The sequence below is a fragment of the Calypte anna genome, chromosome 1 (genome assembly GCF_003957555.1).
Source record: "Calypte anna isolate BGI_N300 chromosome 1, bCalAnn1_v1.p, whole genome shotgun sequence".
NCBI classification, from domain to species: domain Eukaryota; kingdom Metazoa; phylum Chordata; class Aves; order Apodiformes; family Trochilidae; genus Calypte; species Calypte anna.
In genome coordinates this window covers 53,577,640-53,649,728 of record NC_044244.1, presented here as the reverse complement: position 1 = coordinate 53,649,728, position 72,089 = coordinate 53,577,640, and the positions used below count along the sequence as shown (strand labels likewise).

At 42.6% G+C, this 72,089-nt stretch overlaps 1 protein-coding gene across 1 annotated transcript; it reads left to right on the top strand.

Moving 5' to 3' along the window:
• The first annotated feature begins 21,699 nt into the window (after window positions 1–21,699).
• On the top strand, window positions 21,700–50,438 carry ISX (intestine specific homeobox). The gene is made up of 5 exons (XM_030458182.1): window positions 21,700–22,097; window positions 29,842–30,081; window positions 44,082–44,233; window positions 48,731–48,847; window positions 49,507–50,438. The coding sequence occupies exons 1-5, from the start codon at window positions 21,926–21,928 to the stop codon at window positions 49,741–49,743; spliced, it is 918 nt and encodes a 305-aa protein (XP_030314042.1). The 5' UTR covers window positions 21,700–21,925; the 3' UTR covers window positions 49,744–50,438.
• Window positions 50,439–72,089: the final 21,651 nt, after the last annotated feature.

The following is a 72,089-nucleotide window of genomic DNA, read 5'->3' as shown; positions in this document are numbered from 1 at the left end:
TTGGTTGGCTGGTTTTTGCAATAGGTAATGAACAAAACTATTGCTGTGGTTACACTTGTGTCACAGAGTTCATCTTGGAAAGTTTCTGGAGAGGGAATAGAGAGTAGAAACTATCTATTTATAGTCAATTGAACCTGCATGTTCCAGGGTGCCTTGAAGGTTTTTGTCCTCATTATACAAAATAATGAGTGTTTCTTTAAGAAGATCCAATAAATTATGTTCTCAAATGAAGTTCTTCTGCTGTCAGTGTACAATGTTACTAATTTCCTTTGTGCAGGAAGAAAAAATATGAAGCATAGATATGAAGGACACCTACAGTATTCCTCCTTTATGACTCATGTCTGCTCATCTTCACAACCTTTTCTTCTGGCCTCATTGTTTGAAGTCTTTTTTTGCCATTCCCTTTCCAGAAAATCTTCACACTCTGAATGGCCTGATTTGCTCAGACAAATTCATCTAATTCACTGTAATTAGGAACGCGGTAAACTTATATTACAAAAGATGAAAGGTAACAGCTAGCAAGTGATTATTTCTGTCAGTAGGTTTCTCTATAGCATTTCAGACAAAACATTCCAGCTCTTAATAGCTTGAATATCTCAAAAGAAATCCATGGTAACTTGATCAACAGTGTCTGAATCTTTTCACAGGCTGGATGCTTTTCAAGAAATAATTATATTTGAATCACATTCTTAATGAAGAAGATAGCATCACTACAGTGTGCCACTTCTGTTGCTTAGCCACTCAAAATTTGGGCCTTGCTTCACATCAGGGTTGTTCACTTGGTGACTGCAGGGTCCTAAGGTCCTGATCCAAGAAAGTAATGAAGTAGATATGCCTAAATATAAGTCTGAAGGTCATTCTTCAGACTGTCTTGTGTTTAATGTCATTCTCCTGCTCCAAGTACCTTGCAGAGACAGTATGGAAAAACCAGGAGGAAAGGGACATGGGTGCTATTTGCAGACACTTTTGACAAACAGATCCCAGTGTGGAAGAGCTGACATTAAGCAGCACCTGGAGTGATGGTCTGCTGAGCAGATACAAAGAATGTGAATCATTCATAGCAGTCTCCTTACCTGTCTGGAGGATCAGGAGGCACAAAGGCACTGTAATGCACAGCACTACACCAGACTCCTATAGCTGGTACCTCTAAGCACACTGAGCCCATTGGAGCAGGGATCCTGTTACTAGTTCTGTTTTTCTTACCATGAGGTATGTGTGACAATCTGCCTAAAAATACCCAGTTAAAATGGTCAATTGTGTGAAATGGGATGAGGTTCAACAAGGCCACGTGCCGGGTCCTGCACTTTGGCCACAACAACCCCATGCAGCGCTACAGGCTGGGGACAGAGTGGTTGGAGAGCAGCCAGGCAGAGAGGGACCTTGGAGTTTGGATTGACAGGAAGCTAAAGATGAGCCAGCAGTGTGCCCAGGTAGCCAAGAAGGCCAATGGCATCCTGGCCTGTATCAGGAACAGCGTGGCCAGCAGGTCCAAGGAAGTGACTCTGCCCCTGTACTCTGCCCTGGTGAGGCCACACCTTGAGTCCTGTGTCCGGGTCTGGGCTCCTCAGTTCAGGAAGGAGATTGAGGTCCTGGAGCAGGTCCAAAGGAGGGCAACCAGGCTGGTGAAGGGACTCGAACACAGATCCTATGAGGAGAGGCTGAGGGAGCTGGGGCTATTCAGCCTGGAGAAGAGGAGGCTCAGGGGAGACCTCATCACTCTCTACAGCTCCCTGAAAGGAGGGGGTAGCCAAGTGGGGGTTGGGCTCTTTTGCCAGACGACTTTCAACAAGACAAGAGGGCATGGTCTTAAGTTGTGCCAGGGGAGGTTTAGGTTGGACATTAGAAAGAATTTCTTCACCGAGAGGGTGATCAGGCATTGGAATGGGCTGCCCAGGGAAGTAGTGGATTCTCCGTGTCTGGAGATATTTCAAAAGAGACTGGATGTGGCACTCAGTGCCATGGTCTGGTAACTGCAGCAGTAGTGGACCAAGGGTTGGACTTGATGATCTCTGAGGTCCCTTCCAACCCAGCCAATTCTATGATTCTATGATTCTATGAAATGGGACCTGCAAACAGATGTGGACCCAGGAATCATCTAAGCCAAAGTTCACCCTTTGTTAGGATTTGGCAGGTTGTTCATACAGCACAGCCCAGGCATGATGTCATATGTAGCTGATTTATAGGCAGAGAGAGGATTCATCTCTATCCAGCTTCTCAGGATCAATGACCAACAGAATCTGATGTTCCCTGTCTGCAAGTCTTTGGGAAGAGAAAGTAAGAAACTTTGGCCTGAAACAATGGGATCTGTCCACAGAAATCATCAACCTCAAGGTCACCAGATTGGAGAAAATCTGTGATAGCTGTAGGGAGCTTACAGGCCTGTAGAGACCCAGTAAAGCAGGAATATGCCTGTGCAACATCAGTCTGCACAAGAGGGAGGATGAAAATGGTTTGGATGCAGTCAGCTATGCATACCTCAGTTTGTAGGGACAGTCTTGAGGGAAGGAATTGCTGCATTTTATTTCAAGTTAATTGTGTTCATGCTTATCAAAATCCCATGGTCAGACTACAATATTGGAAACCTCTCCTATTTTTTTTCTTTTTTTTTTTTTTTTTTTCCTCAGCTTCATTCCTGTTGTTTGCAGAGGTAAAATCATTCATGAATCTTAAACAGTTTTTGCACAGAATCAGCTCAACTAATAAAACAACCAGAGAAGATTGCCATAATCTCTTGAATCTAAGCAGTAATATAGAGCACTGATTCCACCAGGATGAGGAAGAAAGACATGAGAAAGATAGCCAGGTGCACTATGAATTTTTTGCAATGTATGTCTTTAAAAAATGGGGGGGAGGGAGACATGATAGCATTCTAACAATACCATTATTTTACATCATCCTTCTTATTACTTATGGACAGGCTGATGCTGAGATTTAGCACAGGAAACAGTTTTAAGAATCCATATATTCTTGGCTACAGTTCATGCCCTCGGACTGTGCCAGAGCTTCAGCTGAATGTTAAGTATCTAATCTACCTATGCATTTTTAATGCACAAGTTATCATCATCTTGAAATAGCACTTTGCACTAATGGCAACTCTTTTTCTTTTAAACAAATAAAAGGCAGTACCTACAAACTCTATTGAAACAGCAGGTGTAGCCAAAACTGATGTACACCACTGAAAACCCACATCATTTCTTGCCAGAACAATGTACCCTACACAATACAGTAAAAAGAATGGAATTAGTTGTAAACACACATGTAGGTAAGGTTTGCTGGACTGGGAGCTTTTTATTCAGAAGATTTAGGCAGGTTTGCAATTTATTCCAGTGCTGCCTCTTTGTTTGCCCTCTGCTGAGCCACTTCAAGTGTGTTTGTCACTCAAGATGAGTGACATTGGCTCTTCTGCCAAAGCTCCACAGACTCTCTGTAGAGGTGGAACCCACATCATCCTGCCTGGTTTCCCCCACTGACCCACCTCAGAGGAGGGACTCTGGTGCAGGCACAGCACCCCATCTGTGAAGCTCTTCTGTGTCTGGGGCTCGTTCTTCAGTCTCTGAACAGTACTGCACTGGGGCATTTCCAGGCACTAGTTTGGTCAGAGGTTTCTATCCAGGCACTGCTTTGGGTGGATGTTCCTTTACAGATTATGAGGACAGCCAGAGAAATTAATAGGGGAGTGGGAAAGTCTCTACCCTGCTATGGCATCTTTTGTCTAGTTAAGCAGTGATGGCTCCAAGGCTTGGTCTGTTCCTTAGTGCTTCTACAGCTACAGCACAAAGGAGCTTCAATTCCAGTGGCAGCTGCTAAGCACCACTTCAATACAAGATAATTAATATGAATTAATTGTGTATACCAAAGAAACCAGCTGACTGGCAGGCCCTGTGTACTGCTGCTGAAAAGATGATTAGCTCTTTATTTTCTCTCTGCTTATAAATACGTAAGTGAATACTCACATTTCTTTTCCACAGAAAAACTTCAGTGATTGACCATTTAAAAAATAAGGTAAATAAAGCTTGAGATCTGGAGAGAATGGGAAGACTGTTCCTAAGCAATGATATTTTCACAGCGTCTTTTTTTTTTTTTTTTTTGGCAATTGTTTCTGGAGCAAACATGAATGGTTCTCACTACTGCTCAGGTCTGGGCATTAAGCTTTTTTCCTGCAAACAGAAAAAGATCCAGAGCAAGGGGAAGAACAGGAGATCAGCTACTACATAAGTGATTAAAAAAATAAATAAATAATACTATAATCTCTGGAACAGTTTTCCTCAAACAAAGTCTCCTCCTTCCTGTCTTTCTGAAACATATAGCTTAAATTATTCTTTCATTTGTACTGCCTTGTGCAATATTTTGTTTTAGTTTTGCCTACTATTAATCTAAAACATGCTTGCTCCAGTAGAAAGAACCCTGTTCTGAGGAGTGATTCTTCATCACTGGCAGAAGGTCTTTCTCCAATAAAAAGGAATGAAATCCTATGTAGAGAAAGCAGTCACAGCTCTGCAGCAATTCACTAATGGCCTAAAGTAAGTTTTCTATTCAATAATCCTCTACCAAACATAAATATTTATGCCTCTAATGCAAATACTGTTTCTGGGTTTTAGTCTCTTATTGACACACCTGAAAAGTATGGGTATTCTGTCACATCCCAAAAGCAAACAATATCATATTTATTTTCCTCAGGGAAATAACTTCTCAGCTCAGGTCTTTAGCCCAAGGTGTCCAAATAACACCACCTTCATTTCCCATTTCAGGTGCTGAAAAGCAGGCAAGGTGACTGCTCCTGATGTTTTAGTTGAGCTATTTTTTTCCTAGGAACATGATATGTATTTTGTCTTTTTTCCTCTGGCAAACCTGGTATGGTGGAAGCACTGTGACAGGAAGAAGTACCTTAGTTGCCTAAAGAATAAGCACCTAGTTCTTGACACCATCTAAACTCAGCTGAAACGAATCCCACTTGTAGTCACTGATACTTCCTGGGTAGCTCAAAGCTACCTGTTACAAGCTGCTCATGCTGTGCCAGCAGTCTTGCTTCAATCAATGCAACACCTCACACAGTGAGACATGACCTAGCCAGAGGCACAACTGATTTCCCTCTTCTCTAAATCAATGAGTTCTGCTACTGATTTTCCTTTGGGCCAAAATATTTCTTTCTCTTTAGCATAATAAGTATGGCCTTGCTGGTTAAAAGCAAAGGTGTGTGCAGCCAAAAAGATAAAATAATAATAAAAAAAGCAATGTTAAAAGCAAGGCCAGGGTAGGTAGAGTGATTATCCCCATTCCCATATGCCTTTCCAGATGTTAGAAACCATATTTCCCAATACAGTTCCCAAGCTTGTACTTGTGTCTGTATCACTCAAAAAATAAAGCCTTTGTCTGGGCTAATGTTGGCAGCTTTATTTAATTGTTATTGGTTTATTTTCATTATATTTGGGATTTCAAAATTTCTCATGGCAATGAGTCCCTCAGCCACAGTGCCATCAAAAATTTTGAGTGCTTCTTTTAAACCTGCTGTCTAATAAATTGTTGCCTCCCCTCAGGGAACATTTTCATCTTCATGAAGTTTCTAGTCCTGCATTTTCCACACCTATCTTTTTTTTTTTTTTCTGCCAGGCAACTGCAGATAGCATTCAAGATGTGGACACAGCATAGGTTTGCATGGTAAAAAAAAGGCATGCTTTTTATCATATTCTTTATTTCTTCACTAATAATTTCTAACATTCCATTTGTCTTTTTGACCACTGCTAGCTTTGAGTTGATGTTTTTGAAGAATTATACATAATGATTCCCAAATCTGTCTTCTGAGTAGTAATAGCTCATTTAGAGTCCATCACTGTGAACATATAGTTAAGGTTGTTTTCCTCCATGTGCATTACTTTGCATTTATTGACACTGAATTTCCTCTGACATTTTATTACCCAATCACTCAGTTTCTCAAGCTCCTTCTGCAAGCCTTCACAAACAATTTCAGCTTTGACTGCTGTAAATAATGTGATACCAGCAGCTGGCTATGCCAATTCACTATTCACTTCTTCACCAAAGAGAGTATCTGGCGGCATGCCATGCCTGTGGGACCACACCAACAACGTCACAGTCTTTCGTCAAAACTGCCCCTACTTCATAAGCTACTAATGCTCCAAGGTTTTCCTGACAGTCCTCACACTGCCCTGTATCTCTGGGGTACCCATGCCACTTGGCTTCGCCCTGCTCCTTCTAGAGATTCGTGATCAACCACACCTTCTAACGTCCTAAAAATTTCCTTTGTCCATTCCCAGAGCCAGGCCTTCTATCCCGGCCCAGGGGGAGAGGCGAGAAGCACTGGTAGCTTCCTTCCCGCACAGAGACCCCGAAGAAGCTCCTCCCGTCCCTGGTACAGGCGAACCCCTCATTCCCACCCGCCCGCCCCGTGCCTTCGCTCGGCGCGGGGTGGCACGGCCCGGCCCATAGGCCTATAGGAGAGGCCCGGCCGTGCGCACGGCTCCCTCTGGCGGCCTCCGACAGCCATGGCTGCCCGGCGGCATCCTGCGAGCTTGGAGCGGGGTCCGCCTCGGAGTTACCTACTGGCGGGCCAAGCCGGAACCAGAGCTCTCGGCAGAAAGGCGGGAGGGAGGGTGCCGGACCAGCGGCTGAATGCACGGGCACTGCGGGAAGTTATCCCGAGCCTGAAGCTTTTGGAGAGCTGTTTGTTAGCGCTACAGTCCCTGGTCCCTGCTATCAGTAAAGGGATACTGTACTGATATCACGGCAACTGTAACAGCACTGTTGAACTTATGTGGGTCCTAGCAACAGTGGGAGATGAATGCTTTTACAGGAAAAATAAAATAACCCTCTTCGCTGTTCTGTGCACATCTTTCCTAAAGGGAAGTGGAAGAAAAAAAGAAAAACACTGACTGAAGAGGAGCAGCTAATGAACAGGGAGCCCAGGACCCTGTCAGGGTAGTACTTCTCATCAGGAACTTACTTGCCATATCTCAGAGCTTATTGCTTTTGTTACCATGCTGCTAGCTGCTGGCAGACTAGATGTCTATGCTGTACAGTGCAGGCTGAAAAAGAAAGAAAAAAAAAAAACTGAGAAAGAAGTAGCTTTCTAGTTAATTCTTCACTTCTTCAGAGAAAAGGCACTGAGAGTCAAGGGTTCATCTGCCTCACTCTGGGCAGCACTGTGTGTTGATACAAAAGCTAGTGCTGTAAAAGATAACTCCTTCACCAGGATCATTCCCTGAACAGGATTAAATAGCATATTTGGGTCTCTGTATTAACCCAGATACTTCTATGGGTCTTAGAAGCAGCATCGCAGTACAGCAGATTTCAGTACAATCCTAGCTGGAGGAAGCAGCATGTTTCAAACTAGCCCATACATCTCTGCATCACATGGTACTGACATGCCCCAATGCACCCAGAAGGAAGTTCAGATTGAAGTACTCAAAGCACAACCATGTTTTAGCTCATCTTAGTGCAGCTCATTCCACAAGGGCAGCATGAATATATACCAAGATTTTGGTAACATTTTTGTTTTCACAATATCTCTGCCTTACTTGGGTACCTCTTACCCTCAGAAATTTCTGCTTGTTCTATACTTCTACAGAACCTAGCACAAGGAGGTTTTAAGGTGCTAAAGGAGAGGTCATCTCTAAACTCAGTCTAGTGGCTTAACAAGTTGTGGTGGAAGCTAAATTTAGGAGAATAAAACAAATGTGGACTGCAAGCTCAATCAAGCTTGATGAATACTTTGACAACAGTCCCCACATTAGTAGAAAACAGCATTGCTTTGGAGCATATTTCAAAGTTCACAGCTTCCAACCTATTGCAGGCTGTTGGTCTGCAAGCTATACGTCTGGTCTGCGAGCTATATGTTTGGAGTCTGCATAGAGAGTACCCACTTCAAGGTTAAATGCAGCCATCAGGTGAAAAAAGGCCTATGAAGATGCAGAGCCATTCCCTCTGACCTGGTAAATGCGCTGTTTGGCCTGAGTGAAACTTCAGGTGCCAAATGAGGCATTAAATCATCCTTGATCAGAAAGTTTTGTATCAGTTGTAATTGTAAGCCAAAAAAGCAAAACCTCATCTGATCAATATTCCTGGCCAACCAACGCAAGAATTGGGCACATTATACAAATTGGAATTGTCTTCACTCCTTTTGTCTTTGTTCCTCCAAATGCTCCCACTGCACTGTGTTGCTGTGAGCCAAACCCCAATGCTGTTCTCATCCATGAACTGAGTGTACTCGAGCAATGCAGAAAGTGCCTTAACCTGATTTCCTCCGCATGTAAAGGTCTTTAGTGCGCTTGAAGTCCAGTACTTGAGCTCTGGCTCAGGGATACTCAGCCAGAACCCCAGGCAGGAAACTCGTCTGCTTGGACATAAAAAGTACACAGGTGGTTTGTTGGTCGTGCTTTACCATGCAGAAGATTGATAAGCAGGTGCTTCTTGTCATTCTCTTTCTCTCTAAGAAAGCAAATAAAAATATTCTCATATTCTCAAGCTTCACTCATTGCAGCTTCCTCGTCACAGGCAGATGCCTGTGCAAACACTTTCTGTGTCTTTAAACACGTTCTCTGCATTTGGTCTTATAAAATGTCACCAAGAAATTAGTCAACAATTCACTTTTTTGTGGAGACACAAGTTGTGGAGACAAAAGGAGGGGGAGAAGCTGACCATTAGCACTAAAAAGCAAGTTCAAATTGATCAGGCATAGTCAAGTTAAGCAACCAATATGGACATGAGTTTTAAGATGCTGGTTTAACCTTAGTTATTGAAAAAGGGGAGTCTGGCAGGGTTCACAGACTAAGGACTTTTGAACTCTCTTTGGGCTGAATTATCCTGGATTTGATTTGCTCAGTTACACATGATGAAATGTTCATAATGGAAAGATTTTTGTGGAAGGTAAACATTGGTTTTCCTGAGGGTAAAGCAGGAAATAAAGAGGTTATGCTGCAGATCCCCTCGAATCTCTGCATGCCCATTTATCCGGGCTGGTGTGAAGAGTCACCTGTGGATGCTTCACATGAACCACTGTGCTATTTCTACCTCCAAATAGCTCATCTGCATAGTGCTGCATGGTCCCAAGCGGGACACTGCCTCTGCTGGACATTGGCTTGAGGAAGCCTGCACTGACAGTCTCTTACCCCATCCTCTTCCCTATTTCCTCCTGCCTGTATGCTCTCTGCCTTATTTCAAATGCATTCAATGCCAGCTGTCTTACTATTTTTTTTTGAATCCTGTTATGCTATCTGTATCTCTATTACCTTGCACTATCAAGAGAAAACAGTCCTTGGCTATGTGTGACTCTGTGTTTCTGTGTGTGTGCACTTTTTTTAAAGTTGTGCAGCTATGATGCTTTACGGTGAAGCCATCTGAACATTTAGCTATTTAACTTGGTATGCCTGGGGTGGATTTTTATTGGAATGTGATGTTTCTGTTCTTATAAATTATATGGTCCAAGTCCAAAATGTTCATCTTCAGAACCGCTGAATTCAAAATACACTCTCAGAAAATGATTATTTCATTTGATAGTTTTAACATGTGGGTATCGATGAAAAAGCACAGACATGCTGCAAAGTTGATTCAGCTAATGTTTCAATCAAGGGAACATTTCATCTGACTTTTGTGGGAGCCAAGCTGAGCCTTGAACACACAATGTTTAAACTTTTTTCAAATGTTTAAGTGAAAGTATAGATCTTCAGGTATAAGCAGGAGGTTGCTTGAATTTAGTATTGAAATTCCTTTTAATGCCCTTGGCAGTAGAGTATTATTTATTTAGTACAATTTCTAAATAACTAATGCCAGAATATGAAATGGGATCTAGATGTACTTTCTGTGCCACTAATGATAGTCAAATGACAGATCTATGTATTGTTAACTGAGAACTGATTTGAAGGTGACAGATTTGGAGATGTAAAAATAATGTGAGTTTGCACTCCATGTTCTTTACAGTTCCTCAAAGTAGTAGAAGAAACTCATTATTTAAAATAGGAAGTGATGGGTAATTATAAACTGATTCTTAACTTCATCTCTACCTCTATTGTACTGGTATGTAAATGAGATTTAGAAAAGCATTTTAAAAAAAATAATCACCAAAGCTGACAGTGACTGCCCTGTGTATTCACCTAGCCATGTCAACAGTATAGGGATGGCAAGTGGGGTCTGCAGGGAAATTCCTATGGATAAAGCACATACAAGGCTGTACCTGCCTGTGCAGAGCCAGAGGAATAAATCTACGATACCCAAGATAGATTCATGCACAAGCATGTGCCTGGGGCTCCAGTTCTGCTTTGATGACAGCAATATCTCTGTTTTCATTATTGAGAAATGCTTTTAGCCCTCCTGGCCATGAGGTAAAGCTGGAAATGGCAACCTGCATGTCGTGGATAGAGCAACATCTGCTTGAATCTGCTGTCAGTGTCCAGCAGAGGGAAGGGCTGTACCTAAACCTGAAGGGAAATTACAGGGATAGCTTTGGGGTTTTTTTCCTAAGTACATAAAGAAGGCCAGGAAGATTTTTCATCTTTGAAAATGCTGTTTTCGTGAATTTCATAAAAAGAGCACTGGCAATCCAAAAATGTTTTCATTTTTCATAACTTATTCCCATAATAGTAAAACTAAATGGAACATCTCCTCCAATTAGCTTTATTTTTGGCAACCTACACTAAAAACAGGCTTCAATTTTCAGCCAGAAAGGAAACTCACTGCCTTGGTAGGCTACCAGAAGTGAGGGCCAAGGAGGGACCCTGCAGCAGCTGCCCCTAAAAGCCTTCACCCACCCTTGACTTGGGCTGTGCAATGGGGCTTTGGCCATGCACAGCTCAGCCACTGTGCCCTCTGTGGAGGTGGCTGGTGATGTGAATTTTTGTTTTCACCTCAGGGTGGGCCATGGAAACATTTGCTGCATCAGAAAATAGCACTACTTTGTAGCCCTTTTTCAATACCTTGCCAGCAGTGACTGAGAGCTCACCACCAGAGGAGGCTGAATGAGACAGGAACAAGAGGCAGAAAGGAGAGATCTACCCAGTAGCTCCTGAATAGAAATATTAGCCTCAAAAAACCCTCTCTTCCCTTCTGGGCTTAAAAAAATGGCCTTTCATATCTCTCAGAGGTTGTCTGAACCAGGCAGCCCTCATCTGCCTCCTCCTCTTCCCCTGGCTCCAGCAGGGTGCCATGGTGTTTGGCACTGCCATGGCTGGTTTAATGCCACCTGGGAGTTGAGAAAGACAGAAACAATGGACCAAAATCAGCAGAGGGAAGGGGGTTGGAGAGCCACAACTGAGGAAGAGTTTGTGCAAATAAGTCACTTTTCGAGTAATTCATCAGTCCTGCCTGAGAGACAGATCCTCCTAATTTTTGCAAACTTCTGATCATCTGCAAAAGCTTTTAGTATGTCTTAACTCCTCTGTCTCTTAATGTATGAGCAGAAGCAATCTCAAGTCTGGCAGTGCCTTAGATTTTCAGTAGTTGACTTTGCAACCCCAGCTAATAATGTACTTTAGACACACTTTCTGGTACGTAATTTTTTGGATAAAAAGCAGATAGTGAACTTGAAGAGGGTCCAGGTTGGCACACAACTACAGCAAGGTTGCTTTCCTACCACAAACTGCAAGGGAAGACAGAAAAAACCCCACTACTATATAGGCAAAACAATTTTAATAGCCTGTGGCAGCATCACATTAAAAAAAAATGTGAAAATACAGAAATATGCTTAAAATGTCTGTGGTTATAAAAATATACGATGTCTTCTTGCAGGAAATTTATTTAAATGCATGAAAGCAGCAATGTCAGGTGTCACCCAGGAGAACCATACTATTGCCTTTCTGCCCAAAAGGTGTAGGCAGCTTTATCAGCTAGAGCTAAACTTTGGCTCAGGTGTCTATGTAGTTTGTATGTCAGCCCAGAAAAAGACCCTGCAGTCAGATGATGATTGTAAGTGTCCATTTCTCTGAAGTCTGAGTTCTCATGCCACTATATAAGTGGAAATACCATGGCTTAGAGAGCAGTTTAAGAAAGAAAACCACCCAAACCATACTTCTGCCCTGTGATCAGACAATTTATTTCTATATGCCACTCAAGCCCCCAGCAGACCCCCACACACCTATGTAGTTTTGAAGATGTCCTGCCCTTATCCAAACCCTAATAGTGACTTGCTTCTCCCCTCCACAGACTGTAATTCCATGAGCCACAAGAGCATCTCTCTTCCCTTGCCTCTGTCACTTCAGCACTGGTCTTTCTCTGGAGGGCTGCAGCAAATAAGCTTTTAATGGGCCCCTGTGGGACATCACAGGGAAGTCCAGAAGCAAAGAAGAACATAAGGCACATAATTCTGCTTCAGGCAGAAGAGGGCAAACAACAACAGCAGCAACAATAACAATAAAAAAAATTCTTTCTAGGGTGGGTTAATAGGGTCTCCCACTGGAGCCCATTAAACAAAAACAAAATGCTGAAACCCTAGGAATATTGTGCATTTCACCATTTTCTCAGGATCCCCAGAGAGAGGATGGGAAAAGTTGCAGTGATAATGAAGTGGAGGGAAGGAAGAGGACTGGCTCAGAAGGGGAGAGCAATGTCAGCTGAGAAAGGCTCTTATCTCCTCAGTAAGTGGATGAAGCTCTACTTGGTGTGCCAACAGGTTATATTTTTCCTTCTCTAGTCAGTGCACAAATATCTCCCAAGATTTTGAAGGGCCTCAGTGGGCTGTTTACTTGCTCTGCCATCTGGCCAGCCTGACACGACTGTCAACAGCAGAGGTTGAAATTTTGATGCATTATCTAAATATGGAAGTTACATTTTCCCCATTTACTTACAAGAATAAGTAAAATTAGTGAACCCCCAAAGTGCAATCTCTTTTCCTATCTCTTGATGGAGTTTGACCTAAACATTAGCACTGATGATAAAGCTGACATGATAACAGGACAGGTTGTGAGGATAATACTTCCAAGTCTGCTCTGCGGATGTAACTTGCTCCTGCCCAGTATCGTTTCCTGCTATCAAGACTTTTTTGTCTCCTGTTCTCACGCCCCTGTCACCAGTTTATTCTTCTCTTGTATAGCTCTGAGGGTGCATTTTTGGGACCTCCTGTCATTCCTGTTCAGGACCTACACAAACATTCAGTAATAAATAAATAATAATAAATATTAAATAAATAAAACCACGCCAGCTCTCAGCTCATTCTGAAATAAGACATAAAGTCTTGTCAGGCAAGAGACCATTTGCCCCAGCAGGACCTGGGTCACATTCAGTTCATTCCCTGCACTTTGTGGAATAGGGGTATTCTACTAGAGAAAACGCATGAATGATTGTCACTTTTCCATTCTTAACTTAATTAAAACTGCATATCTAGGTGCTGGGAATTCTGAAGTTTAAAGAAGATAACTCTCAGCTTCTCCGTGCTTTCTAGAATATCACCTGATAAAAAGGGCTTTAGGGACTAGCCTTCAGCTGATTTTAATTTATTGCTTTCTTTATAGATATTGTATGCTTTCTCCAGCTTCCTGAGGAGGGGAAGTGGAGAGGGAGGTGCTGATCCTTCCCTAGAATCCCATGATCAGAGGCATGGGAATAGTTCAAAGCTGCACCAGGGGAGGTTTAGACCAGACATTAGGAACATTTCTTTACCAATAGGGTGGTCAAACAGAGGAACTGTCTTTTTAGGGTCAGTTTCCCATCCCTGTGTCAGTGCTTAAGAGGCATTTGGACAATGCCCTTAATAACGTGCTTTAACTTGGTCAGCCCTGAATTGGTCAGGCAGTTGAATTAGACATCTTTGTAGATCCCTTCCAACTGAAATATCTTCTTTTCTTTTTTCTTCCCTTTCCTTTCCTTTCCTTTCCTTTCCTTTCCTTTCCTTTCCTTTCCTTTCCTTTCCTTTCCTTTCTATCCTATCCCATTCTATCCTATTCTTTTCTATCCTATCCCATTCTATCCTATCCTATCCTATCCTATCCTATCCTATCCTATCCTATCCTATCCTATCCTATCCTATTCTTTTCTATCCTACTCTACTCTACTCTACTCTACTCTACTCTACTCTACTCTACTCTACTCTACTCTATGCTAGCCTAGCCTAGTCTAGCCTTGCCTAGCCTAGCCTAGCCTTGCCTAGCCTAGCCTAGCCTTGCCTATTCAATTTTTCTATGCTTTGCTATGCTATGCTATTCTATTCTGGACTTGATAGTGCTAGTTTAACATTGGATTTGATGATCTTAAAGGACTTTTCCAACCCAAATGATTCTATGATTCTACTATTCAATTCTCTGATTCTACTATTCGATTCTATTTCTGTAATTCTTAAGTCCACATGTGCAAAAAAATCAAGGTGGTTCTTGGCTTGTAAATCATGGCGTTTACTGTGTCAAGTAACTGCAGGAAACTCTTGTCATGGCAATCAAATGGATAAGAGCAGGATTTCACATTCTGTGACATCACCATGGCAACAACTCGACTTAAAGTGTAAGGCAAAAACATAAGGAAATTTCTTCTTCCCCACCTAGGCTATTGCCTGTGTTGTCCCACAGGACATGGTGCCCTCTCCCGTTTGGCTTTGAGAAGCCAAAACGATTCAAGCAGTGCCCACCCCATTGGCTCGATCAGCCTGGAAGTTGAATTAATTACTGGTAGCTGAAGCACTGTTTCACAATACTGTTTGCGAAGTCTGTCACAAGAAAGGTGTTGATTGATTCAAATCCATGCAGGGTGCCAGAGCCACTTTAGAACTTTGTGACATGGTAATGCCTTTTTCCTGTGGAAATCAAAGGACTTTTAGAGAAAGGTGAGGTTAACAAACATCCCACCAAATGAAAGCCCTGTTATACATGCAATATACAATTTCTTTATTCTTCTTATTAAATTATCCATGTGATAACTTCTTTTCCAGGATACCTCCCAGGCTCGATGGGACTGCTGAATTTCAGAAAATAGCTATGGAAATAGAGTAAAAACCTCTGAAAAAAAAGTGGGATTAACTATAAAATATCACTAGGTAGTTAACTATGCCTCCTGTTAATCAGTACAGATGGCAGCCTCAGGAAAATCATGCCTAATAAAACTTTTCCTGAATGCTTTTTTGGCAAACAGATGATTTTCCAGTTTCATCTGGGAGACCAGCAAACTGGGTCAGCAGCAAACACATGCATTTTCTCTGCACACACAGGGCAATTCACTGTCAGGGTGGTATTGTTTGAATTCTCTAATAATTTTTAAAATAATGATGAAAATGAAAATTCTTTAAATTCTTAAAACCAAATTCTTGGTGTTCAACTAGGTTTTGAAATGTTGCTTTTCCATGTTTGTCCTTATTTAACAATACATTAACAGTGGTAAAAAATTAATTGACATTTTAACAGCAAGAGAAAGCAGTTTACGGAAAAAAAAGTTGGGGGTTTTTTGTTTGTTTTTTGGTTTGGTTTGGTTTGTTTTAGTTTCATTGGAATTTTTTTGCGTCCTTGAGAGTTTGTCTTCTCTTCCTGATTTAGTGTTGGCACACCTCTTGAAATCTTAAAGAACTTCCAGCATGAGAAGTGTACTGCCCATAAAACTGTATCCAGCACATCTCTTCTCAGGAGGGAGACAGCAGCTGCCCGTTAGCATAGTACAAACATTTCCCACACAGCCAAGGCATTTATGGTCACCTTAATAACCTCACTGACTTCTGCCTATTGCTAGGTTCACTTTATTCATGTGTGCTTTTTCTCATATAAACAAACCTTGCTACCAAAACAAAACAGTCTGGTGTACATGTGGTGAAGAACACAGGAGGCAAAAAAGCTCAGCCTCACACTCTCAATCTGTGCACTGCATGGTCTAATGGAAGGGGTAGGGGGGAGATGTTAGTGCAGTCTAGGCACTTAACTTTTAGTTAATTCATCTAAACTAGCTCTTGAGACTTTCTTAAAAATTAAGAGACATAAGTGCCTCTTGGTGAAAATTATGAGGACTTCTCACAAGCATTTACCTGAGGATAGTTTGAATTGCTCATTTGGAAGTAGCAGCCTCCTCCCCTTTGCAAAAGAGACAGCTTGCTGCCCTCAGATGGGCATCTCCATATTATGAAATGCAGTGAAGAACTTATTCTTTAATTGCAGATACTCCTAAAAAACAACAGCAGAGCACTAGTGATTCATGGGAGGATTCAGTGCCTCTTCCACATCTGGATGAAGAACGGTTTTGGGACATGGGAAGTTTACTTTCGTGCATCACTATGGACATTTATTCACTATCAAACAGCAACAACTTTGAAATAACGAGTTGTAGGTCATGGAATTCCTGTTTTACCCTGTTACTTGATTCCTGGAATTGTTATGAATATGTATGTAAGGATGATGTAACCTCCCCTTTTAATGTATAAATATCCTAACCCTTTCCCTTAACCCTTGGAACTCTTTGTTCAGTGCGAGCTGGGCGTTCCCCGGATCCGAAAATAAATACCTTTGCTGTTTAAAGGCTCAAAACTTTGTCTCTAAACAGTTTTGCTGGCCTTTTCTGGCTTCAGAGTCCTTCCCTTCCCTTCCCTTCCCTTCCCTTCCCTTCCCTTCCCTTCCCTTCCCTTCCCTTCCCTTCCCTTCCCTTCCCTTCCCTTCCCTTCCCTTCCCTTCCCTTCCCTTCCCTTCCCTTCCCTTCCCTTCCCTTCCCTTCCCTTCCCTTCCCTTCCCTTCCCTTCCCTTCCCTTCCCTTCCCTTCCCTTCCCTTCCCTTCCCTTCCCTTCCCTTCCTTCCCTTCCCTTTTTCCCTGGGGAATTTTTTTTATATCTGTACATGTAGCCTCCTGCAGTAGGTGGGAGAGAATTGCCGTTCTACCCATGTTTGCAACATGGGCTAAATTAAGCACATTCCTTCTGTATTTTAACTTTCTGTCACCCAAACAGCAGACAGATCAAAGCCAGTTTATAGCCATACTTGACAGTTTTCCATGGCAATTGCTGCTCAGAGTCCTGCATTGCTATGAAAAGGACAACCTTTGATCTCCTCAGCCCTTCCCACCTATAGCAACTCCAGCTCCACTCACCACTGAGAGCCAGACTCCCCAGCATAGATTAACTTCAGAATTTTTATGGAAAAAAGATCTATAAAGGGCTCAAGGGGCCTAGCTGGGGTGAAGAAATTAAACAGGAGAATGGATTAAACAGGGAATGAAACTGCTAAAAGCCACGTGCAAACTATCTAATAAGTGACCTGGACTCAAACTGTTTCTTTTGTTCTGTTTCTTCTCTTGCACTCCTGCAGCTGCTGTTGTTATTATTTTTGGCCTGGGAGAAATAATTTTCTGAGTCCATTTCACCTTGATGGATTATGATGCCATTTTAAATGTTAATTTATAATAATTGTACCATTTAAAAAAAATGTTATCAGTTTAAACCTTCAGTGTCCTTTTATTAATATTTCTAATATACGAGCTTGTTGAGAAACCTCCAGAGACAACAGGGCTAATAAATCTGAGGTTAAAAGGACTCCAGAAGGCAGACTTCATGGTTTTTCCTGCCAGTACATTGCCAGCTGTTGAACTTTGAGATCAGAGCAGCAGTCACTGGGGATGTTGTCAGAGCCCAGTAAGGTGTGAAGGATGGAAGACAACCTACAAGGACGTGAGACTCCGGGGGTGATGTGGGCAATTTGCAGCTGCACTGTTGCTGTCAGCTGGCAGGGCACCTGTGCACCACTGCCCCTGCCTGACTGAACTCACAGACTTGATCTGAACACCTGGCTGAGCCCAAGCCCTCAGAGCCTGAGGTTTTGTAAGTGGCAGCATCCATGCCGTGCGTAAACACCAGACAGCTCTGAGCCCCAGTCACAGAGAAGAGTGGGAGCTTAAAGGAGAGGCTTCAGAGGCATTGGGTGGAATAGCATCTCATTATCATCTTTATCCAGAGGAAGAATCCTGTGTGCTTCCTGACTGAATGAATAAATACAGTTTCTTCTTCCTCTGCTAGACAGGCAATAAAGGAAAAAAAAAAAAAAAGTAGTGATTCCAAGTTGATTTCAATTACACGCCTCCAGGATTTTTCACTTTCTCAAAAGTACATCATATTTTTTAAATCCTCACAGACTTTGTGGACCTCTAGAGCTGACTGACACAGGCAGGGCAAGTAGAGAAAATCAACATAACATGATTTTGTTCTAGACAGCTGCCTTTTCAGTCTCAGGAGTGGTTTTCAGAGCTTAGCATCCCTAGGGGAAGACATGTTTCCTGCCTCAAGGAATTTATAAACTAAATTAGACAGGTAGCATAATAATTGCAACAAATGATAGTCATCTTCATTTCCAGGTCAAGCAGAAATGTAAAAATATATGAAGCTTCTCTACAAAACTCATCATATTAGAAGCTGGCAGAAAAATAACTTCATTTCTTGATAATTTAAAAGTAAATAATTTCTTGTTTTAAACATAAGAAATTTGTTACATTGCTGCAGCTCAGTCATTTCAAAAAGAGGGTCAACTGAACTATTTTAATTTGCAAAATCTTCATTTGCATTTCAGGCTTCTATTTTTTGCCACTCATCTTTATTTTAACAGAATACAAAGCAAAGGCATTCCAAGCCAGCAGTCATTCCAAAGAAAGTATTTAATTTTTTAGTTAAAGAAATAGTATTTATAAACATATTTTAATTTTTGTATTACAAACTATATTAGAATATTCAGTTCTTTTGATAACAACGATTTTGACATCACATCTGCATTTTTTTTCAGAAGAAACTTTTGTATGCAAAATATGGGAATTATGCATCATTACACTGCTGCTTTCTAATCCTCTTTCAAGAGTTGCCACTTATTCATTCTATTTCTTACTTCAGTGCTTGCTGTGTTTTTCCTACATAGAAGAACAAAATTACATTTTTCTGTTAGTGTTGCCTTCAGTTTTCACAAAAATAACAATACAACAAGGCAGAACAAAAGTAAAGCCTTCACAAGAAAGCTTTCAAGTTGTAAATTTGCATCTGCACATCTCATTTAAACACACACAGAAAATCAGCTTGTCCCTGTGAGCGACCAGGAGGTTTAAAGTTGCAAACTAAGGCAGAATAGTTTTACAAACATGCAGGGTTTGATTTTGTGACATGGGACTACAGCGTTGCCCCAGTAGGTGCTCACCCTGTGCGAGCTGGTAGCAGTGGTGACAAGCAGTGCAAATTCTCTGACAGTGGGGATACTCTGGTTTCACTTCATACAAAGTGCCGCTGTACTGGTTGACTAAAGGAGATTCACCAGGATGAAAACTTAGAGTGTGCCTGTCTCAGCTTTCTTGTTTAAGGAAATTTTTTGATGCAGAGGCACATGGGTTTCTCTAGGAGCTGATGCGAGCATCCACAGAGATGTAACTGCCAGAAGATTATGTTTGTTCCATTCAAACCAGTCTGTATTTAACTCAGAAAAAATGGAACCAGAACAAAGAGGAAGGATAGGAAGTGTATTTTTTTTCCCTGAAGTCTCTAGGCCAATGTACCCAGCCAGTGACCTCCAAAGATACCTGTCCTCTCTTAAGGAGCGTTTGAACCTATCAGACTTTTCCATAAAATCCTCCTCCTCTTCCCTCTGCAGCAAGAATTTAGCTCCTTGAGCACTAGAAGGTTTTAATAACAAACCAAAGTCAAAACTTTCCACGGCAAAAGAAAATGTGTTCTTTCTTGGGTTTCACTTGGCAAATGAAGCAGATGAATCCACAGTCTTCTCTCCTGCACCTATGCAGAGCCTTTGGAAAAATGAGCAGCAGCAGGGGAGGCTTAAAAATTTGAGTCTCCTGGTCCCTGCATCTGGTTGCCTTGTGCCTGAAAGCTTCCAGATAAAAGGTAGCACAGTAAACATCAGAGAGTCCAGACACTGCTGTGTGTATTAAATTAATACACCGGAAGCTGGGCCAAGGACATTCAACTCATGACATCTGGGAAGTGAGTAAGGTTTGAAGCCATTACTCTATAGGAAGACAGAAAAAGCAAGAAGTGGCCCATTTTTTTAGTGTCTTGGGTAAGCTGAGTAAGGAAAGTAAGGGAATGTGAGGGAATGTACCAGGTTTCTCCTGCTTTTTCATGGTTTTTTGAATCAGGAATCACAAGGGAAAAAGGGAAGCCTTTTTATTAACTAGGCAGTTTTCATTCAGGATGTATATTCCGAGCATCTTTTTTTTAGCCTTCCCTCTGCATACAGATGACATACTCATCTCTCCTCAGCCTATAAACCACTCACTGTCTCATTCTGCCTAAGCAGAGAAGGGGAAGACATCTTACTCTGTCTGCACCACCAGAATTACAAAAAGGAGAGAGTGGCTTGACAAGAGCATTGGTTAAAATGTCAAATTGTCCTCTGCTTACAGAGAGGACCACAAGATGTTTTTTTTGCACCTAAACAACATCTGCCACCTCATCATACAACCAGGAAGGTACAAGATCCTCCTTCATACAAACAGCTCCATTGAGCCACTGGGCAGAGGGATACAGAGGGAACAAAGGAAAGCACTTCCAATACTCTATCCCATGCACTTCATCAGTGTGAAAGCCACTCACTTGTCTACCTGTCCACCTGGGGAAAAGCTTGATTAATAGAATCAGCTAATTAAATGCCCTTCATCGTAACTTACCGTACAATTTTTTACCTCTTTCATTGTTCTTTTCCTCACCACCCCCTTTGCTTTTCCAGTATCTCTAACCTGGAAAAAGCCGAAAGCCTTTCATCTTATCAGGTGTGGTTTATTACCCCCTGGTTACACAGTAATTTTGGTCTCCACTCCACGAAGAGGTCATATGATGGGATATCAGCTCAAGAATTGTCAGTTCATTGGACAAATAAGCCAGGGTCTGCCAATACAATTATAAGAGCCTGATAAGGAAGGCACAGAGGAGAACCAGCAGGAGAGGGAGACACAACCATAGCAATTGAAAAGGTGAGGGGCAAACCCAGAAGGCAGCAAGAAATACCAGTGGGGACAGGGAGAGGCAAGGAATGGAAGTGTATCTAACCACACATTCTTCCCGAAATAAAAATTAACAAGAAGATAGAAGTGACTCAGGAGAGGAATCACTGGCATTCATCTGCATTATCCAGGAAATCCTCTCCTCCTGCAGTGGACGCCTGACTGGGAGGCACAGACGGCTGGTGATGATTATCAATCTTGCCTCATAGCTTAGGAGAAAAAGAAAATAATGTTTTATCTTGAGGACCACAGGTGGGGGGCAGAGGGAACTAATTACTATTACTAAACATGTTTCAAGGGGCATCTCTTTTTCTCTTGTGACTGATAAGATGGGATGATGTTGAATAGCACCTGTTTGGAAAGTTCAAAGAGTTTTCAAAGTAGAAGAAAAGAGAACCTGAAGCTAAGATGATGCCTGGGGGGATGGCTGTAGGATAGCCAGGGAATTCCTGGTGAGGGAGGTTTCCATGTGCTATGTTATGAGAAGTTTACAGGGTGTCTATCTTGATAGTAAATGTCACGAGGGACAAGTGTTTGCTCTGCTGATTATCTTCTTAACTCCATAATAGTATAGCTCCAGTGGGCTTGTCACAGATTTCAGCTTGAAAGCAGAAAAGGAGGATAACTGCTCCAAACCCAGGATTTACCAGCAAGCAACCCTTCCCAACCCTTCCCAGGGAGCTTTTTGCCTGGGTCTGCGAGGAACACACCTCCTCCTGGGATGGCCACTGGGTTGTTCAGAGCTCTGTAGACCTGCGTCGGCTGGGGGATGTTCAGCAGTGGGTGGGGTGATTTTTCACCACCACTTCAAATGCCATCCTCCCCACACCTGGGCACTCAGGTCTTGGTCCCAAGCTGTGATCAGTCTAAAGGAGCAGACACGTGTACTCATCAGTGAGTTGCCTTTTTTTCTCCTCCTGGACCTCCTGCAGATTGTCCCAGCACAGGTGGGGAGGGACGTGCACCTTCCCAGCTGGATGTTTCTTGGGGTGCCCCGAGAGCCAGGAGAGCAGGCGGGGATTCTCTGTCCTGTGGCTGCTTTGGCAGGAAGATGATGGATTCTCAGGAGTGTGTCAGCCAGGGGAAGCCCAGCCTGCCCTTCTCCATTGAGGAAATCCTAAAGAAACCTTCTGTCAACACCACCCTAAGCAGGGTAACCAGGAACAGAAGTATCTACGCTGAGAGACCACTGGCTGTAAAAGCTGAGTCACCACTGGCCTGTGGTAAGTACCACTTAAAACTCTAAATGAAAATGCTCCTTTCTTTTTAACCCCTAAAGCTATCTTGTTTCATTATGTCGGATTTTTATTCTTTAGCTTTTGTAGGAATCTGGAATTTCCCTAATCAGTTACAAATCACTAATTGTATATAGAGAAATAATCTTTTTTAAGTAATTTCCTTTTAGGCTCAGAGTACCTTTGGTGGGTTTTATACATTATGAAGCCCCAGTGTTATTGCAGCCTGAACAGTTATTGTTGGTAGCTTTCTTCAGGAGCAGTGAGAAGTGCTTATTTTAAACAAATACAACATACTGGTGTCCTTCCCTTTATATAATGATACTCTTGTTATTTAAAAAATAAATAAACTAAAATCATCACCTGTCAGAAGGAAGGACGGGTATTCAAACTCAGGAATTTAGTCTGAAACTGCTGCAACTCAGTGAAGTTGGTAGAGTTTCACTTATATCAAGAGCTGAATCTTGTCTGGAATTACAGACAAATCTCATACCAGTAACATTTTCTGATAAATCCCATCACTCATCCTCAAGCAGAAGAAATGGTCTGTGAGGGTAAAACTAGCTAAGAAGTGTTGGAACTCAATTTCTGGAACTAAAAAAAACCAAAACAAAAAGAAAACCAAAAACCAACAAAACCCGAAACAGACAAAGCATTTAAGCATTTGTCTTTAATCATTTCTCCTTATCACCAGGGACACTAGGTCCTTTCATGAACTAAATAAAAGTAGCTAGTAGAAAAGTAGGGTAAATTTGATTGTAGCAAACCAGTAAGTGCATTAGCCTTTTTTGACTTCTCAGTTTAGTCATTTTGGGCTTTGAGTGAACTTTTACCCTCACAGAAATTGCCTTTTTTTTTTTTGCTTAAACAAAGACCAATGCCAAACATTTTCTGGATTTGATAGGTCTTCTTCTTCAATCTACTTCTTCCATGAAACGAGAAGGTTTATGTATTCAAACACATCCACCCAACTGAAAAATGACCTGTATTTCTGAATGAAAATTTTCACCCACCTCTCTCAACTGCTTTCAACAAAGCTTCATGCTACACTTTATTTTTTGTAACACTCTGTTCCTTTCATGGATCAGGTCCCCATTTCCCTGGAAACTGGATGAACCATACAGTAGTAAGAGACCCTTTTCCCAAAATCCTGGCAATTATTTGCATAATTTCTGCACTTTTATCTCCAAACTCAATACTGGCCTGGGCTGGAAAGCAAACAAGACCTAAACTGAGGCAAGTGAACAATATTAGTGACCAGTTGACTTAGTGACCAAGTCCCATTAACACTGCCCCTCAATCACTCTGCACAAGATTTTCACTTTGCTGTTCACCTCAGACACTGGGTAAACATCACACTTTCTCTCTACAGAGCTTGTCCCCTGACGTGGGGCAGATCCAGCACACAACACATCTCACAGCCATGGCAGCTCCGAGCCCTGGGTCTGGGGAGACAGCCACTGCCTTTGTGCCTCTATCTGCAGCTTTCCACAGAAACCTGTGTTTTGGGATAGCTTGTAGCTGAATTTTCACAGAATAACTGTGAAAATAGGATTTAGGATAACTGAAGCTGGGTGATCATCTGCAAGTCCAGCCTGCTGCTCAAAGAAAGGATACCTTCAAAGACAGATGAGGTTGCTGAAGGCCACAGCTAGTGTCACTTTGCTGTTTCACCACTGCCACTTTGGGAGGACTGAAGCATTTAGAGATTTCCTAAAGCTGCCAGTGCAGGCTGGACCTGAACAACAGCAGCCCCAGCACAGGTTTTAAATATGGTCCTGAGACAAATTAAATCTTAGAAGTTTTTAGGGGTGGACAATGCTTTTAGGGGTGGACAACTGAGGATGCTTGCAAGCATCCAGGGGCTAGGGTGCCAGAGGAGCCCAGGTGCCAGGTTGCCACGGAGAGAAAAATGCTGGTGTGAGCTCTGTGGGAGTGAGCTTTGTGAGCTGAAAGTCCTTCCAGACAACTGCCCATTGCAGTCACTGTGTGCCACTGGATCCAAACTGAGATAGATAGCACTACTGAAAATCGAGTCAATGCTCATGAACCATAGAACTGCATTTTAACAACATGAGACTCTTCTCTGGGAACAGAGAAGCATGGCAGGGACAGGACCCTTTTATATTAAATCTGTTTCACGATCAATATGTTGAAGCCATTTCACTGCATGCCTGGGCTAAGTACGCACCTTCGGGCTCAAGTTCCAACAAATCTGTATGCAGGACATGGTGGGTTCCTGGGATCCCATTACTGCCCAGCCAGTACTGTCTCGTCCCAAATTGCTCCACCTGAGAGCAGAGTCTGTTTTTCACCTTGAAAGTAGAAAAGTCAGGACTTGTCTTTGACTTCATCACCGAGCCAAAGAGGCTGCAGCTGTAGCAAGGGAGTGCAGTAACTCTTCTCTCCTCTGCTAGAAAACAAGGTTGCATTAATGTATTTAAGGAAATGTAAAGTGTTAACTAACGAAAATAGTATAGACACATGAATATTCACTTAACTGGAGCTGGGAACACAGGAAAGTTTATTATGGAATGTTTGTACATTACTTTTGCAGTTAACCAAGGATGTTTAAAAAGAGGGAATGAAAATGAAACTTATGAAACTTTTTCACTCTTTCTTTTTTACTGACACTAAAGCTTATTATACTTTTCTTTCCCAGCAGAATTACCAATTTTTGCAGATAAGGTTATTTCAGACATGCAGTACCCTATGCTGTTCATCTTGGGATAATTGCTATATTTCATCAAAGTCATTCAGCTTCATGCCATATAACACTGACATTAAACAAGTTGTGTAAATAGTCAGCCATATCTAATTTGGCTCAGTGCTGGTCAAGGTCAGGGAACTAAAAGGAGCTTAGGGAACTTCTTGAATATTCCAGGATGGGACAGAAATCCAGCAGCCTTCCCAGAACAGTTCAGCAGCAGCAAAGGAGGAAATACTGCAGGTCAGGGCTGAGTTATATCTTACTATAGATTTTAAGAACACTTCCCACATCACACGTGGTATGTATCTGAGCCAAGCCAAGATCCATACAAGAGCAAGAACTAGCAACACGTGTTCTTGAGGCTATTATAACTTAAATACCCAGGACAAAAACTGTCTAGGTACCAAGTAACTAGGTACTTGTCTTGAAATCTAATACTAACCATTAAGAGCCCAAGAGATGGGTAGAACAAGAGAACCAGAATACCCAGGATATCAGAAATGAGTCACACAGACAAAGCTCACCCTGCAGTACTTTCCCAGGAAAACCCTGGGGTGTTGAACCAGATGATTTCTAGAAGTTGCTTCTAACCCAAATTGTTCTATGATTCCTTTACAAAGATGTTGTGATGCACAGTGCCAGTCTCTCATTGAGAGCTGGGGTAGGACTTGACCATGTAGAAGAGTATCTCTGGGTCTGACTCCTAAATTCACAGAATTTGGGTTTTTTTTTTGTGGTTGTAATTCCAGTGGGACTTGGAATATGCAGTGTGCAGTCTTCTGAGGAGTGTGCAAGTTCCCAGATTTGGTATCAGCCATTTGTGAGTTTATTGCACAAACACAACTACTAGATGACTGGGAACTGCAGCTGTTGATCTGACGTCTACCAAAATTTTTGAAAAACTCTTAACAAGTTAAGACAGAAATAGTGAACAAGACAACATTTTAGTATTCAGTCTATGCTTTTCCTCTTTTTCACAGTGTTTTGAAAGGATAGCCATGGCCTTTGCAAGGGACACAAACACCCAGCAAGTGCTGATCCCTTCTCTAGTGCTAGCTCCTTCATTTTTAACAGAAAAGACTTGCAGGCCTAATTCAGAAGAAATCCTCCTTCTGAAATCCCTGGGATCTTGATTTCAATGTACTTGAAAGTTCATCTCAAGTAATTGTTTATTACTCCCCTGGTTTCTGCCAGTAAGGCTCCACCAAAAGGAGGCTCTTTATCAAGTCAAGAAGAGCTTGAGATGAGGATGTTACACCTGGGAAATTAATAGTAAAAGTGGTAACATATACTGTAATTTTGTCATTCTACCTGTATTATGCTCCATTATGTTAAAGACATGCAAATTAATAGGGATACAACTGTCGTTTCACACACAAATGTCAATATGGTGATTGTTTACATCCTCCTTAGCAACACTCCACCCAGAAATATTGCAAAAGAGGAAACAGATGAAGGAATATAACTGAACAGATACCACCTGGCCATCCTTCCCAGGTCATCCCACCTATTACAAGGGAAAATGATCCACCAAAAAAAAAAGAAAAAAAAAAAAGTTACAGAAGCAAGAGGAAAACAACACAATAAAAAGCTGCTGGCATTTCTCAGTGACAGATTTTTCCCTGTTTGCAGCTTTAGTAAGACTGTAAAACCATAAGCCTTATGTCTGCAACAGGTCTGTCTCTCTCCAGTGATTGCAGAAAAAGCCTTAAATGGAACTTAGACCATCTGAAATAACCTTCTGCTTCCAAAAGGAAATCTTGCTATCTCACATGATGTTTTCCATCCTTTTCTACACAGCTGAGTCAAGCCAAAAAGGCCATTTTAAGACAAAAGTCAGTCATTTTTTGTATGCATTCCCCAAAGGAAATTTTGCCCCATTCCAATTTGTAGTATTTTTTCAATGTCACAAGAGTACACACAGCAAAATATTAGTTGGCTTAAAGATCTTCCACTTCAGTTAACCTGCTTGTTCAGGACAAGTACCAGAGAAGGTCACAATGCAAACAGGACTAGACCTTGGGTCTCTTGTTTCTCAGGTATGCACTTTAAACTCAGTGTCATTCACCTTCAATCTTGTCCTCCAGAAAACTTCCTTGATTTTTCCTTTAAGGTTTATGCCACTCTAGTTTGCTTCTTTGATCTCAGATAAAAGCTACTCCCTCTCCTTTTCAGCAGAACACAGAGACACTGGTATTTTCCCATTTGTCTAGGACAGTCTTCCATTTTCTCTCTCTTTTCTCATATTCGGTCTACAATTAATCTATCCATGCTTGTGCATAAGTTCTGCTCACCACAGGGGTATGTGAGCATCTCAGAGAAAAAAATTGGGGAAGAAAGTTTTATAGAAATGGTGAAGATATGTAAAAAATCTTGTACAATTTATAATTCCAGTGTGATTCTTAGAAAGCTTTAATCACTGCCCATAAGAGCACCTTTCTCAGGTGGCCTAATATTTTTATTATGTGATACAAGCACCATCAATTCTGTCACATTCATTTTTGCAGCTTTGTGTCTAGCAAGGGAGTGAAACCAGTCTTAGTTTAGGGAGAGGGGATTGATAGAAATACTGATATCCTCTGACTTCTTGATCAAATCATTTAATTCCAAACCCATACTAGTGACCATCCCTAGACCACTTCTTTATCCACAAATAATTGTTCACCTGTTTTCTAACCTGAAAACTCAAACCTTGTTGATCTTAATGGAATGACAGGAGTCCCATTTGTGCAATATGTCTCAAACACAGAGGAGGACCTCACAGTAGATATTTAAGGTCAGCATGGCTGAACAAATGTAATTGTGTTTAGAAATTTACCCAAAGATTGGTGATAATTTGAAAAGATAATATTTGAACAATCATCCTTTATTGACGTGAGGTTTTGGATAATTTCCAGAGCTCTTCTAACTGCATTTTCTTCATGTCAGTGTCAGCCCTCTAAAATTCTTGTTGTGTGGGCTTTTGCTGAGGGTAGAATTGGGCACTTTGTTTCCAGATGTTATAATTATCATTGCTGTAAGGCTGGTTACAAATGGAGCTTGTTATTTATTCAGAAAATAAAAGCCCGACAAGTCTAAAAAGTTAGGTGCTTTGCCAATGCTAGATACTGCACAAAAAGCAAAATAGATGTTAAAAAAACAGAAGTAGCAAAAGAAGAGCTAGGGAGATCTCCCCCCTCTACTTGACCTGGGAGGGTAACTGATGACTGAGGACATGGAAAAGGCTGAACTGCTGAGTGCTCATTTTGCCTCAGTCTTTGTCAATGCCAATTACTCCCTGAGGGTACAGCTCCCTGAACTGGAAGGCCAAGGTGGGCCAAGACTGAAGCCCTCATAGTCCAGGAGGAAAAGATCAGTGCCCTGTTGTGCTGCATCGATGTGCACAAGTCTATGGGACCAGATGGGATCCACCCGACGGTACTAAAGGAGCTGGCAGAAGTGCTCACCAAGCCACTCTCCATTACTTATCAACAGTCCTGGCAAACTGGGGATGTCCCAGTTGGATAGGAAAATGCTGATCTACAAGAAGAGCCAAAAAGATGATCTGGGTAACTATAGACCTGTTAGTTTGAACTCAGTGCCAGGAAAGGTTATGGAGCAGATGATCTTGAGTACCATCATATGGCACATACAAGATAACCATGTGATCAGGCCTAGTCAGCATGGGTTTACAAAATGTAGGTCCTGTCTGGATAACCTGATCTCCTTCTACAACAAGATGACTCACCTAGTGGATGAAGGAAGAGCTCTGGACATTGTCTATCTGGACTTCAGTAAAGTTTTTGGCAACATCTCTCACGGAATTCTTATTCAGAAACTTATGGAACTTGGTTTGGACAAATATACCCTGCATTGGATAAAAAATTGGCTGGATGGTCGGGCTGAGAGAGTAGCAGTGAATAGAATTAAATCTAAATCTAGCTGGGGACTGGTCACTGGTGCTGTCCCCCAGGGTTCAGTGCTGGGGCCTATTCTCTTTAATATCTTCATAAATGAATTGGATGAGAGGACTGAGTATACCCTCAGTAAATTTGCAGATGACACCAAACTAGGTGGCTGTGTTGATCTGCTGGAGTGTGGGGAAGCCTTACAGCAGGACTAGAGAGGTCAGACCAATGGGCTAATGTTAATTGTATGAGGTTTAACAAGGCCAAATACCAGGTCTTGCACCTGGGTCATAACAACCCCATAGTTGGGGACTTGGGAAAGTGTGGTTAGAGAGTAGTAAGTTGGAAAGGGACCTGGGGGTATTGGTTGACAGTCGACTTAATAAGAGTCAGCAGTGTGCTCAGGTGGCCAAGAAGGCCAATGGCATCCTGGCTTGTATAAGGAACTCAGTGGCCAGCAGGAATAGGGAGGTGATCGTCCCTCTGTACTTGGCCCTGGTGAGGCTGCATCTTGAGTACTGTGTTTAATTCTGAGAACCTCACTATAGGAGGGACACAGAAGTGCTGGAGCGTGTCCAGAGAAGGGCAACAAAGCTCATTAAGGGCCTGGAGCACAAGTCCTGTGAGGAGCAGCTATGGGAGCTGGGGGTGTTTAGTGTGGAGAAGAGGAGGCTGAGAGGAGAACTTAGAGCTCTCTTCAACCACCTCAGAGGAGGCTAGAGTGAGGAGGGAAACAACCTCTTCTCTTTAGTGAACTGTGATAAGACCAGATAAGACCAGAGGAAATGGATGTCAGCTCTGCCAGGGGAGGTTTAGGCTGGATGTTAGGAAACATTTTTTCACTGAGAGGGCTATCAGGCATTGGAATGTCTTGCCCAGGACAGCAGTGGAGTCACCATCCCTAGTGGCATTTAAAAGGTATCTGGACCTGATTCTTAGGGACAAGGTTTAGTAGTTGGATGATGGTGTTGGACCAGATGTTCTTGGAGGTCTCTTCCAACTGTAACATTCTGTCATTCTGTGGTTTGAATGGTAAATTATCTAGACCACACTTAATCTTTTTTCACACAAACAGGAAGATATGTTGAACAATGGTTGGTCTATTCAAAGCTGTAATTTGTTGTGTCCTTCACAGATTCTAGCCGGAGGACTCAGTTAGACTGTGACTTGCCTTCAGCCAAAATGCTTCTCCCTGGCACATGTGCTACACCCATGGTGAAGGCAAAGAAAGTACAGGCAGCTCACTGCAGCAGACCTACTAACAGCTCAGCTTCCCTCCTGGGTGTGAATGCAGGGTGTGAACATCAGGAAGGCAAAAGAAAACATGAGGAAGAAGATCAACTATGTGATTTCCCAACGGATCATCCACTTCATGGTGAGTGCCTCTACATGCAAACTTTCTCCCAGGGTACCTGAGAACACAGCTGTTACCTACAATGGAGTACATGGCAATACCTAGCAACAGACAGCACAAATACTTCTTCTGCTAAGCTCCTGATTGAGTCACAGAGGTGGAGCTTCAGCATTGAAAACATGGAGACTCACCCTTTGAGTTGAAGATCTAATTCAGGCCTGCCAACTCTACCAATTTTAGTGGTAGAGACAGCTTTGGCTGTTTATTGCTGTCTTGCTTAGAGTGGCAATCTAGGGAGCTACCATGTTCCGCAGCCTCACTCCCCTGGTTGTGCAACACCCGTTTCCTGATAAATGGGTGTTGTACAACGTGGGGAGAGAGTCTGCTGAACATGCTGAATCAGCTCATCATGTTCTGTACACCTTGGACCCACAGCACAGGTGATGAAGAGGTCATCAGCACACGCACAAGGCAAACTGTCAATGTGCAATAGGTCTGGCACGCAGGATGTGTCAGGTACAACTTTCATCCTGGCCAAGGTGGTAGGTCTGCTAATTTCATTAGTTGTGAGCACTGGTAAACAGAAGTCTATCCCTTAGCCAGAGCAAAGGACAGCATAAATATGCTTTGCCAGTATGCCACACAGTGACTTTAAGCTAAGCAAGATGCGTGGTACATGAACAAGACAAGTTCCTAACAGACTGCAATTTATTAATAGTACACAACAAAAACTGCTTTAAATTCTTTGAATTTTAGGAAAGATTCGTAGACATGGTCATGCTACACTCCAGAAATCATGTTCCTAGCAGAAAGGTGTTTCCAGCTTAGTTTGCTATTATTCACCCCTTTCTGGAAAGGAGGGAAAAAAAAAGGTAATTTTAATTAAGTCCATTGAAGACTTCTAATGTGTTCTGTAATGTGTTCATGTGGCCACAGATGCAGGCTTATTCAGCTGGCTCCTCAGAGGGGCCACACAGCCTCCTAGGCCCTTACCCTGCAAGTTGACAGGCAAGGCATTTCTTTCTATGAAATATATTTGAAAGGAAAGCTTTGCTTCTGCTGCTGCTATGGTACATGAGTCTTGTGACAAGCTGCTGTCACTTCCTCCTCCTGATGAGATGATGGGTGAGGTGGCTGTCCCAACTCAGGTTTTTGCCTCGCTGACCAGAGCAGTGGTGGGTACCAGCCCCATCAGCAAAGCAGGGTGGAAGCATGCAATTATCTGTGCCAAGCTGAGTAGGCCCTGTCACTGACAACTTATATTTTAAAGGCATTTTTAAACAAAATCCCTCTATTCCCTGGTGATACTAGGGTTTTGAAACCAAGCAGAGGTTTAATGATCTGCTATTTTCTAGGCTACTGGTTCCTGCAGTTGCTGAGCCTTTGATAGATACTGACTGAAGGAGGGGGGAGGATCCTAAAGCACTGGATTGGCATTTTCCCTGCAGTGCACAAACAATGATGTTTCAGATCCCATTCATGCACTGTGCCATTCCTAACAGAGAGCTGGAGGCCTGGGTTTAAAATCCTTTCCAAAATCATAAGCTTCAGCCTCCTTCCTCTTCTTTACAGTAGGGGGGAAGGGCTGGCAGCTTTTTTTCTCCTGCCTCTGGCTGTGGCTGGAGTCACCTTTCCCAGATGAGATTAGCAGCAATACCTGCAGGAGAGGTACAGGGGACCATCCGTGGAAGCAGTCTGTAATCCTTACAGCTTGAGCTGGTAGCAAATGAACTTCTGTGTCCATGCCTATTTACTCTGTGGTGCTTCAAACTTTCCTTTGGAATGGTACCTAAAGGCAGGTTATAGGTCCTCTAAAGAGGCAGCCAGGCAATGCCAAATGCCAGTAACATCTGCCACAGAGGTGTGCCCAGTGCATCCCTCACACCCACACCAAGGATGCCTGTAAGTGCCATAAGGAAGAGCATCAACCTCAGCAGTGGGAGAGCTCTCTGGTGGGAAGGGCATCAGAAGTCCTAGGCTGGAAGTTGCCTCATCTCTGTCTCACAGCCCATCTCTGACTGTATAAAATACCTCCATAATTTGTGATGAAAGGCAGTAGGCCCTGGCTGAATGTACACTTCTGTATAGCTGACAGAGAGCAGAAGAAATCAAGCATGCTATACAATCACCTTGGAGGCAGAAGGGCTGGGGTTTGTCTTGTGGGTTTTTTTGGTTAGGAGGAGAAAGATGATGAGGAAGCTATAACAATATGTCCTTGATGGGCAGGTGGTCTGAGAAAAGCTTGATTGCAACCCTGAGTGTGAATTTGAAGCGTATTTCCAGGAAACTCTGTAACACTGAGTGTTCCTAAAAATTGCTTTTCCCACAAAATGTCTTCTGCCACTAGAAAGGCAGTGTCATTTAAACGAAATAGATGTATGCCTTTATCAGAAGCCATTTACAGGAAGCAATGCCTCTTGCACTTTGAACTCAGAGGCTGCATTGTAAGCAAAAAAAAAAATAGAAAAGCCCTCATATGCTAGGGATATGCTGACAGTGACATTTAGCTTTCCTAAGCCCCCATTTGAATTTAGAAGCCTTCATTATGAATGTTGGGTCCTATCCCCTATGACCTGAACAAAAAGCTCAGCATTTTTTTTTTAGAAAACCTGGTTCTTGGGAAGCCATGTTGATAGAACACATTTTAGGAGACAACCATTCTGAGAGAGGCCTTACTTTGGAGATGTGGGTACAGGCTCTGCTTGGGCCAGCTCTCTGTGAAATAATTAATTGCTGCCAATTTACTATGTACAACAACCGTGCTGCCAAGGGCTTCAAACTTAAGAACAAACAGGGCAAACTCTTGTGTCTGTCAATCAGCATCACAGCAATATGTCCATGTAAATATCCAAGTTAAATCCTGAGAAAACATTCCTTTTAATTCCTCTCTGCTCTATGGGACACCCTCAGGACTTGACCAGTTCAAGCATTGAGGCCTGAGAGGATCAATGGCCCCCATTCTTGCCTGACCTGCAGAAACCCCTGCTGGAGACTACCAAGAACAAGATCACATCCTAGTGATAACATAACATTTCTTTTTCTATGTCTCTTACAGAGGTTGGGTCTGATGTTATACATTTGTGTGTGCACCCTGTAACTATTTAGAACCAAAGATGGTTGATGAGCGTACCCAGCATTGCATAGGGGCGAGTCCTTGGTACAAGTTTCCAGTCTTCTGCTCCAGCAAGGGAGCAGTCAGTGCCTTGAAAAAGCCAGATAACATCATCACCTTAACACACTGTGGGATGCCTGATCTTGTGGGATTTTTATTTTGGGCAGCAATTCAAGTACAAGGTAAATCATGCTTCAATAAATGAAGCTGGCTCCTAATTCAAACAGAAACTGAGTGTTTCAGGCTGTGGGGAAAACTGGACTATGCTGTTTCCTACAGCTCATGTCTTCATTATTCTCTGTTGAGGAGGCTGTCGCAATGGGTCAACGTCACCCAAATATTTCCATAACATAAATCCTCTGCCCATTGCTGACTAGAAGCTCAGGGATCTTATTAATGTAATTGCTTTATTATTATGATAGCACCTTTGACCCTGAAACATATTGACAAATTGTGACGGCAATTATCATAAAGACAACAAGAAATATAGAGATGACCTCAGTTCTGGAGAACTTCCAGGATATGTCCCCTCTGTACTGATGCCAGTTACAGGCATCTTTAACTTAGTGCTTATGTTTTCTCTGAAGACATGAATTAATTTGTGCTGTTCATTTGTGGAAAATATGGTCAAATCCATGTACCCCCATGAAACAGTATGGTTTATCTCTCACAGAACAGTCTTTTCCCCAATATGCTGACTTACAACAATGCATTTATGAAACACCCAAGAGGAAATAAAGCACTGAATAATCACAATCCCAGATAAATATCGGCTGCCCAGAATACACCAATGGGATTGCGAGAAAGGGCACAAGCATCCCATTGTCCTGCAGAACAAAAGGAAGCAATCCTAAATGAAAAGGAAAAACAGGAGAAAAAAACAAATGCCTATATATATAATTTTGCTGCCATTAGCTGTCTTACCAGTCTTCTGTTCATCAGTGTGAATAGTCTCTGCAGCCCTGCATCTCTAAAGTGCAGTACTCCTATACACATTTAGAAATGCAGCAGACCATTGACCTTGTTTTGGTGGGTTTACCTGAGGCATTGTTGAAGGCTGGCTCCTTGTTTTTCTTCCTCTTTGAAGACTGACTGTTTATAATCACACCCTGGATATTAAATTAAAGACATGAAACTTGGTTCCTTTACTCCCACCCTTCAGACTCTATTCCCATAGATGTCTCACTGTTACAAGTAAGCGCTGAAGAGAGCAAAGCTGTCAGCAGTTGGAGTACTATCATAAATTCTGTTTGTGTTGTTTCTTAGTGGGTTTTGGCTTTGGGGGGTTTTCTGTTTGGTTCTCTTTTTTTTTTGTTTGTTTTGTTTTGTTTTAGTTAAAGCAAATGCTATTATTCAATGCTTTCCTCAAGCAGCCTCTTCTTTCCTGGGAATTTTGACTCCTAATGGTACATTAGGACCCAGAGGTTAACTTGTTCCTGATAGTCAAATCTGTGTAATGTGACAACTTGTAAAGCTGATGGCCCATCTTGATAAGTTTATTTCAAAGGTCTTATGAGTACTTAATGTCTTCTACCAAATTGTCTCAGAACTTTTCATTACATCCCTGGGACTTGGTACTTTTAATTACTGTTCCCAGAAATTGAGGGCAGGCCTTTTACCTGCTGTCTTAACAACTACTTTATGCTGAAGTGAGAGATAGCAGAGATTACGTACTAAAATAATGATAGAATTATTCTTTCTCAGAGTGCAGACTCTTGAGGCAGGGATATAAACAAGCAGGCTTGATTGATGTCTAGAGTTTTGTAGGTGCAAATAACCACAAAGAGAAGGAATAAAATAGAAAGCAGTCTGTCTGTGCATGCTGTAAAAAGCTCTGTTTTATCCATGAGCAAATGGGTGGTTTCTGACAAAGGTGGTTGACCAGAGAGTGTGGGGAGAGTGATGGGAAACTATTTTTCTTGGTGAGAACTGTTACTGGATTATTAGGCAAGCTACTGCTTTCAAGTTAAAGTTTGACAATGACAGAACATTCACAGAAAGTATTTTTTGAACTTGAGATTTAGCTGAATGTGGAAACCATACACATACCTAACCCAAATCCACTTTGACCTAAAAGAGTTCATGAAGGTGCTGGTCATTTGGCCTAGGTGCAGAACTGATACCAGGTGAGTGAAACTATAACACATCCCTGTCAGCAGGAGCCCCTCGAACACCATCCTGCATGCTTCTTCCTCCAGATATTTTACTGACAGTGAGCTGTGCCAGAGCTTCACCGTTTCAGCAGCTTTTGTAAGCACCGCCATAATTTTCTTGGCAGATGGGAAAGGTTAAATTCACCAGGGGCTCAGGTGTGCTCCATCCTCTGCATAGAACTGTCCACATGAATGGTTTCATACATACCATCTCTTCCTTGCCAACTTCTCTGACAAGGAGAGTAAGAAACTCCCCTGGCCATCACTACACAGATTCCTTAAGCAGGTTTCTAGCCTGGTGTTTTTAGCACTTCAGCTCACACCAGCTGTAGTTTGTACCTCCCTGCATTTCAGCCTTGCTGTCAGGTCATTAGGCACTGTACTCTGTGCCAGGGTCGAAGCAACTCCCTGTCAAAGAGTTGTGGATGGAAGGTAGGAAGTCAAGCCTTAAAAAGTTCAAGTTGTGCTGCTCTGTCTTCACTTCAGAAACGCCTGAACAGCCAGGAGCTGGATGCTAAATGCTGTGTTTTGCTAGCAAGAGACTCTATCCATGGCACAGTGTACCTATGCAGGTACTGTTTTTTTCAAGGTTCTTTTTTGCTGGTTATGCGAGTCCTTCTGAAGAAAGGCTGAAAACCCATCCTAATAAAGATTAACCACCTTGCTGTACTCCCACCTAAATACTGCAGTGCAAGCTCTTTTGAAAGCCGTGGGCCACCCCTTTTTTAGGAGAAGGACTGCCACAGGCACATCTCTGTACACAGACAAGCATGTTTTGCCCTGATGGCATCACCACTCTGTAAGAACTCTTTGATAGGATTGAAATTGTGGGTGGTTTTTTGCTATGTGCTTGGCTGCCATGAACAGAATGTCACCACAAGAAAGAAATGTTGAGAAAAGCCGTGAGAAGGAACTGGCTGGGAAATCCATATATATCTGTAATTGGCTGGATTAAAAAGAAGAGAGAGGAGCTTCTTTTGAATAGGCTAAAAGGGGAAAACAGAAGGAACCAGATATAACTATGATTTTTTGTTCAGTGCTCCTGAGTTTCATAGAATCATAGAATCATAGAATCATAGAATCCTAGGGGTTAGAAGGGACCTCGAAAGATCATCTAGTCCAACCCCCCCTGCCAGAGCAGGGCCACCTAGAGTACATCGCGCAGGAACGTGTCCAAGCGGGTTTTGAATGTCTCCAGTGAAGGAGACTCCACGACCCCCCTGGGCAGCCTGTTCCAGGGCTCTGTCACCCTTACAGTAAAAAAATTTTTTCGAACATTCAACTTGAACCTCCTGTGCTCCAATTTACACCCATTACCCCTTGTCCTATCACTGGTCATCACTGAGAAAAGCCTAACTCCATCTCCCTGACACTCACTCCTTACATATTTGAAAACATTGATGAGGTCACCCCTCAGTCTCCTTTTCTCCAAACTAAAGAGACCCAGCTCCCTCAGCCTTTCCTCATAAGGGAGATGTTCCACTCCCTTAATCATCTTAGTAGCTCTGCGCTGGACTCTTTCAAGCACTTCCCTGTCCTTCTTGAACTGAGGGGCCCAGAACTGGACACAATACTCCAGGTGCGGCCTCACCAATGCAGAATAGAGGGGGAGGAGAACCTCTCTTGACCTACTAACCACACCCTTTCTAATGCACCCCAGGATGCCATTGGCCTTCTTGGCCACAAGGGCACATTGCTGGCTCATGGTCATCCTCTTGTCTACCAGGACCCCCAGGTCTCTTTCACCTACACTGCTCTCCAGCAGGTCAGCCCCCAACCTATACTGGGACATTGTGTTGTTCTTCCCCAAATGCAAAACTCTACACTTCCCCTTGTTGAACTTCATCATGTTTCTCTCTGCCCAACTCTCCAGCCTGTCTAAGTCTCTCTGAATGGCAGCACGGCCTTCCGGTGTGTCAGCCACTCCTCCCAGCTTAGTGTCATCAGCAGACTTGCTGAGGGTACACTCTATACCCTCATCCAAGTCGTTGATGAAGATATTGAACAACACCGGTCCCAGTACCGACCCCTGAGGGACTCCACTAGTCACACACCTCCAACCAGATTCTGCCCCATTGACTACAACTCTCTGACTCCTTCCTTTCAACCAGTTCCTGATCCACCTCACTACCTGATCACCAAACCCATACTTGGTCAACTTATCTACAAGGATGCTGTGAGAGACGGTGTCAAATGCTTTACTGAAATCAAGATAAACCACATCTACCGCTCTTCCATCATCTATCCACCTAGTAATTTCCTCATAGAAGGCTATGAGGTTAGTCAAACATGATTTACCCTTGATAAAACCATGCTGACTGCTCTTGATGACCCCCATGTCCTTGATATGCCTGGAGATAGTGACAAGAACAAGTTGTTCCATCACCTTTCCAGGGATGGAGGTGAGGCTGACCGGTCTATAGTTACCCGGGTCCTCCTTCTTGCCCTTCTTGCAGACTGGAGTGACATTTGCTATTCTCCAGTCCTCAGGCACCTCTCCTGTTACCCATGACTTACTGAAGATGATGGAGAGTGGCCTAGCAATGACCTCCGCCAGCTCCCTCAGCACCCTTGGATGCATTCCATCTGGACCCATCGACTTATGGATGTCCAGATTACTCAGCTGATCCCTAACCCAATCCTCATCTACTACGTCAAATTCCTTATCTATCTTGACTACTTCTGGGGCTAAATGAATCTGGGGCTCATGTGGAAACCCTGCAGGAGTAAAGACAGAGGCAAAGAAGGCGTTCAGCACCTCTGCCTTCTTTATATCCTCTGTCACCAGGGCTCCCATCTCATCCCTTAGTGGGCCAATATTGCCTCTAGCGTTAGTTTTACTAGCTATGTATTTGAAAAAGCCCTTTCTATTATCCTTAACCTGACTTGCAAGGTTAAGTTCCAAGGAGGCCTTAGCTTTCCGAATTGCCTCCCTACATCCTCTGACAACAGTCCTATATTCCTCCCAAGTGACCAGCCCCCCCTTCCATGATCTGTAGATTTTCCTTTTCCACTTAAGTTTTCCCAGCAGTTCCTTTTTAACCATGCTGGCCTCCTAGCTCCCTTACTAGATTTCCTAACCATAGGGATGCTCTGATCCTGTGCTTGCAAATAGTGGTCCTTGAATATTGACCAGCTATCTTGAGCCCCTTTATCTTCTAACACCCTGTCCCATGGGATTTCTCTTAACAGTTGATTGAGGAGGCCAAAGTTTGCCCTGTGGAAGTCCAGGGTTTTGGTCCTACTGGGTATTCTGTTCCTTCCACACAGGATCCTGAACTCTACCATCTCATGATCACTGCAGCCAAGGCTGCCATTGACCACCACTTCTTCGACAAGGCCCTCCTTGTTGGTTAGTATAAGATCCAGCAGCGCTCCTCTTCTAGTCGGCTTGTCCACCATTTGCATTAAGAAGTTATCATAAATGCACTGGAGGAACCTCCTAGACTGTGAAAGGCTGGCTGTGTGAGTCAACCAGCAGATATCAGGGTAGTTAAAATCCCCCATGAGGACTAGGGACTGAAGTTGTGAGGCTGCTTTCAGCTGCCTGTAGAAGGCCTCATCAACCTCTTCGCCTTGATCAGGAGGTCTTTCTTTGTGAGAAACCAATGACACAGTCAACTTTGTTGCACAGAGATTATATTTATTCTATTTATATCATATTTCTGAGGGTATGTACCTAAAGCCACTTGCTTGCTTATATGACCTCTTTCTCTCTTCCTGTCAAAGAAGCAGCAAAATCTTTGGATCTGGTTATCACACACAGTGAGAGGGTGTCTGTCCAGAAATGACAGAGGATTGCAGCAAGATAAACTGATCCCACCAGTTTTCCTCTACCTCCAAAGCAAATATGTGACAGGAATGACTTCCAGCCCTTCTCTTGGGCTTTTAGTTCCTTATCTCTCCAGTGTATGCATCTTTTTAATGAGACCAAGTAGGCTTGATCCCGTCTTAGCCTGCTGATGGGCTAAGTGCAAATTGCAAAAATCTCCCTGGAGGTGGCACTTATCTACCTGGTTCAGGTGTGCAAGGCAGCTGAGAAACAGCACCATAAGGTGTCCCAACATCTATTGGCCTTCTACAGGCCACAAGCCAGCATGAATTTGCCCAAGGATGGCATTACTGCAGTTGCACATCTTTTACTTAGCAAAATCAGGTGCAAGAAGTAGTATTTGGTATTGATTTGCTCGTACCTCTAGTATCTTGTAACTGAGTTATACTAGAGAGTAGAAATAAGCCATTTTACCATGAGCTAAAGCTGTGTAAATAAACGATTACAAGTCAGATCTTTGAACTCATGTAATATTAAAGCCTTCATTTCCCTTACTTTTTAGGAAAGGAGTGATGAGGGCACTTCAGCCCATATGGATATTTGGAGGTCAGAAATCATATAATAAAGTTAGACAGAAGGGCCCCCTGGAGACCAGTTTGTCCAAAACTAACTCTAAGCAGGACCATCTTAAATCAAGTTGCTTTAGACTTTGTCTGGTCAAGTTTGGAGTGTATGAAAGGACTGAGACTTCTCAACCTCTCTAGGTCCATGTCAGACTACCTACATGGTGAAAAAAACATTTTCCTACTATGTAATCAGAATTTTCCTTAATTCAACATGCAAGCATGGATCTCATTCTTTCAGTGCTCACCTTCAAGAAGAATCCATATTTCTACAAAGCTCAAACATTTAACTTGTTCCAAGTCTGACTTAGTAATAGAGCCAGATCTGCAGAGGACAAAAGGAGCCTGTTACTGAATTTAAAGGAGCTATATCAGCATGGAGAATCTGGCCCTTCCAATGTCAACAGTAAGGCAATGTATAGACAGCTGTATCTCTTAAGCATCTGCAAATGCTGACATATTCAGCTGCCTGATATTTTCAGGCTTGGTTTCAACAGTCAGCTAACCTGAAAATGACTTTCACAGAGCATAAAATCACACTTGAATATCCCCAGCTTTTACATAGAAAATAGTTCAGGAAATTCAGAGTCTTATTTCCTCAGGGACTCCAGAGCCATGTTTGTAAAGCCAATGTTACACTTCCAACACTTTCTAGTCTTATATCTTCCACCCACATTCTTTATTAGACTGTAATTCTGAACGCTGCTGTTTGCTGTGAGATCTCTAAGCTAAGGTCCCAAGGCAAAGAGAAGTATCAATGCTACAGTCAGAGAAAGTTTCATCTTGCAAGAGAAAATGTTCACATATAGTTTCAGATTTTTTGTAATTTTTTTATAGTTAAAAAAATAAAATAGAATGACTGATTACTTTTAGGAAATAAAAACCAAAAAAAACATTCTTCTAGATTTCCTACTGGCAAAGGCCTTAATTAGTTCACAGGAGTCTATTTTGTTTGCAATTTAATTTCATTTCCAGTTGAAATCAAAGCCTGTCCTTCTGTCTCTACTGTCCCAAAACTGACCTCATGCATTTTATTTTATTTAATTTGGTGAATTTCAGCTTTGAAAAATATGGTTTAAGTAGGACTGAGCCATCTGAGCACTGTGTAGACCCTTCCTTTATGTAAGAGTCTTTTCTGTAAAACAGTTCACCTTTCAAGAAGGAAAAATGTTGAGGATGTAACAGTGAACCAAGAGGCAGTTTGTTTTGCCCATCACCAAGTTATTTTCTGGGTCATTTTCATGCCAAGAAAGCTGATATGAGACACCAGAAACTCATGAGTGCATTCTCTCTGAAGCTACACTCTCTACTCCTGGACACTTCTTAGCTCTTAGTAAGAGATTATCTGGCAGATCCATTCCCTATCCCAGCTTCAGCACTGTTTAAAATGCAGTGTGGTTCAAGGCAATGGGATTTGACTCTCAGTTGCTATCAGTTGAGCTGAACCAAAACTTTCTTCCTGAACTTATACCATGTGTACACAAACTTTCTCTTCCCATTCTTGCATATTGTTTGTAGGGTAGGTTTTGTAGCTCCTCCTAGACTCTATCTTCTCAGCTCAGTTTGTTCCATACATTGGCTCTGTAGAGATGGTATTTATTGAATTGCTTGTAACATCTTATTTTTTTATTCTATCTAGGTTGATTAATCCAATTAACTCTGTACCAGGTGTCCTGCCATCACCCCACAACTTCTTAAGCTCATATCCAAGGATAAATATCCACATTATTGTGTCTGTCTCTGGGGTGTATAAACATAACGTCTAAGGAGACAGACTGCAGCTATTAGGAAGAAATTCTTTATGGTGAAGGTGGTGAGACACTGGAACAGACTGACCATGGAGGTTGTGGATGTCCCTTCCTTGAAAGTGTTCAAGGCCAGGTTGGATAGGGCTTGGACTAATATAGTGTCCCTGTCTATGCAGGAAGATTGGAACTAGGTGATCTTCAAGGTCCCTTCCAAGCCAAACTATTCTATGATTTCATGATCCTGTGTATGAGACAGAAGGGTTTATACTGGGCTAAATCATTTTATGTATTCTGATGGAATACTAAAATACACACTGTGGTTCTTTTACTATTTGATGTCTTATCTGAGGTTTTAAAATGTAGACAGTTTCTTCCCTGCTTAGCATAGAGATGAAATTTTATTTCAGTTCATTAATCTCTTTAAAAAAAAAAAAAAAAAAAAAAAAAAAAAAGTACAGTGGAGTTTTTTGATATTTCAGAAAACCTTGAGAAGATAGGCAAGTTCATTCTTTTTTCTCCTGAAGGAGAGATCGCTAGAAGTTACACAGACTGTATGGGCATACAAAACCTGGAATAACAAGAACAGTTCCAGCATCCTGGATGTTTGGGTACACTTGGTATCACAGGAACAAGGAGCATGACCTTAGATCTCTTGCTCCATTCTGGAAATGCTGGAGGTAGACTACAGCTTCTCCCAAGTTTGTGGAGCAAACCTACTGCCCTAGACAGAGGCAGGAGCTCAGCTCATTGTTCAGGGAGATGTACAGGACATCTCAGTGAGGTTTCAAACTTCTGAGACCATGACAAGGTCACTACAAATTTCAATTGTTGTCAGGATCTGATACATGAATTGCCCTAGCAAGATATAAATACCATACTTTGTATTGATACAAATACAGCAAAGATTCATTACTGTATGACAGAACATGATGTGCTTGACAGCTTGCTACTCAATCTTACCTGTCTGCAGTATCTCCCAGGAGGATGTAGAGGCCAGCTCCTACAGAGAGATCTGAGGTGAAAATCTTCCAGACAAGAGACACCATTATGAGATGTTAGGTCTATCATATCTACAAGGGGTATAGTGTCCTGAGATTCATATTCTCAGTCTTAATATTATCCTTTTAATCCATATAGCAATAAATCCCCTTTACAGAGATCTCTTCAGCAGGATGAAGCAGCTGCAACTTCGTAATCAGGGCTTCTTAGGAGAGGGTTCCCATTGCTGTCTTCAGCATAAGTATACAAAAATACTTCTCATTTCAGATCACTGCACTAGTAGTGCCAATAAGATTCCATGTACAGATTTTTCTTGGGGCTGAAGACAGCACTGCAGTCTGATGAGTTTTATTTTCATAGGCTGATGAAAAGTCTAATGATATGAATTTAACTCTATTGGACATCAGCTTTAGTAGGCTGTTTCTGAGATATGGGAGTACCAACAGCATTTATGATACATGATGCTCCCCAGTTACTCTTCTATGACTGGTTTCCTTTCAAAGTACTCAAGAGATTTAGAAAAGATTAAATATTCACAATGGAAAGTACTCATTTAGTGGTCTCAGATACCCTTTATTAGGAACCTTCATAGTAAGACAGAAAGTCAATGGATAGAATTTTTTATTCCTTATTTTTTATGTCAACAGAGTCACAATGAAGTGTCAATGACAGAACAGAAAATGTCATTTTCTAGTTGGCACAGAGCTGAATTTATATTGATCAAGACATACAATTGCTGTTTTCACTGCTTTAGCTCTCAAAAGGAAAAGTTAATGCTAACTGTTAAACAAAAGTGGAAAAAAGTATGAAGTCTCTGAGAGCCTAAGCAAACCTTCTCTGGTTAACTGCTCCTCTTAGGAAGTGTACACACCTAGTTGCATTGAATGAATTGGTACTTGTTGTGAGACCATGGAAGACCAAAAGCAGTTATTCAAAAAGATCATCTTCTCAAGCAACACGGTGTCATTGCCAATTACTTCAGGTCACTGAGTAGCACAATCATCATAGCCACTAGTGATCTTACAATTTTTATGTTCCTGTCAGGGGGCAGGTTTCTGAGTTCATTAGAAAATCCCCTGTGGCTCACAAGGCTTGGGGCATGGCTTTTTGTGCGGGCTGTTCATTGTCAGCTGGAAGATGCTCCATTGGTGCATCAGAAAGGATTCTAGCCTTGGGATGAGTATCTACCTTTTCATTTCATTTACATTAAGTGTTTCTTTACAAATAGTTAATAAGAGATTACAGATCAGCAACAGATGTGCTCATGTGACAGGCAGATGCAAAAAAGGGTCAAAGGTTGGTCCAGCACTAACCTTTGATGAGAAACCTATCACAGGGCTAGTGTGGTTAAAATACACAGGGCTTTGTAGCTGTTGGATCTATGGAATCCATACAGTGGATCTATGGAATTAGCACTTCAACAAGGCACTTTTGACTCATTCACATTCACTGCTGGTTCAAGAGACAGTCACCTATGGTAAATGTATATCTAGAAGGTGTGGGAGGTGCCATGCTGGCTGCACATATTTACAGAAATTGCTGAATCTCTGAACCTTCTTGCATCCCTGTGGCCTTTTCCTATGAAATGTGATACACCTTTCCTTGTTTGCACAGTTGAGAGGAAAGGGAAAAGGAGAATCCGGACAACATTCACAGCTGAGCAGCTCCAGGAACTGGAGAAGATTTTCCAAGTGACTCACTACCCAGATGTCCATATTCGCAATCAACTGGCAGCAAAGATAAACCTCCCAGAAGCCAGAGTTCAGGTACACTGTGTTTCCAAAAGGCTCTGCTCATTGCACCAAACCTTTATTCAGAGTGCATTCTGAATAGTTTATGCCTGGGTGACAACACTAATGAAATACGTGACCTTTCTGTTACCTTACAGTGGAGGCCAGGATCACTATTCTTTTACAAACAGGGAAAAAAGTATTTGCCACCCAGCTGGGACTAACCAAATGGGTTTAATCAAAGGGTTAATAGGAGCTCTAGGAGCACTAAATATATGGCAAACAGGAGTTACAGATGGTTATGAGCAGCTTGTTGGACTCTGCTGCGACAGAGTGGCCATCTATGAAAATATTTATTAACCATTCATCAACCTTCTATGTACTAATATACACCCAGTTCAAACTGCCATCCACATCTATCTTCTAGAGGGTTTCCAAAAAACTGAAAATAACTGTTCAAATGAAAATGCCTTCTTGATGTTCTTTATTTTGATACCACAGGCTTTAAATGCCCTGGGTGTAATTTTCAGTGCACAGAAACTTATCCAGTTCCCTCCAGCTGTAATGTAGCCTCACTGACTGAGCTCAAAATTGACCCCAAATGTATACTGCATATGAAATCGGCTACATTAGGACCTACCTACTGCTGTGTATTGGCATTTGATGTTGTTTACCAGACACTGTTGTGATTATTTTTGTCGAGGCAGTTTTCTGCACTTGCCATAATGCTGGAGTCATCAATGTATTTCTGTCCACATATCCCACTCTAACAATCAAAGTTCAACACAGAGCAGTTTATTGACTACAGCATGCCTGGGACTATTGACTAACCATGATGGTATTGCTTCATAGTTAGGTGACAGGGACAATTGGAACAGTATAGCTGTAATGTGCCCATTAGTGATATCAGTGCAGCCACAATGCATTTCCAATGGAATAAAGAACAAGCTGGGCTACTAGTGAGTGTTCCCAGCAGAACAGCAAATCACATGAAAGAAAAGGGCAACCTCTCATTAAAAAAAAATGTATTTATATTCTGTAGGGAGGGAAATAAAGAAGAGTTATTACAGGAAATACCAACCTGAGATGTACATGAAGGAAGTGAAAAGCAACTCGGCGTGAGTTGCAGATGACACATTCTGAATTCAGACAGTATTACACATGACACAGGAAATTCTGTGTTTGTCCTGTCTTGGTTGATAAAGGAAAAACAGCCCCAAAGCTAAAAATTAGCAGTAACTTAGAGCAAGTTACAAACTGTTATATTTTTGATGATTGCATTTGTCACAAGTAAACAAAATAGAGTGCAGAGAATTCAAATATGGTCTTGATACATTGAAATAATGGTTTTGACAAAGCTAAAAGCAGTTCAAGTCAAATCACCTCAGAGAGATAATTTAACTATGAAAAAAAAAGTAAGCAATCACTTGGTAATCAAGCGAAACATTTCATAACCATGGAAAAGATTGTGTTCTCTAATGCAGAAACAAAGATAAGATTGTTGTGAAACAGTTTAAGTGAACAGGTGGAATTATATCCTTGCCTGTGCGCATGCCTGCGTGCAACACAAAATGAAGAATACTGGATGAGTAAACAATAGAAACAAGAAATTTAAAAAAGTGAATAAGCAAAGAAGAATGATACAAGCCAGAAATATATTAAGGATCATCAGAAACTCAATAGAAATCTATTAAGAACAAATAAACAAACAAACAAACAAACAAACAAACAAAAAAGGGTGAACAATGCTATAGGAACAGTAATGCTGTCAGGGATAATGCAAAAAAGACAAAGGTGTTCAATCATAATTTCTGAATTATTTTTGGAAATCTATCAGGTAAGATGGTAGTATCACATGATGATGATGAAACACTTTCCATAGGACAGTGTTGTCCAGCAGCTGCTACAGACAGATAATTTTAAATCCAGATCTAGGTGACTTACCACCAGTAACTCTTAAAAACCTACTTGAGAAGCACTTTGAGAAGCACAGTGTTGATATCTAATCAGTTGTGGATCACAAGAGACATTCTTGGAGCCTTGAAGAAATCTAATGTTGTGTCAGTATTTAAAGGGTAAACAGGACACCCAGATGATGATAGACCAGTCTGGCAAACATTGATTTTTGGCAAAACAGTGATAAAGCTGGTATGACTCTCTGTTAATGAAGAATTAAAGAAAAGCTAAAATATATAATGCTTATCAGCACTGGTTTATGGAAAACAGGTGTTGTCAAACTAATCTTTTTTTTATTATGAGACTATTGGTGACAGTTTGAAAATGAGGATAGATTTAGATTGGATATAAGGCAGAATTCTTTACAATGAGGGTGGCAAGTCAGTGGAACAGGTTGCCCAGAGAAGCTGTGGATGTCCCATCATTGGAAGTGTTCACAGTCAGGTTGGGCAGGGTTATGAGCAACCTAATCTAGTAAAAGGTGTCCCTGCCCACAGCAGGAGGGTTGGACTATATCCTCTTGAAAATTTCCTTCCAACCAAAACCAGTTTTACTTCTTTGGTTGGTAAAGATAGTGACATTGATGGCATGTCACTGCAAGGGCCTTGTCTTTGTCCTGCACTCGGATGAAGAAAACAGCAGATCAAATGAGATGTGCCAAAAGACCAAAAGCTGTGTCTGCAACAGATTGGCTCAGATTGACTGAAAATGAGAACATTTCAGAGATGGCTTCTCATATTAATGATTTACTGACACAAAGGTGCATTACATAACCAGTAAAATCTTTTAATGAAAAGGCTGGTTATTTACTACAGAAAGCTTTTCCTCACTGGTCATGCATCTGTGGAAGAAAAACAAATGGACAGTCTTAAAGAGCAAAAAATGGAGGTCATGCCTGCAACATGGGACACAGCAATCTCCCTCTGCACTGTTTTGTTTCTTGCTTCCTTGGACAGCCTGCTGACCTCTGAGAGGGAAAATGAGTTTTGTGAAATCTCAGGCAGTGTTAAGGAGGCACTTGTCCCTCGTTTTCACAGTGACTTTCATGAACACATATAGAAATACTATGTGCTGTGTCACTGTCATAGCCCAAGAACACTGGTATAGTGAAGGTTGGTAGCATCCAGAGAATAAATGATACCAGTAGCCTGATATCTATGGCAGACAGAGCATGGAGGAATTAGATGCCAGTAAAACAAATTCAAGGTGGGCATTAAGAAATCATTTTGAGGATAAGAGTGCTGGAGAGCAAAAAAGAGCAGTTCAGTGTGTGAACACAGCTTTGCCTTTATTTAAGAAAGAGGAAAAAAAATCAAAAAACCAACAAAACAAAACAAAACAAAACAAAAAAAAAACCCTGAAGTGAGGACTTTATTGCACATGCTTCTTTTGGAAGGCACTCTTCAGAGGTTGAATTTTGGCTTCAGCCTCTCCTCTGCCCTCAATCTCTTTTTCAGTATTATAGAGGAGTAATTTTTATGGTGCTGTTTCACCATGTAACTCCTGCATGGTAGAAAGGGAATGGAGCAGCTGATACAGACTAAGCAGTTCTCACACATATGCAAACACAGATAAACAAAACTGTCCTTTCAGTAACCTCAGATACTTCAAGCTATCAGGAGTACAGCAGAGGGTTCCTGACATTACTTCCTCATTACTTCCTCAGCAAGAGATGCAGAAATAATTAAGCTGCTCATGGCTTCATTCCAGATACATATATATTTATACCCACTGGTTTTGATCACTAACACCTTGTGTTGACATGAACCCCTTGCTTCCATTCAAACACCAAGTTCCTAAGCCAGGTACAAACTACAACGAAGAGGAAATCAACTTTTCACAGCAGTGCAGCAAGATGCAGTATTGTGGCTGCACAATAAATACTTTCGTGCCTCAGCCAGAAGCCTGACTGGTCAAATCAGCCAGTAGATGAAAGGAACTCCCCAGAGAAAATCAGTTGTCTGTTTTCCAGTGCTAAAGAGATGGCAGATAACATATTCAGACTGCTGAGTGATTCAGATGGTTTCATCCCCTTGGGTCTTTTGCTTTAGGTCCCTTATGTGAATTTCAAAATGTTAGCAGCTAAACATAGGGAGAACCCTGTCACTACATCTCCACTGGTGACACACTTTTACTGCAGCCCAGAAAAACATCTAGGTGGGTCTTTTGCCAGTCTATTCACTTGGTAACAGAGTGGAAAAGCCCTGTTGTGCAATGAATCACACCTCCTAGGGAAAACAATGCTACATGCTTTGACTGCTGAAAAGTTTTGACTGCAAAAGGATCTTGTTTCCCTGGAAGACCTTCTGCACCCTGTGACAGTCTTTCCTTGAACAGGAAGATTCTAGCTATTCTAGGAGCTGTGAGAGAAAAGAGGCTGTCATGATAGTCCAGAGATCCCACATGCTATGCCAAGTGTGAAATATGCTGTCTTGCACTCAAAGTTTTCCTTTAGATTCGGGCCCTGGTTCTTGTGAGCTGGAGGTCAATGTTTTTTAATGCTCACCTAGAGAGAAGGGAAAGTAGCTGGATGTGAGAAATTCATTTTTATACCTTTTCTTTGTTGCCTGTATCCAGATCTGGTTCCAGAACCAGCGAGCAAAATGGAGGAAACATGAAAAATTTGGCAACTTTGGTGGCCTTCAGCGTCTGACAGAAGTTGACTTTGTTCCTGCTCCCAAGTCAGATGTCACAGTGAGTATCAGAGGCTGTGTATACATAGGATAGCTATCCTTCATTAGGTCACCTTTTCACATGGTACTATCCCAGAGAAGGACTGGAAAAGACAAATATGGCAATATGATGATGAGAAATACCAGCAAATATGATCCAAAAATACTCTTCTTCATGTCTCATGACTATGACTATGCCATGAGGTGTCTTTTCCAGGTTGATTCTTCCTCATTTTACGTCTAAATCATTTACTTGTAAAACATACTTGGATTCAAAATACCTTTACCATGAAAAATTTCCTGAACAGGAAGATATACGATATTTGCAGCCACAAAGCCATGTTTCTTTATAGACAGTATCTCTTTAAAAAGTCCAGCCTTATTAGGATGACCAGTGCTTTTTGCCCTTGACCCAGGTCCTTGACAAGTTCAAGACAGTTAATATTTTCTAGACTGGCACACGAGCTGTTTTCCTGTCAGGAGTTTTTCCATGTCTTGAACAAAGGGTATTTGGCCTTGCTCCCTGGGTGACAGCACACCACTAGCTTTTAGGAAGACTATTCTTCAAAACTTTTCTTCTTAATTACTAAGCACCAGGGAAACAAATAAGGTTGACTGTAAATTCTCACTCACTAAAAGTCTGTATTGATTAACCTGAAACCACATTTTTATTCTTGAAAGGCTCCTAGCTTGATGCCAAGAAAACTCACTGCTACCATCCCTGCCATGGGATACTACTCACCTCTGCAAGGCCAGCTGACAACTACCTGGCTGCCCAGCTCACTCTCCTTTGTCCCCCACCACTCGGAGTTACTGCCCTTCCCCAAACCATACTTGCTTTTCAATGTCACCCCCCCTTATGGCACACCTCTACCCCACAAGCTGGAAAGGAGCAGTATCTGCGCCAGCTCCACATAGAGGAGGACACAGGGGAGTGGCAGTGACTTTGGGGGTCACGCTTTGCTCACCCAATACAGTTTTGGGGGTGTGCAGATCCTCTCTTTGAAGAAGCCTGCCTGGATGAAGGTGGTCTGCAGTGCAAGGTCAGCATGCTGAAGGAGTGCTACCATGAGTCACGACAGCTCATCAAACATGGATGGCAGCCACCATGGACCAGGAGAGAGCTCCCCATATGCCTAGGGAGAAGCATGCTCAGTAGAAACCCAATTGCTCAACTGAGAGCCTGAGGGGACAGTGCACCAAACAGCCCTACGAAAGGACTGGTGTTTGACAAAGCCCTGAGACAATGCTGGATGAGATACTCTTGGGCTGGTGGCTTGGAGCAGGCAGGATGCCTACAATAGCCCCACGGTCCAGCCAAAGGGGTTTTCCTCCACAGGTTTAGGTCTCTTTCCTCACACATTCTAGTCCTCGTGCTGGGGAGTGCAAAGAACATTTTTAGGTCAAAAAGCAAACGTTCAAGATAATTTTTCTTTTCCGACTAGGGGATGAGGGGGGTGGGTTTGATTTGCTGTCTGTGCTTATGATTTAATAAAGGGGCACAAATGCAATTTGGGCTGAAATACGGAAATCTGAGAGGGGTAGCAATGCTGAGCTCTGGATTTGGTACCTTGAGTCTCTTGGGGCAAAAGAATTCTTCAGCTAGTTAATTAAAAAGCTTATGAGGAAGCCTCTGATTTTTTGACCTGAATTAAGAAAGCTCCAAAACTTCATCAGAAACAATAATGAGAAGAGACAGCCTGAGTTTAATCTGTTACACATAATAGGATGCTATGACCCCACAATTTAGTTTAATTGTAGACTAATAATGAGATCAGCCTGCCCACTTCCAAAATGTCTGAATGCCTTATTGTTTACATAATGTTCATCTTCTGCCAGCATATGGTGCTTTCTTTGCCCCTGCTTCTACAGGGTCCAATTCTGCTTCCATTAATGTCTCCACTGCTGGAAAATACTTTTTTAAGGGTTGCATCATCTTCTGTCTTGCAGCCCCAGCATATATTGCACACTGACAGGAACTTACTGAGCCATTAAAATGTCTTCTCCCTCCCAGAGGTACAAGGGTGGCCATTTGTGACAAGAGTCCAAAAACAAAGCAAATCATGACCCAAAGGCTTGTTGGGGAGATTGTCCTGTGCACATGAGAGTGCAGGCAGGTTAATGACTCTGAACAGGTTGCTTACTTAAGAAATCCCTCTGGCCAGACTGCAGCTGCCAGGTCTTCCAGCCTTCTTCCAGCCAGTACTTGTTAATTACATAGTGGATCAGAGAAAGTCAATAGCTTTCTTCTTGTCTGGCTGGTAGCTGCTTCTCATGTACTTCAGGTTTGGGAGACCTGTAAGCTAAGGACAAAGGCAACATGAAAGGTCCTACACTGGGGTCAGGGCAATCCCAAGCACAATTACAGACTGAGCAGAGAATGGACTGAGAACAGCCCTGAAGAGAGGGACTTGGGAGTGTTGGTTGATGAGAAGCTCAACATGAGCCAGCAATGTGTGCTTGCAGCCCAGGAAGACAACCGTATCCTGGGCTTCATCAAAAGAAGTATGGCCAGCAAGTTGAGTAAAGTTTTTCTTCCCCCCTACTCTGATCTCATAAGACTCCATCTGGAGTGCTGTGTCCACTTCTGGAGCTCTACATATAAAAAGAACACAGAGTTTTGGACTAGAGAGGTGAGAAGTAGAGCTGCTGAGAAATTTCATCAACTTTGTGTTGAAAAATCAAAGCCTCAGAATTCCTGTTTTGCAAGCAGGTTCAATACTTGGAGTGTTTGCTTTGACATAAAACAGTTTTGCTTGAGTTTTCTTGTTTATTTATGAAGTTTCAGAATTTCTCACTGAACTGCAAATCTCAGTATATGCATAGCATCACCATCAATATGGAGGTGGTCAAATCCCTGAGAGTCTTAATACTTATTACCTTGTTTTTTGCCAATTTCATAATTTTATTCCGAGGTGCAGGCAGAACCACTTAGCATGGAGTGGGGCCCTTTCTGTCATCAGCATCTTGTTAAACCACAACATCTCATAGACTTCCAGTTTTCATCCCTTGTCATCCAATAGTGGCATCTTTCCCTTCCTCTGCACCTATCCCTTCCTACTTACCTTCAAAGAAAGAAGAAAGTCCACTTGTTTCATGGCTGTGCTGGTCCTCAGAATGCTATATTTACAGTCTTTCAAATTCTATTGTTCCCAGAAAATGCCAGCCAGGTTGGGCACACCAGTCTGGCTGGGACACCCTAAACTTCTGACATATAGGATTGCTTTGGACATAAATGTATCATAAACATTCCAAAGAATTTTTCTAGAGCAACAAGTCATCCAAGGAAACTGACCACACACTAGAATGACCTGCATATAGCAATGCAGTCACAGTTTCATCAGATAATAGTCTGCAGTATTCTCTGAGCACGTGGCTGGGGAAAAAAAGAATCAGATTTCTCACTGTCAGTGAATGGCTCCAGCTGTTCTGCCTCAGAGTGAACTGTTCCATCCCAGCACATGTGCTACATTTGTCCCAGCCAGAAACACCCTGACCTCCTCTCAGCAAACTCATCCCACTTCTCAAAAAAACCAAAAAAGGGTCTGGCAGAGAGCTCAGGCTCAAACCCAGTCACAAGAATATTTCATTCCCTAGGCAGATATTCCCTTTCTCCAAGGCAGTAGCAATGAGGGGCAGCATCATGGAGCTGTGTGCTCCCAGTCACTGGACACCCTGGAAGGCTGTGGCCACAGTCTGCTGGACCAGGTCACATTAGCATCACAACATTTCAGAAACAAGTGACAGGAGAGCCCTGTTTTGTCCTAGTCCCTGAGAAAAATGAAGGGCCATTATTTCAGGTAGATGCTTACAGGATTTGCCTCACTTGATTTCAAGTGACTCAAACGCCAGGGCTCACAGTCACCTCAGGGGAGAACCCTCTGCAGTCTCACAGCAATGCAATGACACTCCACTTACATTTTCTATATGTTTTATCCTTTAGTCCACCATAAAACTCACTGAGACCTCAGCACTGAGACCCCACCCCAAGGTTATGGCCCTGATTTCCATTTCACACTGACTTTTCTCAGTGGACCAGGCCACCACTTTCAAGGAAATTGGTTCTCTTTGGCATGAGGAAGACACAACCATGCTGATAAAGTCTGCAGACACCTCTCAGCCCTCAGACTGCCCTGGCTTGTTCTTTAGCTCACCTCTCTATCTGGTGTCCTTAACCTTTCCTTGTAAATCCCTCTGGAACATAGATATTGAGGGCAAAATTCTCAATTGGATTAAAAACAATTAGGTGGATGGCCAAGGTCCAAGAATAGACATAAATTAGCACTGATCAAGAGGGTGGAGACTGGGACAAAGTCCAAAGGGGGTGATAAATACACAATGTGGAGAAGGGGATAGGGATGGAGGCAAATTGCCAGGACTGGGACCAGCTTTGCCCAAGTATCAGCTACCTGGGAGAAGGGGAAGAGAGCATGGCTGCATAGAAGGACATCTGGGCTTGAAAAGGACCCCACACAAAAAAATGGACTATGAGGCTGTATGTCTCTAGTTATGCAATTTAATGTGGAAAATGTGCTACATATCAGATTGAAAGGTACAGAGCAAGAAGACACACAGGTAATAATTGCTCTTTTGATCAAAAGCTCGTTTGGGGAGTATTTTTTACTCTTAACTGGAGTTTCCAAATCGGATGGCTTCTAACTGTACCATAGTCAGAGTGACCAGGGGTTTCTAAAAACCTGTTCTGTTACTGTTGTTGCCGTTTTTTTGTGGAGGTGGCTAAAAGGAGAGCTGAGGTTTTGAGAGAGTTGTTTACTTTTAAAGGTTTCTTTATCCTTTTTTTTTTTCCCCCTGTGATTACCACATGCTCTGATCACAGCCAGAAAAAGAGCATGCAGACCAGTTTCTGTCTGCTCTGCAATTCCAAACAGGTATGCACAAGATCTTAGGTCAAAAAAAAAAGCTGTGATTTAAAGCAGACAAACATCTGTTTTTTCATACTTGTTGACCAAGCCCTCTGTCCTTTTCCCACACTGTGCTTTGACCTGACTTTGCTAAGCAAATGCAAGTGTCTCTCCTCTGCTACCTCACATCCCACCTTAGCCAGGACTACAGGTCTTGCCTAAGTTCCTGCTTCTGTATTTTATTGCTCTGCTCCTTTTTTACCCCTTGGTACTTAGGTGTATTTTTTGTGTTATGAGAAAATGCTATCACTTCTAGCTCAGGGACCAAATGAGCCCACATATGTGCATCTCAGAGAGATCAACCAAGAATATTGGGTGTAAATAAGGGCTTAAGTCACTGAAATAACTCAGATGAGCTTTTATACAACCAGGAGAGCTTGGCTCTTCCAAGAAGGCCTCTTCTGGCAGCTCCTCTTTGCGTATGTCTTCCTGCATATCTGGACTGTTCTTGGACCAGTTTTTGCCCCACTTCCATGGCAGTTTCTTGCTTTTGCTCAAATCCACCATTTACAGTATCTAACCAAAGACAGCTGTGCAGACTAATTTTATTTTCAAGTGGCTAGCAATAAAAACTCAACCCCTGACCTCCTGAAGCACATCAGAATGGAGAAGGTGGGAAGGGAAAATGCCTGGAGCTTCAGAGAGAATTCTGATAAAAAATGAACATGGTGTCAAAGCCACAAGGTGGATTTAGATTAAATGCTTTAAGAGGAAACCCAAACATTTAATTTTTTTTAATCAGCTCAAAGAAAAAAATTAATGTGTCTCAAAGTAGCAAATGGTTGGTTACCCCAACAGCTGTTTTGATAGGCATTTCAAGGAGGGGGGATGTTCCCTCATGGAGTAGCTTGCACTGGCACTGTGACCCTTTCTGAGACCAGCATATCAAGCAGTCCATGTTGGCCACCTGAATGATCTGCAGCCTGTTAAAGAATTAAAGAGTACCAGCCAGCAACTGCGTGCCAGGAATTAATAGCAGCTGCCCCTTTTTCTGCATTTCAAAACTCTCATAGCGACATTCTTTGCCATTGTATTGCCATCTTTTTTTTCACACAGATTATGTTGAGCCTATAGGACAGATATTCACTGACTCCTTCATCATCTTCAATTAAATATAGATGCTGCTATTTACAGCTTTACAGACCTTGGGCTTTGTCAGATTTTATTGGTTTCAAATGATTCCCATAGCAGGTAAAAAAAAAACCAAACATTTCATCTTCTCTTCAACAAAAGGAAAAGCCAATTTAACACTTTTCTTTCTCTGCAGGAAGCATGTTCCTGACTCTGGAATGGTCCACTTTGCTTTGTTTGTGTCTGCTGCAGCAATATCAGCCTTGCCTGTCGTTCGTTTTCCACCCTCTGAAACCTTGCTATTGTTTCTCTCCTTTCTTTTGTTTTCCCTGTGCATGAACAGAACAAATGCTGCTGCTGCTTTTGCTCTTTCCCTCAGCTAATCTCTTTCTACTGCTCTGAACTTAGGGCTGTCCCATACAATGCAGCCAGGATTCCCAGGCAGGAATAGATGCACACTCTTTTAGAGGCACCAGGCAGTGCAAGGCATCTCCTCACAACCATGAAGTGGTTGCTGGTGTGGGGAGCTACTCAGGAGAGGTTTTCCCTTTTGTTTATCTGGAAGAGGAGTAGACAGACTTCTGCTGTTCAGGGGCTACCTTATGAATCCCAAGGTTATCCTTATAGTGAAGGGAAAGCAGGTCCTCACCCAGGGGTCTTCAATCTCAGCCTGCATTGCAGGTGATTGGGCAATCTTTTTTTGATGGCATTTTGCATCGCTCCTCAGTGATATTCCCCTGCTCTCAGACACTTCGATCTTTACCAGATTTTAACTTCCAGAATTTTATATTTTTCTGTTACCTATTTGCCTCAGGGTGCCCTTTTAAATCTAAGCAATTCAGTCTTTGAGGGTGGGGAAAGAGCATTCTTTTGTTCACGGTGACAAAATCCCTGTACCCTTTTGAGAACAGCACTTGGAGCAGGAGCTCGAAATCTGCCATGGAGGTGGCCTTTTCTGTTGATTGTGCTCTTTGCTATCATTGTCAAAAACTACTGTTATCTGCCCAAAGTGCCTGTCTTTGGAAAGTATTGGTTTGCAGAGGTTTATTCTGTGTCCTTCAGATTACAGCAATTACATTTGTCCTCCCTAGCAATGCTTATTCTGATGGCTCAGCATGACCTCCCTCAGAAGCACTTCTTGGCTTGCTGCAAGCAACACATGGCCCAGACTCTCATGGTAGCCACCAGAGACCTTTTCCTATGGTTTCTGAGTGCTCCACCACCTCAAGTGCAGCATCAGGATTGTGGAGTAACCTCCTCAAGTCTAATAATGGGAATACATTCCCCAGGGAAGATGGGATGGCAGGAAGGGGTTGTGGCTGGAGAGGAAAAACAGGACAAGAACTGGCATAGGCAGAAGTAGGTGGCTGGGTGAGGTGACTGGGTTTGGAAGCCAGGGAGATGTGATCTGAGGTGATACCAGGGCTGTGGGTGGCAGTGGAGAGGGACAAAGTGTTGATCTGAGGCAGGGTGAGGGGCAGGTTTGGCCCTACCTGTTCCTATGGGGTGCTCAGCTGGTGGCTTGAACTGCAGGTTTCACTCATACAAGGCTCCTTTTTCCAAATGCCTGGCTTGGCTGGATCATGGTACAGCACTATTTGGCACTGCCTGCCTGCAAAAATAAGATCCCCAAAATATAATGCTGGTTTGCCAAGATCAGGACTGCTCCCAGCCTTTGCAAGCCTGTGACCCTTTCAAGACCACTACAGAGAGCCCAGTGGGATGGAAATACTTCTAACACCAGAGCAGGGAGCAGCTAAATCCTGAAAGCTCACAATTAATAAAAAAGAGAATAAAACAAGTCCTACCTAAGGCCTGTTTTTCAGTAAGTTCCTCTATCCTGTGCATTAAGTCTAATCCTGCAGGGAAAAAGCATTGTGCAATCTTTTAATTAAGGACTCTGTCACACTGCAAGCACAAAAGGGGGCAGAGCTAAGGATTCACTCCACCCTCTTGGGGTTTCCTACCCTTTTCAATGCCTGATTTAGCTACTTTATTAGCTTTTTCTTTTGTCAGGTTCTGCCTGTGGTGTTGTGCAGAGCACCACTGGAGAGGGGTGAATAGTGAGGAGAGTAAGAACCCTTTGTGCCATGCAGAGCAGAGAGCTATAAACTCTCATTGGCTGATGGAAACAAAACTTGACAAGACTAGGAGGTATTTTAGTATCTAATTCTATCATACGTTACTAAAAGGCAAAAATAGAATATATAGAGGGCCGTGTCTGATGAGTGTATGTGTGCTTCTAAATGTGGGTGTGTATGTATGTGTGCATTTCTTGAATGAAACCATTTAGAGTCTAGTGTGCCAAAAGATACATTTCACTGATAAAACTGCTTGGTTTATGGATCCTGGGGGCAAAAGAACACAAGAACAGCCACACTGGATTAAACTCCAAATGAACACAGAGTCCTGTACCAGAAAGTGCTCAGATGACCAGCACAGAATGATTCTGGCATTTGCTATTAGCACATTGTGTTGTGTGCATCAGGTTATTCCTGTGCGTTCATCTAGCTCAAGCAAAACACCCAGAATGCTGTCATTTCTCAGGGATAACCTCTCCATCCTTGGCATCATCTTGTGATATCAAGTTTGTGAGGGCTGTGAACAAGTGAGACTGTTGTGATGTCCCCCCAGCCACCAGAATCCCTCCATAATGGAGACTTTTTCCTCCTCTGTGCAGCTTCCTCCCTAAGCCTATTTCAAAACAAAAAAATCAGAATATCTCCTGGCCTTGCACAAGCATCTGCTTCCCTGGGTAGTCACAGTCCACCAACTTTTCACTCAAGCTTTTTGATGTCTGTGTGAATCCTGATGTGGGCACAAGGTGCCTTATGCAAAAAGACAGATCCATTTTCAATCCCTAAATGTCATGATCTTGCTGACTCTTGAAATCCACAAACTACACATAAAACAAGCAATTTCCTGTGACCAGTCACAAAACAAGTAGGATGATATCTGGCAAACACTGCCCTCTAATCCAGACCTTGTAAAAATCTGCTGTTCATCTCTTTGTAACCAGGTTCTAGGGAGGATGGTAAATAGGCTGTGGGAGTCTGGTTCCATCCCTGTTGTTATCAACAGGAAAAAAAGGAAAACATACATCACCTTCAGCAGAGCCAGATATTAGTGTGTGCTAGGGAAAAACAAATCAAAACAAAACAAAACGAAACAAAACAACCCAAACAACCTCTAAAATCTACTCACTGAACACAACTACAGCCCGAGGCCCATTGATGTTGCTCTGAGAGTTACTCAAGTGCAGACCAGACTTTGCACAGAGTTCCAGAACTTAATATCATTCCAGGCAATTTATTACTTTCCAATATTAAAGCTGTTGTCCTTATGAAAACAACAGTGTGTGGTGGTGTCTCATATTTTCTGTGTTCAGCTGAGCTACCTTAGAAATGCTTCTTTAATAAAGTAAAATTTGTACTCATGTTACAATGAATAATGCTGCTGAAGGAGCTATGAAGATTAGTTCCTCCACTTCTGGGAAGCCACGTCGTCTCAGCTCTTGTAGGATATGTTTCAGCACACAGCACTAGCCTAGAAAATGTTTTATTGCACTGTTATACAACAACTGGTTGTTACACAGTGTGTGCATTTACTGGAAATAAAATAATAGCTATGCCTTCGTTCTCCATGGGGAGGATTCTGATTGGGGAGACACATCCCAGTCCTGCTTCACCCAGTAGACTGCCCTGATCTCTAGGTCCTGGCTGGGCTCTTCAGTGTTTGCTCTCCTTCTTGCCCCACAGCCTCTGCATTCTTGCCTGTACCCTGATCCAGACTGAACAGAGACTACTGTTTTCCTCCATACCAGGTCTCTGCATGCCTTCTTCTTCCAGGCAGAGAATACATCGGGTGAACATCCTGGTGAATAAAAGCTCTCCTCAATAATTCTGAAGTCCAGCCATGGCTTTTTGCTTGATAACTGTAGCAGTGGCAAAGAACACACCCTCAGTGTTGGTGCTGACAGATACCCTCAGCAATGCTGGCTGCTCCCATCTCTGAGACAGGTTCTGTACCATGTTTAAGTGTCAGGGGCTTCTGGACTTCAAGTGTGCCCAGAGCTCTCCACAGAGATTATGCCAATTGAGGCAGCCCAGAAGTGGCCACAAAACTGTGTCTCAGGAATGTCTGTAGCAGGCATGGCCTGGATACGCTCCTCAATGTAACATGTATAGCTTAACAATACTTACCTTCTCTAGAAGGCTGTCTTTACCATCCATCACGGTAAATAAGGGATGCAGCACTGTATTTCTTCATTCAGGCTCACAGAGCACCTGCTCCTGAATCACATGTAAAGGTAGAAGTTAAAAAAAATGTTTTTAAAAAAATTAAAAATCAGATGAGTATAGCTCAATTAAAAGATAAACACAAATCAAGTTAGAACAATCAATGGTAGTTCAACTCTAATTGAATTTTATCATCAGCAGACCTGCTGTTGTTTTTCCCTTCCTTCCAGAATGAGGAGCCCTGGAGAGGAAATTTCCCTCTTCAAATTTCACATTCAGTTGAATTCGTCTGAGAATCTTTTTAGAAGGAAAACAAAAAACAATGCACTCACAAAAAAAACAACTTGAAAGAAAATTCCAGCCAAGGCCCTTAAGCCAATCACCTTGTGCCAGACTGTTCAGTAAGGGAACTGGATGGTGTCAGCACTAATCATCTGCCCATTTTCCAAGGGTAAATTTGGCATGTGTCTCAGAGCTGGGGAGAAGGGGCTCTGGAGTCCTCCTAGGAATTGGATTGTAATTCTGATGTGATTGCATCAGCTAATTAGCAGCTCTAACAAACCTCACCTTCAACCCCTCTCTGGGTTTTTCCCCAATTATGGCTTAGAGTAAAGCCTGCAAGAAGGGGAGGTGAGAGGAGGGAGCTGTCCACAGTTACTGAAGGTTACACATCTGAAAAGAATAAAAATGATCTCAGTGTTTAATGACATTCCTGTTTAATTTTAACAAACAGGAGCATTAACATCCTGCAAATAGGGACAATCTAACGTGGAGGCTACTAAGCAGAGACAAGCCCCAAAGCCCCTTCTGCAGCCCTTCACACAAAGTTAAATTTTACCATTACCGACATAAGGGACTTGGCAGCCTTCAAACACAATTAATCTTTCACATATGTGTGTGACTATAAATATATAATTTCCTTGAAGTTCTGCTTTATTAAAATTCTTAACTACAGAGGTTTTCTTCCTCCATTCTTTTCTCATACATATCAGGCAACACAGCAAATACTGTTTACCACAAAAAGAATGATCACTTACGTGCCAAAGGCAGAAAACACTTTAATTGCTGCTGTCCTCAAAGAGTTTTCTGTTATGCTCAGAAAGTTTGGGTGTGTTTTTTGTCCCTTGTTTGCACAGGAAAACTCTCCCACTGAAACCAGGGTAGTCCATTATTCACTGAAATCAAAGCACTTTCCAACTGCAATAAAACAACGTTATTTTACAAACTCTATAAAATTGCATAGAATTTTACAAACACTGTAAACATGGCTATTCAAAGAGTGAAAAATGATCAAAGTGTGGTTCCACCCTTCCCAGATAACCGTGACACCCCTGTTACAGTACAAAGCTTTGGAATAGTTATATTGCTGCACGTAGCAATGTGAAGCGCAAATGATGATACCAACAAATGCTCAGTGCTGACACTTAAAAGAGCAGCTGTAAAAAATAGCAGCCCATGATAAAAAGCACAGCATCAGCCATTGACTTTATGCAAAGTATTATTTACTGTACAAGCATACTGGGCTGCAAAATATAGCTAATAAAATAAGTGATTTGCCTGCCTGCTGCTTCCAGAATCACTCACAGTCTCCAGGAGGCACAGTTCTCTAGGGATGATGGAAGGTACTTTCCAGTAGTAGACAAGAAAGTCTTGATTAATCTTTTTTCTCTTTTGTCAGCAGTAAAGGGTCATCCTTGAAGACCTGATTTTCACTCACTAAACTCATTACAAGTTGCCAGTGTAAAAAAAAAAAACAATAAATAATAAAAAGCAGAAGGGCAGGTCCTAAATAAATCAAATAGATTACATCTCTCAGGGATAAGACCAGTTCCTCCAGCCCCAAAATAGCCAAATGACATGTCGACATTTTTATGCAGCATGGAACACAGGCACTGGTCATGCTAAATATCACCTCACAGTAAGCTGGTGTGACAATCAAAGTATGCTTAGTTTTGGCCAATTCAGAGCGACAGCCTGGTGAGACACCATCCAGGTTCAGACTGCAAGCTGCTCAGGCACACTATCTCAGGATATGTACTTGAGCAGAGGTGTCTTCCCCTTGGTGCAGATGGCCCACAGACAGCTCCCTGGACACTGCCTGTGTGTGCCTGTGTCAAACACACATCCTTTATTACTCCCCTCTTGCCTGTATTTAGAATCAGAGAATTATAGGTTCTGTGGTTTGGGTTGGAAGGGACCTCTAAAAGTCATCTAGTCCATTGTTTTTGCAGTGAGCAGGGACATCTTCAAATATATGAGACTGATCAGAGCACTGCCTTGAATTTTTCCAGGGTTGGGGCTTCTACCACCAGTGTGAGCAACCTGTTCCAGTGTTTCACCACCCTCACTGATAAAAGTGTTTTCCTAGCAACTAGTCTAAATCTATGCTCTTTCAGTTTAAACCAATTACCACCTATACTATCACCACAGGCCCTGCTTAAAAGTTTGGACCCATACTTAAACTGAATCAAATGTTTGCCTGCACAGGCCAGCAATTTCAAGATCTATGTGCTGATAAAGATCAATTTCAAAACAGTCTGGGAAGGTTAGGCAGGACTCAGGTTTTCTCTGTTGACAATGATGAGTTTTACCAGCTAAATACAACACAAGCAGCAAATCTTCTGGTGATACCAAGACCAGACTAACTCCTGAACAGAAACCAAAGTCTTTTCCTTGGATAATGCCTAAAGCATGTTTTCATTCAGTCCCCGGCTTCCTGATCATGGGTGAGGATTCTGAAGAAATCACCTAGATAAGCTTAGGAATAGGAAAGTTTATCCAGAAATGCCAGTAACCAAGAGATGAGTAGCTGGTATATAGACATTACAGAGTCACAAGTTACTCTGCATGTACTCCAGGGAGAAGTAACTGTCTGCACTCCGATCTGTTAAAGTCTTCTTAAAAGTTTTGTATTCGCTTTCATGGGACATCATCCCTCTGTTTACAGAAGCCTTTCATGAGAAAACCAAGCTCCAGGCTGGGAGAGGGAATAATGGCATGTTGAGGACTGTTTTCCCTCACTAGGCCTCCTACAAAAAGGCAGTCCACATTCACCAAAAAGTCAATCACCTACAGAAACTTGGGAGCATTTTACTCTCTTTGAATGGTTTTCCTTTATGATGATCTCACTCTGGCACCACTACCTTGGCCAAGGACTCTTGAAAATGAAGGGGACAGCATTTGCCAAGCACATGAAATCCCCAGAGATACACAGCACATCAGCTGGGATCTACCACCCACCCCTGTGTGCCTTCTTACACAGCACTGCTTAGGTTCATCTTTTCTCCACAAAGAGCTTCCTCACCTAGGAAAATAACCGAAGTACCCAAAACCCACTGGGGAGCTTTCAGGGTTTCCTACAAAGCCTCCTGGAATTTCCTTGCTGCAAAGTGACCTCTGACATTTCAGTCGGAGTCTCCTGGGAGCACTGAGGAGTTAACACAGAAGAGGACAACAAAGCAAGTTTATAACTTAAGAAAAAGCAGAGCAATGTCCTTTCTTAATGGTCTTTCCCAGCCAGACTCAATTTGGGGCATTCTTTGTTGGTTGGTTCTTTTTTTTAACCTGCTTTAAAGCACCGACACATTGACAGATGCTTCCCATATATTTCCATCCTGTGGTGTATTAAATTTTGCTGCTGAAACAGCTACCATCCCTTTCAAGGGATCATTTCTTTCATTGTTACACCTGGCTCATCTGGAAATCCAAGGGGAGAAAGCAATGTTCTTCACTGGCTCTGTGATTAAAATGATTTATCTTGCCACATCTCAGAGCATCACAGTGAGAAGAATGCCACCACCTCCCGTGAATGCGAGCTCCCACACAAGACTCCACTAATGGCTTCTTTTCCCCAAGCAGGAATAGCTTCAAAACCCCAGAGTTTTTCTTCTGGGTCTAGAAAAATACCTGACTCTCAAAGCCAAACTCAGATGGAAGCAACACATTTGGTAGGAACTATATTAAAAGCAACCTTGCTCTCCCTTACTAGCTGGGTAGTGTAAAGGCAGTACCTGGGCTGATGACAGTGGGAAAATGTTCATTAACCAAAGGCATCACAGATGCCTTCCTATTGCTGAGCTCTGCAACTGCATGTCATTCTATCACCTAGAATCAATGCTGCTTCAGTAATACGGTTTAATAAACATTGCCCTGTTTATCCTATTATAGACTAAAGTTTTATCTTAATTTTTACATCAGGTTTTGTGAGGTTTTTTTTTCCCTTCTGTGAAAAGGTTCAAATAAAGAACATGATAACTTTAACACAAAAATGCCAGGGAGAAATAAAACAAAATCATGGTCTCCTGGGTGTTGCAATTTTGCTTTGCAAAATAAAAAATTTACCATGTGTTTCTCCACATCTTGAGTTTCCTGCCACCTGAAAGGCCATTCAGTCTGGTATTTGTCCCTCCATGGAAGCTGAATTTGTATGGAATATATCTGTGCCTCCTCACATGCCCAGAAACACATCCCAAATACAGCCTGGCCCAGAGTGATCCTACCTCTCAACAGATTCTGCTCCTAAATATCTCAGATGTTGAGGCAGAAGACTTATCATAGCATCATAGAACGGTTTGGGTTGGAAGAGGCCTTGAGAATCACCAAATTCCAATCTTCCTGCATAGACAGGGACACCTCCCACTACATTTGGTTGCTCAAATCCAACCTGGCCTTGAACACTTCCAGAGAGGAGGCAGCCACAGCTTCTCTGGGCAGCCTGTGCCAGTGTCTCACCATCCTCACAATGTAGAATTTCCTACAATTTTCTAACCTAAATCTACCCTCTTTCAGCTTGAAATGATTTTCCTTCATCCTATTACTACATATCCCTGTAAAAAGTCCTTCCCCAGCTTCCCTGTAGGCCCCCTTTGGGTACTGAAAGGCTCCCTGGAGACTTCTCTTCGGCTCTGGAGGCTGAACAATTGTCTCAGCCTGTCCTCATAGGAGAGGTGCTCATCCCTCTGATCATCTTCATGGCCCTCCTCTGGACTCACTCCAAGAACTCCATGTCTTTCCTCTGTTGGTGGCTCCAGAACTGGACCAAGTACTGCAGGTGGGAGTGTGAGAGTGGAGTAGAGGGGGAGAATCACCTCCATTGACCTCTTGGCCACACTTCTTTTGATGCAGCCCAGGATATGGTTTGATTTCTGGCATGCGAGTCCACATGTCCCAGTCCCCCACTACAGGGGACTGGCAGTCACTGGAGAAGTCTGGCGCAAACTCATACACTCTGAGCACTGCCAGGAACAGCATTATACATGATATACATCCTACCAGTCCTTGATTTTACATCTGAGCAGCACTGCTTACAAGATGTGATTCTATCTTAGTACCTGGCTTCACTCCTGCTATTTTTTACCATTTACCTATAGTGGAAAGGGCAGATACACAGGGCAGTGCATGGAGCTGCCCCACTGCTTCCCAGGGGGATGTTAGCTCCTGTCACTGACAAAACTACCCTGTTCTGCTCATTAGTTGACCAAATGGGGAACAGGGAGCTCATTTCATCAAACTGCTCATTTCAGTGGCTTTACTACCTGGGACCAACTCAGAAGGATCCCAGATCCCTCTCAGCCCAGCCAGCAGAGAAGGCACTAAATAAAAAGTGGAATTTAGCACTGATCTGCTTGTGCCACATGCTTTAATCTGCACGTTAAGGTCCTTGGCAGTCCCAGGGTATAAGAAAATAAAAGCTGCAAAATAAAAATAATGTGGATTTTCACAGAGGCTGCTGAGAGTGGCTGAGCCAGGAGGGTCTGGTGTTCATGCCCTACTCCTGAAGTTAAGGTCCTCCCAAACCTCTGAGCATCACTGACATTAAAAAGCTCAAAAATGCCAGTTAGCTCCACAGACTAGAAACAGGTATCTGACTGGGCAGGCCAGAACCTTTATCTTTTTTTCTTTTTTTTTTTCTTTTTAAGCAGCCAGCAGCTACATGACCCTGGTTCTGCACTGTGCATGTGTGATGGGAGCAGAGAGACTTTCCTGCTATCTGTATGAGACAATCAACTCATTTAGCAGCAATTAGGCTCCCAACCAGCTTAACTCATTTACAGTTATAGGACGGCTCCTAACAGCTCCAGAATTTCAAGACATTATTTGAGGGAGGTTGTAAACCAGTTAGAGTGTTGGCAGGGCTAAAATGGAGCATGGAGCTAACTAAGGTGGCCCATAAAAGGATTTAACCCCCAGGTACCTCAACTGGAATGACTGCAATTCAGCAATAAGTGAGAAACATTGCCATGCTTATCATTTCCATTCCAAACCAAAGAAAACAGCCTGACTGTACCAGCTGACCAACTTTTTTCCACTTCTGTGTCCATACAATAAGTTTTCTTGTCTTCTTCACTGGAGAAAAGGGTAATTTTTTCATCTCCCTAAGAAGCACCATACAGTGAATCTTTAGCATTTGCTGTAAGTGTGATGTCATTTGCATTCATCTCCCTGGTATTTTTAAAGAATTGGGACATCAGGACCCCTGGAGGTGTAGTGGCTGGCACTTAACCTCATGTATCTAAAGTCATATCTACAACTTCAGGCTCTCTCAACAGGTATTACAAAGACATGGGCTCCATTTTAATTGTTCTAAGCCACCCCATACAGAGGGTTTCCTGACTGCAGAAGCAGATGATTTTTGAGGATAAACTGACCTGCTGCAAATTGCTGCCTTCAGAATCTACCACAAAGAGCCTTTCAGATGAGAGGGCCTTGAGATGATACCTGCTCACCCATTCATAATATTTTCTTTCTTTTTCCTTGCCAGTGTGTTATCCCCATGCATCTGATACCTGCCAGGCTAGGAACACAAGCCCTTACAACAATGTTGATAGCTGTGGCTCACACTGCTGTTCTCCACTTGAAGGTTTTAACATCCATGGTGATAAAAGTTACTGCTGAGCTGGTAAGGTCTGATCTCTTGTGCTGTCAATAGCTCACTCACTGCCTCATGATGTCCTGAGGGACAAGGAGGATATGGATAAAATGCTGCAACTAACTGCTAAGCTGCTTCAGTCAGTGCTGAATTTGTTCTATAAACATTTGCCTTGAGTGCATGAGCCCTCATGTGTGTGTGTGGTGCTTCTTCTTGGCTGTTTATGAAGATGCAGGAGTTGGTGTGTCCCACTTGCCTCATGCAGTATTGCTTAGAGAGTGGAGCTGCTCCCCCAGGAAATGAGGTTACCTGAAGATCCCAGAGAGGATGCAGATTGTGGGTGGCTTTACTTTTCTTCTCTCAGGTTACAGCCTCAGGGCACCTGACTTCACTGAGGAATCTCATAGGCAGATGGAAGATTTTACTGAAGGACAGTAAAGACATACGTCAGAAAAGAGGACAAAACCACAGGTAGATAGTTAACGTCAGGAATCAAGTAGTTTGGGGGTTATTCAGATCGCTGATGGATGCAGGGCCAGGCTCTCTGTTGCTCTGCAAGGGCACAGTTCTTTCAGCACCAGCATGGTTCAATCTGCCTATATCCCTGAAAACTGAGCTAGTATATTTTACTGGGGAACTGTACTCTCTTGATGTACTCTGCTGCCCCAGAAGCCCAAGCCACCTCCCTCCTGTCTCAGGCAGGCAGTGCCTGTGTTTCTCACCCAATGATCCTCTCCAAACAAGGCTCAGGTGTGCTGCATGCAGGAGCACTGGCACCTAATGGAGGACAGCACACACGAGGGGGGGGAACCAAAGTCCTTCAGGCAGCCAAAATGTTGACCTTCCCTGGCTTCCAAAGAATTGACCTTGCAAGCTTACTCTGTGCCTAGCACCATTTCTCTGCAGGTAAAGCTATGTAAATTCTAAAAAGAGACTTCTCTTGAGTGCAGCTTAGGGACAATCTTTTTCCTCCAGCCAGTGACCCCATGCTTTATTTTCTGTGTACTCTTTTTGAGGACAAAGCTGGGCAAAGGAAATACAACTCACAATAAGAGTTAGGACTAAAGGAAGGAAGAAACAGCACAGAGTGTAAGAAAGAGAAAAGGAAGAGACAGCAAAGCAGGCAAAGGAAAATAAAACTGTCAATGTGTTAACTGCCTCCAGAACTAAAGCTTTCTCTGATGTTTTTCCAAACAAATCCAAAAAAAGGACACCCTGGGCAAGTGAGAAACCCCTCACCTGCTCCCAAGAAGAACAAGGATGTCATCCTCACTTTCACTAGTGAAACATTCCAGCACCTTTCAACACCTGAGCCTCTGCCTGGCCATGGTGTCATCTAAACACACACATCCCTTCCCATCCCCCTCTCCCCCACAGCCCACCAGTAAGCTGCTCTGGGCACCTTGTTTCCCCCACTGTGTTAGTGGGGAGGGTGATGCGGGAGAAGGTCACGCATTTGTATGCACAGAAGGACCAATTGGATTTTTTGCTGGAGGATTAGCTGTTTGGCTGCCTGCTTCAGCACAGAAGGCATTCTTGGGTGTGGAAATAAGAACAAAATGGCAGCCTGAATCAATAATAACATCATAGGCTATTTAGATAAGTTTTGTGCACACTATTATGACATAGAACCTCTTCAGTTCTTAGGAAAAAACAATAAGTGATTGGTCTTGAGGAAATGACAGTATTTATTCAGATATGCCAATAAATGGCTCTTGTTTGGGAGTGCAGCCTTGATTCTCAGTAAGCAGTTTAGATTGCCAAGGTTAATTAAGTTGTGTCAAGGACGAAGAAATGCTAAAGTTCTTGTGTTTAACATATAGCCGTCTCCTTTCTGTTACCCCACTTAGAAATGCTCCTTGAAGAGACTGAGTCCCTTTTCATTGAGAGAAAATGCACTCTCTTTACTAGTACCTCCCACACCTTCTAATAATTTATTTTTAAAAAAATAATTACGAAATTAAACATAGGGCAAAGTTATCTTCTTATCCAATGAGCAACCTTATAACTTATCTGCCTTCATCATTAGAGCAAAGTTCAGGTGGGATGTTAAGTAATGCAAGAACAGAAGCAGAGCTAGCAATGGCTGTGGGGTTCCTACGTGGTTCCTGCCTCAGTGCTTGGGACTGGCACTGCATGGCAAGAGGGGCCTGGAATTTAGAGCAATCCCCCTGACTCGCCTCATGTGATTTGTGAGGCCTAGGTTTCAGTTGTTCTCATTTTCAAACCAATAAGCAACAGGGGCACAAAGAAGACAGGCTCAGTCTCTTAAGGACAGAGCAGGTATTTTATGCTTTGGCAGAGTGTAAAAATTTACCAAAGCTGTTGCCCAACTTAGAATAGCTATCTGTTGCTAGAAAGTGGTACTCACTAGAAATGGCAGAAACTGCAATATAAGCAATATACACATAAGCTTTTTAATTATAACATCATCTAACTCTACTTGGAGAGGCACTAAGTGCCAATAAAAATGGTGCCCAGGTCTGCTTGCACCCCCCATTTTTCTGCAGTTAGTGCCAGTGGTCTCTTTCTGTGATGTGCTGTGTGTGAGTGATGTTTGAAGTAGAAAGCTGATTCCCTGTTCTTGGGGCTGGTGGAGCACCAAACAGAAATTCCGATTCTTGTTGTCTGTGCAGCATCCTTTTCAGTCAGACCTCACCACTACTCTGAAAAGCCTGACCTGTAAAAAGTAAGTGCACTGAAAAATTAATGAAACTGAACAAGCCATGAACTCGAAAATATCAGTGGAGCAGCTGAAAACTGTTCTTTCATTACTGATACCATGTCAATAGGGGATTTTCTGTTTGCCATAGGAAACTGCCAGGAAACATATTTAAATGCTGAACTTCTGAACTTCTCCTTTCACCTGTAGTTGAACCCTGCTAAATTATTTTACAACTATTATTGCTTTATAACCCATGACTGTAAATTCTTCCATTAGATTTTATTACTTAAGGATAAAAATGTGTGCCTGGGGTTTGTATTTGTATTTAATAATATGTGTATGCACTCACACACGAAGTGACTGATAGATAAGATAGGAGGGGTTGGTTTGCATCAGAGAACTGCGGCGTCCTTCGCTGGGAGCCCATGTCAGGGCTGCAGCTGGGAGATCTGAGACACCCAGCCCTGGCCACTTCCCCAAAAGGCCCCCAGATTACCAGGAATGCTTCATGCTAGGAGAGGAAGCAAACACCAGTTTCGTCAGCCTCAACCAGTAAGAAAATTATGAATCTGGTGCTATAAAATCTCTGGACTGGTTAAAAGTGTGATTTAAAATACGAATCTCTCTTGGTTTTGTTCTCTTTTCTGAAGCTGTAGGGCTGACAATTTCAAGCTTTCCTCCGCCATCTGAAGGGGTAGGGTCCCTTTTCATTTTTAACAGACCCTGAGATTATGCTATAATATCAGGACTCAAACAGCTAGGGCTTTATGAGGAGAAAATAAAAAGAAATAAACACTAAAAGTGCTGTGATAAAAATGATGGGTACTGCGGCCATCAGGTTCTCAATGCCTGTTTCTTCTACATGCACTCACTGCCTCTCATTATGCTGAACTTTGGAGGGACAAAGAGGTTTCCTTCCTTTGATTTCCTAATTCCAACACATTTTTGTGAGTTGCATAAAATCAGAATTATCAAGAAAAGGTGGAGTTTTCTAGCAGGCTTTGGCAAGAGATACCTCAGAGTGCTGAAATCCAAGCTTCCCCCTCCTCCATCACTTGGCAGGGAGTCAAAATCCTGCAGGGTACAGATGGGAGCCCTGGGCAGGAGCAAACTGCAGTGTTGCAGCCACAGACAAAGAAGCAGAGAGTGCAAGGAAAGCTGGAGAGATGGACAACCTGAGAGGCGGACAAGCAGACACAAGACAGATTCAGCCTTTGCTCATCTGACAGTGATTTTGTCACTGCTGGGACAGGGCCCGCTTTGCCTCAGGACAACCTGACATCTTTCAAAGGCTTCCTCTTTTCCTCCTTGAAAGGATGCCTGCAGGGGCTCTAGCCAAAAATACCCACTTCCACTGACTGAGAACCAACTATCCTCCAAAGGTCTCAAAGAGCCCACTTGGGAGGGAGGTCTAAAGCACAGAGAAGAGCAACTTCAGCCTGAGAAAGAGGTAGCTCTGAAACGGGAGGGAGGAGGGTTTCTGCTCTTCCCAGAATAGTTCTCTCATTTCTGCCCATATTTCTTTAAGATCAAATCAGGTTGAACAAATGAAAAGGACTTCAAGATGAGGCTTAAAAGAGAAAAGCAACTCCAAGAGAGTAGAGAAACTCCACTCCCCACTGAACATAAAAATACTTAAGAAAGGACAGGATCCTGGACAGCTATTGCAAGTTCAGAGAATGCTTCACAGTATTTCAAATTCACCAGAATGGTTCTTGTTTCAGATGATACGGAACTTATATTTCACAGCTTGCTCCCTGTTTCTCCACCTCATCTGTCTCCATAACTCAACTGTTCCAAGTAAAACTCTACAGGTTGTGCTCTGCAAAATGAAGAATTGGTTTGCAAGATCCCAAAAGACAAGATATATGCTTTGATGGCATTTTTAAAATGGTATTATAACTTTACTTTAACAAAGTTAAAGGCAATTAACTCCCTAAGAGCCTCAGGTGGCTGATTTCCTGATTACTCAGCCAGAGGGAATGTCATTGTGACTGCAGCAATTAATTAATTAACTCACACCAATTGATTGGAAGAGTCACTCCATTATAAAGCCCTTGCTTCAGTCTATGATCAGTCTTCTGACGCTGCTGGAAGTTTTTTAAGGATTTCTTGAGGTTTTGCTTCAGCCCAAAAGGAAACTCCTTTGAACAGCTACACTCAAAGTATGATGTCAGCTCTTTTCCTTGTCATAGGATGTAAAAGGCCTAGACACACAGACATCAGGTGAGAACCAAGTATGCTCAGATAATGTGACTAAGTATTTAGAAATATGGGGGGATGTTACTGCAGCCTTTCTCCTTAACGGAGACCTAAAAGAAAGATGGAGACAAACTTTTAAGCAGGGCCTGGTGTAGAGAAACAAGACATCCAGGTGCCTCGAGTTGCCAATGAGTGGGTGTGAGTCCACCTGTGCCTGGTTAGGACAGGCCCCTATTGGGCATGAGCAAGACCAGGGGGCCAATAAAGGTGGGACACACACCCACAGAGAGAAGCTCACTCTGGTGTGAAGCAATGGAGAGGCCAGCAGCTCATCGAGCTTCAGGAGCAAGAAAGGCTCTTCCTGCTACAGCCTGGTGTGATAGGACAAGGGGTAATGGCTGTAAACTGGAAGAGGGTAGATTCAGACTAGATATGAAGAAGACACGGTGGTGAAACATTGGAATAGGTTTCCAAGAGAAGTGGTTGAAGCCCATGACTGGAAACATTGAAGGTCAAGTTGGACAGGGCTCTGAGAAACTTTGTTGAGTTGAAGATGTCTGCTCTCTGCAGGGGTGTTGGACTAGGTGACCTTTAAAGGCCCCTTCCAACCCAAACAGAACCTATGGTCCTGTGAAATCTGGAAAAGCCCACTGTAGGGCTGAGTGTCCAGCTAGGATTGATCATGCCAGCCTGTGCTTTCTGACCTTCCCATAGCAGTGTATGGAGCAAGTGAGGGCATTGCTGTCAGATTCGGTTCTACTTCTGGAAGTATTCCCTTCTGCAGCCACTGGTTTTGTCTGGGACAGCAGAGTGGAGAGATGGAGCTCCACATCCACTTCTGGAGAGGTTGGGGAAGCATGGGGAGGCAAGATGGTCAGATTTGCCCATCTGGGTGGCAAGGACATCAGTTTTGCCTCAAAGGTCAGTAGAAGGATGGAGCTTTTGTCTCCAATCTCCTCACCCCTCTCCTCTGAGCTCTGAATAGCACTGCATAGTTATCTGAGATGCACAGGCACCAGCCTCCTGCCAAGATATAGCTGTATCAGGACTGTGTGCCATAATTTCTCTCTTTGTTCCTTTTCCACACTGATGGTGGATTTCAACTTTTTGGGCTCCTCTCCAGCTTCTTTCAGATTTCTTTGTTTCTTAAAAAAACGTCTTTGTTTTGTTTTTTTTTCCTCTGGGGAAAAGGACAGCACAGGAAGCTTAAGAAGCACAGCTCTCCATTCCTTATGCAAGCACTGTTCTAGGGACATAGCCACAGTGCCAAGCTGAGATGCCTCCAAACTGAATAAGGA

Coding starts and splice junctions, on each gene's coding strand:
- ISX (XM_030458182.1), top strand. CDS start 21,926: ATGATGGATTCTCAGGAGTGTGTCAGCCAGGGGAAGCCCAGCCTGCCC. Junction 22,098..29,841: donor TGAGTCACCACTGGCCTGTG/GTAAGTACCACT, acceptor TGTCCTTCACAG/ATTCTAGCCGGAGGACTCAG. Junction 30,082..44,081: donor AACGGATCATCCACTTCATG/GTGAGTGCCTCT, acceptor TTGTTTGCACAG/TTGAGAGGAAAGGGAAAAGG.